The 72,089-nt window shown below is 45.6% G+C and overlaps 1 protein-coding gene across 3 annotated transcripts; it reads right to left on the bottom strand.

Annotated features, from left to right (window-relative positions):
- Nucleotides 17,087-52,143, bottom strand: LOC102180290 (ubl carboxyl-terminal hydrolase 18). 3 transcript variants are annotated; one of them, XM_018048312.1, is made up of 11 exons: nt 52,063-52,143; nt 36,446-36,556; nt 35,291-35,387; nt 34,117-34,262; nt 27,076-27,155; nt 26,673-26,819; nt 26,248-26,343; nt 25,646-25,813; nt 20,137-20,268; nt 19,617-19,666; nt 17,087-18,041 (listed from the first exon to the last, which is right to left on the bottom strand). In XM_018048312.1, exons 2-11 carry the CDS (start codon nt 36,447-36,449, stop codon nt 17,996-17,998), a joined length of 966 nt encoding a protein of 321 aa, XP_017903801.1. In that variant the 5' UTR covers nt 36,450-36,556; nt 52,063-52,143; the 3' UTR covers nt 17,087-17,995. The 3 variants fall into 3 exon arrangements, with proteins under 3 accessions (XP_017903801.1, XP_017903800.1, XP_017903802.1); XM_018048311.1 differs by having other exon boundaries at nt 51,902-52,135; XM_018048313.1 differs by lacking the exon at nt 52,063-52,143 and adding an exon at nt 41,624-41,644.

Raw genomic sequence — 72,089 nt, 5'->3', positions numbered from 1 at the left:
AGTAGTCTTGCCTGGAGAACATCATGGACAGAGGAGCCTGGTGAGCTACAGTCCATGGGATCACAAAGAGTCAGACACGACTGAGCAACTAACACACACACACAGGTGCAGGATATAGCTTCCATAATGGGTTAGTCTTCTGAAAAGAAGGAAACTTAACAGTGCAAACTGTAGATCAGGAACAGTTAAAGCAGACAAAGATTCAACAGAGAAGAAAACTATTTCTTATTTCACTGCAACACTTATAAACAGTTCATATTCACAAGGACTCCTGGGCTCTAACATGGATGGAGGAGCCTGATGGGCTGCAGTCCATGGGGTCGCTAGGAGTCGGACACGACTGAATGACTTCACTTTCACTTTTCAGTTTCATGCATTTGGAAAAGGAAATGGCAACCCACTCTCTTGCCTGGAGAATCCCAGGGACGGGGGAGCCTGGCAGGCTGCCACCTATGGGGTCGCACAGAGTCGGACACGACTGAAGCGACTTAGCAGCAGCAGCAGCAGCTGGGCTCTAAATGATACCAGCACTTTAAAATTTTCCATGGATAACTAACTGAAAATAAATAAAAACTGGGCAGACTGTGAAGAAGACAATTTCCACAATCAATTCCACACACACTGGTTAAAGTCAAAGCCTATGAAAACGTGCTGCACATCAGGAATTGTTCAGTTCAGTCGCTCAGTCGTGTCCGACTCTTTGTGACCCCATGAACCACAGCACGCCAGGCCTCCCTGTCTATCACCAACTCCCGGAGTCCACCCAAACCCATGTCCATTGTGTCAGTGATGCCATCCAACCATCTCATCCTCCGTCATCCCCCTCTCTTCCTGCCCTCAATCTTTCCCAGCATCACGGTCTTTTCAAATGAGTCAGCTCTTCTCATCAGGTGGCCAAAATATTGGAGTTTCAGCTTCAGCATCAGTCTTTCCAAAGAAAACCCAGGGCTGATCTCCTTCAGAATGGACTGTTTGGATCTCCTTGCAGTCCAAGGGACTCTCAAGAGTCTTCTCCAACACCACAGTTCAAAAGCATCAATTCTTCAGCGCTCAGCCTTCTTCACAGTCCAACTCTCACATCCATACATGACCACTGGAAAAACCATAGCCTAGACTAGACGGACCTTTGTCGGCAAAGTAATGTCTCTGCTTTTGAATATGCTGTCTAGGTTGGTCATAACTTTCCTTCCAAGGAGTAAACGTCTTTTAATTTCATGGCTGCAATCACCAACTGCAGTGATTTTGGAGCCCAGAAAAATAAAGTCAGGCACTGTTTCCACTGTTTCCCCATCTATTTGCCATGAAGCGACGGGACCAGATGCCATAATCTTAGTTTTCTGAATGTTGAGCTTTAAGCCAACTTTTTCACTCTCTTGTTTCACTTTCATCAAGAGGCTCTTTAGTTCTTCTTCACTTTTTGCCATAAGGGTGGTGTCATCTGCATATCTGAGGTTATTGATATTTCTCTTGGAAGTCTTGTTGCTGTTGCTGTTGCTGCTGCTGCTGCTAAGTCGTTCCAGTTGTGTCTGACTCTGTGCGACCCATAGACGGCAGCCCACCGGGCTCCCCCATCCCTGGGATTCTCCAGGCAAGAATACTGGAGTGGGTTGCCATTTCCTTCTCCAATGCATGAAAGTGAAAAGTCAAAGTGAAGTCACTCAGTCATGTCCGACTCTTCTCGACCCCATGGACTGCAGCCTACCAGGCTCCTCCGTCCATGGGATTTTCCAGGGAAGTGTACTGGAGTGGGGTGCCATTGCCTTCTCCGGTAATCTTGTTAGAAACATGCAAATCAAAACCACAGCAAGGGAATGCTCTGCACCTGTTTGAAAGGCCATCCTCAGTCTACAAAGGAAAACGGTGGAGAAGACATGGAGGAAAGAGAACACTTACGGTGTTGATGAGATGTAAATGCTAAGAATCACTGTTGAGAGGAGTATGGAACTGCCTTTGTTAATTTTTAGTAAGACAAACATATTGATTCCAGATCAGGTCACAGGAGGACTTAAAATGTGTCCTGCTCAGCATTCCCTCATTGTCAGCACCAGCAAGGGAAGAAGGTGCCTGAACAGCAGCTCTGCCCAAAGCCGGCAGACAGCCTCAGTGAGGGACACAAAAGTCAAGTCTCTTCTTCGTCAGGTGGTTAACAAGGCTCCCTGCTCATAGCAAAGCACTCCTTAACTCCAAATTTATTTTGCACAGAGACAAGGAAAGAATCAGACATAAACTATAAACTAAATCAAGTATCTCTGTCTTTAAATTTAAATATAAAAAGTGAAGGATAAAACCAGTAAAAATTACACTTTAAGTGAATAAATTACACACTAAATCAACTATATATTCTGACATATAAAAAAGAGCAGGAGGATGGAAGCCACACAAATTACTGTAAGTGAGCAGCCCTTGACTATGCGGGTACCACCCAAGTTCTCCAGTCGACTCCACCACTAGACGTGGCTGCAGACACCATCCGGGAGGCAGAGCTGCTCTTTTCATCACATCAGAAGGAGCCTTCTTTGTCACCAGGGTATGAAGAGAACCCAAGTCTGTGCCTTCATGCACCTCTTCTGCCAGGCTCCAAGCAGAAGGCTCAGCCTGAGTTGCGTTCTTCATCTTCTCCTGCAGGTTAATGGCAGTAAAATGAGGCAAAGGAAGTGCCTAGAACTTGGACACCTCCCCTTTCTGCAGCTGTTTTCTTTTCTTTTCTTTCTGTAAGTGACTTTTTGAATCAAAAGAGAAAGGGCGTATTTCCACTGTTCTTTCTCCTCACCGGGATTTTGGGCTTAAAATGTACTCCATAATGGGGCAATTGTTAAGCTCTTATCACTCCTGGCTGTTCCTCATCCTCACCCTCTGGGGGGGTTTTGGGGTTCTTGTCTTCCAAAGGCAGGAGTCCTGGGAATAGTGAGTGGAATTTCTTTCTTATCGGGAACACCCACAACACCTAACAAGATACAATAAGGGCAAGGCTTTGCATAAGTTTAAACTGTTTATCCTCCAATATCTTCTTTGCTTCTCGCTGTTTGATTCTTTTCTCCGTTTCAAAATCAAAGCCAATAGGCACGGTGGGTGGCTTCTCTGGCAGTTTCTTAGGGAAAACGCGCCCACTGTAAAAAATTTCGGAATCCAGTTTCCATGCTTTAAATTTGTAGAGCCTTGCTTCTACAGGATTACATTTTTTCAGATTTTTCATTTGTTTCCAACACCTCCACCACCGCTTGCTGCATTTTTACTCCCTTCTCTGACTCTTGTTTCTCAGTACTTTTTAGGATCTTCTGTATATGGGAAGAAGAACCTGAAAAAGAATAGATATGCATTTATGCATGACTGAATTAAGTTCCTGTACGCCTTATACAAACACAACATTGGAAATCAACTCTATTTCAATATAAGATCAAAATGAAATTGCACAGAACGAAAAAGAAAAAAGGGGCATGAAAAATGCTGCCACCTTGTGGCCGTTTTCCATAACAACAACGTTGAAAGCTGTGCTGATAGGCACTTAATATTCAGAAGGGCCATGGGGTTGTGAGTAAACAACACCTGCCTTCAAGAAATGTTCTCGGAGTGTTCATCAAAACACCCGGCAGATGTTCAAGACTCAGCTGCAAGATGTTTAACTCATATCCTTTAAAAAAAAATCACAGGAAATGATGTCAACCTTGCTAAATATTAGAGAAATCCAAATCAAACCTACAATGAGTTATCACCTCACACCAGTCAGAATAGCCATTGTCAAATACTCTACAAAGAACCAAGACTGGAGAGAGTGTGGAGAAATGAGAACCCTCCTCCATCGATCACTAATGGTCAGTTTTCATTCCAATCCCCAAACTGGAAAAGGTCAGCTTTCATTCCAATCCCAAAGAAAGGCAATGCCAAAGAATGCTTAGACTACCACACAATTGCACTCATCTCACATGCTAGCAAAGTAAGGCCCAAAATTCTCCAAGCCAAGCTTGAACAGTACATGAACCATAAACTTCCAGATGTTAGAAAAGGCAGAGGAACCAGAGATCAAATTGCCAACAACTGTTGGGTCATCGAAAAAGCAAGAGAGTTCCAGAAAAACATCTACTTCTGCTTTACTGACTATGCCAAAGCCTTTGACTGTGTGGGTCACAACAAACTGAGGAAAATTCTTCAAGAGATGGAAATACCAGACCAGCTGACCCGCCTCCTGAGAAATCTGTACACAGGTCAAGAAGCAACAGTCAGAACTGGACATGGAACTGAAGGAGGAAACAGACAGAACAGGCTCCATCTTGAAAGCAGGACTCCATCATGGGCCGGACTGCGGACTTTGAGCTATATGTCCAGTATCTATGGAAATGACATACCAACTGGAAAACCAGAGCCCCTGGATGGAAGAGCCCCAGGGCTTGTACCTAGACTCTCTGTTGCCTAAAAGAATACCCTAATTATCTGTGTAACCGAATAGAATCATAAATTCTATTATGCTTATTGGGGTGTGACCATATGCCTACTGATAATTGTCCACTGTTAATTATCTAGGCTTAAGGCATACGAATCACAGGTTTAAGGCATATGAATCATGGGTTAACTTTGATTGTATCCTTCTTGTCCTTTGTTCAGACTAGCTTCAGAGTATCTGGAGAGATGGGTTTGAGCACATACGCTTAGGGTATATAAGGTTTTCACAAAAACTGGTCAGGGTCCTTAGCTAAGAGGAGACTCTGCCTTCGGCCCGTCAGTATAATAAACTACACTCCAGTCTCTGCATTGTCCTTCTGAGTGAGTTTGTTTCCCATAATGCATGGCTACAATAGAAAAACAGACTAGTTCCAAATTAGGAAAGGAGTACATCAAGGCTGTATATTGTCACCCTGCTTATTTAACTTATACGCAGAGTAGATCATGAGAAATGCCGGGCTGGATGAAATACAAGCTGAATCAAGATCGCTGAAAGAAATATCAATAACCTCAGATATGCAGATGGCACCACCTTTATGGCAGAAAGCAAAGAAGAAATAAAGAGCCTCTTGATGAAAGTGAAAGAGGAGAGTGAAAAAGTTGGCTTCATGCTCAACATTCAGAAAACTAAGATCATGGCATCTGGTCCCATCACTTCATGGCAAACAGATGGGAAAACAGTGACAGACTTTATTTCTTTGATCTCCAAAATCACTGCAGAAGGTGACTGCAGCCATTAAATTAAAAGATGCTTGCTCCTTGGAAGAAAAGTTATGACCAACCTAGATAGCATATTCAAAAGCAGAGACATTATTTTGTTAACAAAGGTCTGTCTAGTCAAAGCTATGGTTTTTCCAGTAGTCATGTATGGATGTGAAAGTTGGACTATAAAGAAAGCTGAACGCAAAAGAATTGATGCTTTTAAACTGTGGAATTGGAGAAGACTCTTGAGAGTCCCTTGGACTGCAAGGAGATCCAACCAGTCCATCCTAAAGGAGATCAGTCCTGAGTGTTCATTGGAAGGACTGATGTTGAACCTGAAACTCCAATACTAAGGCCACCTGATGTGAAGAACTGACTTATTTGAAAAGTCCCTAATGCTGGGAAAGATTGAAGGTGCGAGGAGAAAGGGATGACGGAGGATGAGATGGTTGGATGGCATCACTGACTCAATGGACATGAGTTTGAGTAAGGTCCAGGAGTTGTTGATGGACAGGGAGGCCTGGCGTGCTACATTCCATGGGATTGCAAAGAGTCGGACACAACTGAGCGACTGAACTGAACTGAACTGAACTGATCACTAATGGTTCAGTTCAGTTCAGTTCAGTCGCTTAGTCATGTCCAACTCTCTGCAAGCCCATGAATCGCAGCATGCCAGGCCTCCCTATCCATCACCATCTCCCGGAGTTCACTCAGACTCACGTCCATCAAGTCAGTGATGCCATCCAGCCATCTCATCCTCGGTCATCCCCTTCTCCTCCTGCCCCCAATCCCTCCCAGCATCAGAGTCCTTTCCAATGAGTCAACACTTTGCATGAGGTGGCCAAAGTACTGGAGCTTCAGCTTTAGCATCATTCCTTCCAAAGAAATTCCAGGGTTGATCTCCTTCAGAATGGACTGCTTGGATCTCCTTGCAGTCCAAGGGACTCTCAAGAGTCTTCTCCAACACCACAGTTCAAAAGCATCAATTCTTCGGCGCTCAGCCTTCTTCGCAGTCCAACTCTACATCCATACACGACCACAGGAAAAACCATAGCCTTGACTAGACGGACCTTAGTCGGCAAAGTAATGTCTCTGCTTTTGAATATGCTGTCTAGGTTGGTCATAACTTTCCTTCCAAGGAGTAAGCGTCTTTTCATTTCATGACTGCAGTCACCATCTGCAGTGATTTTGGAACCCAAAAAAAATAAAGTCTGACACTGTTTCCACTGTTTCCCCATCTATTTCCCATGAAGTGATGGGACCAGATGCGATGATCTTCGTTTTCTGAATGTTGAGCTTTAAGCCAACTTTTTCACTCTCCTCTTTCACTTTCATCAAGAGGCTTTTCAGTTCCTCTTCACTTTCTGCCATTAAGTGTGGTATCATCTGCATATCTGAGGTTATTGATATTTCTCCCAGCAATCTTGATTCCAGCTTGTGCTTCTTCCAGCCCAGCGTTTCTCATGATGTAGTCTGCACAGAAGTTAAATAAGCAGGGTGACAGTATACAGCCTTGACGTACTCCTTTTCCTATTTGGAACCAGTCTGTTGTTCCATGTCCAGTTCTAACTGTTGCTTCCTGACCTGCATATAGGTTTCTTAAGAGGCAGATCAAGTGGTCTGGTATTCCCATTTCTTTCAGAATTTTCCACATTTTATTGTGATCCACACAGTAAAAAGCTTTGTCACAGTCAATAAAGCAGAAATAGATGTTTTTCTGGAACTCTCTTGCTTTTTCCATAATCCAGCAGATGTTGGCAATTTGATCTCTGGTTCCTTTGCCTTTTCTAAAACCAGCTTGAACATCTGGAAGTTCACGGTTCACATATTGCTGAAGCCTGGCTTGGAGAATTTTGAGCATTACTTTACTAGCATGTGAGATGAGTGCAATTGTGCAGTAGTTTGAACATTCTTTGGCATTGCCTTTCTTTGGGATTGGAATGAAAACTGACCTTTTCCAGTCCTGTGGCCACTGCTGAGTTTTCCAAATTTGCTGGCGTATTGAGTGCAGCACATTCACAGCATCATCTTTCAGGATTTGAAATAGCTCAACTGGAATTCCATCACCTCCACTAGCTTTGTTCAGAGTGATGCTTTCTAAGGCCCACTTAACTTCACATTCCAGGATGTCTGGCTCTAGGTCAGTGATCACAACAAGCGATTATCTGGGTCATGAAGATCTTTTTCGTACAGTTCTTCTGTGTATTCTTGCCACCTCTTCTTAATCTCTTCTGCTTTTGTTAGGTCCATACAATTTCTGTCCTTTATTGAGCCCATCTTTTCATGAAATGTTCCCTTGGTATCTCTCATTTTCTTGAAGAGATCTCTAGTCTTTCCCATTCTGTTGTTTTCCTCTATTTTTTTTTTTTCACTGATCACTGAGGAAGGCTTTCTTATCTCTCCTTGCTATTCTTTGAAACTTTGCATTCACGTGCTTATATCTTTCTTTTTCTCCTTTGCCTTTCGCTTCTCTTTTTTCACAGCTATTTGTAACGCCTCCCAGACAGCCATTTTGCTTTTGTGGGTCTCTGTTCCATGGGGATGGTCTTGATCCCTGTCTCCTGTACAATGTCACGAACCTCTGTCAATAGTTCATCAGGTACTCTATTAGATCTAGTCCCTTGAATCTATTTCTCACTTCCACTGTATAATCAATCATAAGGAGTTTGATTTAGGTCATACCTGAATGGTCTATTCAGCCATCAAAAAGGATGAAATAATCACACTTCCATCCACAGGGAGGAAAATAGAGGTGATCATTCTAAGTGAAGTAGGGGAGACCTGGGTTCAATCCCTGGGTTGGGAAGATCCCGTGGAGAAGGGAAAGGCTACCGAGTCTAGTATTCTAGCCTGGAGAATTCCATGGATTGTATAGTCATGGGGTCATAAGGAATTGGACATGACTGAGCGACTTTCACTTTCCTTCACCACAACCTGGCATCAGTAGACTGGCTTTATCGCACTCAGGTCCGGTTTGGTCCGTAACACTCCCAGTTCCTTGTGTCCCAGTGACTGTTAGCACCTCCTCCAGAGCCCATGGCCAGTCCCCACACTAATTCCTCTCTACCTTGAAGCCCACAGTTACTGGTTATAGGATGGTATGGATGATGACATTCAGAAAAGCCAGCTTTGCAAGGTAGACACTTCTGGGCTTGACACTGGGCCCCTTTCCATGGGTAGGATGGAGGACTGCTCTCACAGGCCCTGCGGAGGAAGAGCTCACCTTCTGATGAATCCAGGACTTGATCCCGTCCAGGGAAATGCCATGGTCCTCATTCTCCCCAGACCCCCACCCACACGGCTGCTGTCTGTGCCAGTCTATATGGGACCTTGGTAATCTCCTAAAATGAAGGTGTTTGTACACAGCTAATGGGTCGAACGGTGGCATCAAAAGATGTACAAGACCACATCTGGGAAAAGGGCTTTTGTAGATGCATTTAAAGATGTCAAGGTGAGGTCATCTTGGGCGTGGGTGGCCCTCAATCCAATTGGCAAGTTCCTTGTAAGAGACAAAAGGAGGGAGATACAGACACAGAGGACAAGCTGCATGAAGACAGAGGCAGAGATGGGAGGGAGGAGGCCACAAGCCCAGGGACCCCTGGAGCCCCCGAAGCTGGGTAAGGCAGGAAGAGCCCTATCCTGGAGCTTCTGGAGGGACCTCAGCCCTGCACCACCTTGATCTCAGGTGTCTGGTCTCCATGACTGGGGGAGGATGAATGCCTACTGTTTTAAATCACCCAGCTTGTGGTCATTTGTTAGAGAAGCCACAGAGCAGCCACACAGACCCTGCTCTGTAGGATCCTGGAAGTGTGGGTCTCACCGAAGGCAGATGGAGGCTGGATTACAGAACCCTTAGAGTCAGCATTGGTCCCCCCCTCCAAAATCCTAAAGCAGTGGCTGGACACCAGAATGTTGAGGGGTCAAGTCTGAAGCCTGTCCCTGGGGGTACCATCTGCATACGCTTCCCCAGGGTCTTACGCTGTACACGTGGTATAGTAAGTATTTAGTACTGACTGAGGACATTTAATGTCACTGTTCACGTTGCTCATTAAGAAGTCACGAGTTACGCATGTAAAAACCCAGTTAGGATGCTTGCTACACCAAGGAGCAACTCTGAAGATGGTCAGAGGTGGGGACTTAGGTGCAACCAGAAGCCCTTCCTCCCTCCCCATCCCCTCCTCCACCCCTGTATCCCCTTCACCCCGAACCCCTACTCCCCTAAGAAGAGTCCTCAGTGGGAAGCTGGGATAACAAGCAGAGGCATCTCTAAGAAAACCTTGGCTGGCCCCCAGGCTAGCTGTTCCTGAGCCTCATTCACCCTTCCCAGGTAAAACACCCAAATATGAGTAAAGATCTCACAGGCAGGAGCCACCCCAGCGACAGCATGCTTGCTGAGTGGGCCCGTGCAGGCCAGGCAGGATGGCCCTGGCCCCAGGGGCTCTTCTGGAAGCTTTCCATCTCCCTGCCTGAGTTATCCTTCCCATCCTGGCTCCCACTGCCTTTTCTCCTGTTTCCTCACCCCCGCCTGGGGAGGTCCAACAGCAGGTACAGGTGGCACATCCCTTTCTTAGCTGGTCTACAAAAGACCTGATCACAAACAGCAATCCACAAGGCCCTCTTGCCCGCCCAGCTCCACACATTCAACAGACTATGGCATAGAGTATAGCTGCAGGCACTCTTATACCCGCTTACATAGACCTCAACCCAGGCACATCTGGGAAGGGCTGGCCAGCCAGGTCAGATTAGCCAAATCCTCACCCATCGGGGGCTCACAGTTGCAGAAAATGGGCTACGTTGTGTCTGCCAGGTGCATAGTTGTGGGTCCTGAGGGTCAGGACAGACACAGGGCTGCAGCTCTGGCTTGTTTCCTAGTCATTTTATCTGGCCCACAACTGGGAGGTGATTTCAAGAAGACCCTCTCCTAAAGAGGGGAAGCCAGGAGTCAGGGAGAGGAGGGGTGGTGGTGAAGCCAGGGGCCCAGTGCCCAGGTGCAGTGGAAGCCTCTGGAAGACCCACTGGAGGGAGGCTGCATAGTGAAGCCCAGGGTTACTGACCTGTCCATGAGCAGCTGTTTGTTAGTTCAGGTCCTGCTCTGAGGGGCTCAGGGTCAGGCCTGACCAACAGGTGGGCTGGGCGTGCTCTGCAAAGAGGGCTCTGTGCACGGTTCCTGGGTCCTGAGCCCTGCGGGTACTTGCTCAGATGAGCCCCATATCCTGTGAGGAGCCTTCCCACCAGAACCCCGTGCTCCTGGAAGGGGCGTATGAATGAGCATCCTGTCTGTGAAGCCAGCACAGAGTAGCTTAGTGACTGACTTCCCTGTAGGCAGCGCTGGGATGAGATGAGAATCAGGACACGCAGTGGGGCCCCTGAACCCACCCTGGGCCCATCCAGAGTGAAGCAGTCAGTAGGCGGGTGCTGGCCACTGTGCTGTGTATGGGAGGCCACACAGGTACCTCTTTTTTCTTCCACCTGACACCACAGAGGCCTCCCCAGGACACAGCAGACAGCCTTCCCTGGGTGGTGGGGGCTCCTGGTGACCCTGAAGGGAATGTGAGAGAGAAGGACCAGGCAAGAGGGGAGTCGGTGCCCAGGCAGAGCCACGGGGCTCGGGACCCGAGGGGGCCTTTCTGGTTTGCGCTGGGAGTGGACGAGCAGGTGGTGAGTGTGGGCCAAGAAAGCAGCCCTCGTGACATAAGACTGACCCTGCTTCAGAGTGACAAGCCTTCCGGATGATCCCGGAGACAGGAAGTGAGACAAGAGTCCTGGAAAATAAGGCGAGTCAACCCCCTAAGAGGAGGCTCTGTGAGCTGCCCTGGATGGGTGAAGGGGACAGGCGTGAACCCGCTGTGAATGGGCAGTCACCCTGTGCGGGCAGCGGGCACAGACCCCACTCTGGCCGCACGTCTGTCCTTCTGGGTGGGTTCTCAGAGCCTCAGCCTGCTTGTGGAATGATGGTAGCATGGACTGACTAGTCATTTGCTCAGGACAGGGCAGAAAAGGGTCTCATGGAAATTCCACAGCACACCATCAATATGGGACTCACAGCCCGTTTCCTGCAGGTCTGTCTTCAGAATCCAGAGAGCAAATGCAAGCAGACTTGTAGCAGAGCCGGGGATGGGCTTGGTTTTGGTGGTTGGTGGACTGATGCTCTCATCCGCAGGCCCTGCCAGCATTGGCCCTTCAGGCTTTGGGTTGGGGAGCCTGTGGAGTGTGAGTCCAGCTGTGCCCACCAAGTCTAGAGGACTTGGCAAGGAAGCACTGGTGTGGCCATCACCTGTACAGAAGCTTCCAAGCCAGGGACTGGTGGGAACTCTTGTCTTGCACATGGGTTTAAAATCCAGAGCATACATCAGCTTCTAACAGTCCTAATATCCAGTACTGCCACTGCCTGTGAAAAGACATGCCTGATCTGACTCCAAGTGCTGCTTCTGGATCCCTCCTGACTGGAGGCCCAGCAGTCAGTGTCAGCGAGTCAGACTGTCAGGTGGTGTCAGGGGTAGGAGGACAGGAGCACACAGTCCAGGCCCATGAGGGGCCATGCTGTCCACAGACCAGGTGCTGTGGTTGAAGGTGTGCCCTCCACCTACTCCACGGGGCACAGACCACCGTCTCCTACAGATTGTTACCATTAAGTCCTATGGCCCCTGCTTGGGCCCTAGCCTGGCCGAAGCTCTCTGCCTCAACAAGGAAGGTTTCCTTTTTCCAAGCGGGTTCAAGTAGGTGATTATGAAACCAAAACCAAGATCAACACAGCACAGGCTTTACTCAGAGGTCAAGGAACAGAGAAGAAAGCAAGTTCACAGCTCAGCTTCTTGCTCTCTGCAGAGAGGGATTTAATTCTCCAGAGTAAAGAAAAGGAGGAGGAGTGAGGCTATAGCGCTGGAGAGGCACCTGCGTTGGGAAAGGGAGAGGAAGCCCACCTCCTTTTACCATTTAGGGTCTTCCTGTTGGGTCACGGTCTCCGGCAGATGTGTCACTGATACGATAGGTCCGTTCAGGTCAGCTCAGTCGCTCAGTCGTGTCTGACTCTGTGCGACCCCATGGACTGCAGCACGCCAGGCCTCCCTGTCCATCACCAACTCCCAGAATTCACTCAAACTTATGTCCATTGAGTTGGTGATGCCATCCAACCGTCTCATCCTCTGTCATCCCCCTCTCCTCCCACCTTCAATCTTTCCCAGAATCAGGGTCCTTTCAAATGAGTCAGTTCTTCACATCAGGTGGCCAAACTATTGGAATTTCAGCTTCAGCATCAGTCCTTCCAATGAATATTCAAGACTGATTTCCTTTAGGATGGACTGGTTGGATCTCCTTGCTGTCCAAGGGACTTTCAAGAGTCTTCTCCAACACCACAGTTCAAAAGCATCAGTTCTTCAGTGCTCAGCTTTCTTTAAAGTCCAACTCTCACATCTGTACATGACCACCGGAAAAACCATAGCCTTGACTAGACGGACCTTTGTCAGCAAAGTAATGTTTCTGTTTTTTAATATACGATAGATAATACAGTAAAATCAACATACAATGAAACTCAGGGTCTGCTGGAGGTCAGAATCGGTTGCCATCTTGGTCCCAGCTGGCTCCATCTGGTTTTCTTTCTTTGAAGCTTCCTTTCTTCTCTCTGGACCCTTTGACTTAAAGACTTCTGTTAACTCTTGCTAAAAGAGGTGCTTGGAGGGTTGTGAGCAAGGACACCCCTATTAAAGTGGGTTCACGGGTTTTGACCAAGGGCTGCAGCAGCTCTGACAATACAAGGAGGAGGCTGAGAAGGCAGTCAGTCTTACACCTGCACTGGGCCTGTGGCCAGATGTGGAGGCGGTCAGCATGGGGCGTGAGGTCAGGGAGGTTCTCACTGTGTTTACAGGGAAGAGGTGCAATGAACAATTCTCACAAACACTCAGCATTGTAAGAGTACAGGGAAAGCTCTCAGAGAAGCAACTTCCCGAGAAAATGCTGAGCACATATTTATTGGTAACTTATCTTGTAATCTTTAACTAAAAGCAGTAAAGCAAGACAGATACCAGAATGCAGGGATTAAGGAGGCTTCCTCCTTGAGTTCCAGAGGTAATCACACAAGAGTCATCAAAAAAGGTCTTTGAAGATAAGGGGCTTGTTCCGCATGCAGAACGGCATCTAATTAGTGCTGACAGGTCAGCCAGAACGTCTAACTTAAGGGCACGGGAGAGAGATCAGGAAGAGGGAATAAGATTAAATTCCAGGAGACATTTCTGAGAAAAGAGTAAAACATGGAGTTCCCACATGGGTCCAGACGCAGACTGCCTGCAAACCCTGCTACAGAATCCCTGACTTCCTGCGGACACTGGGTTGGGGGAGGAGGGATTCAGGCAGTAAGGCAGACATCCAGAGCTCTGGATGCTCGTATGGGAAAACAGGGGCACAGCAACAGGGGCTTAGCCTGCAAAACCCCAGAACCACTCCCATCAGCTCCAGAGCCGCTCCTGGAGTAGCAAGGAGAAGCAGGTCTCCCACCTACTAGACGTGGAAGAGGTGGAATCTGTAGGGCCACCTCACCTAATGGGAGGGAGGCTTTAGATCAGAGCAGGAGCTTCCCACCAGCTGCATGAGCTTCCTGGGGCAGATGGTCGGAACAGAAGCCTGTCCTCTCTCAGTCTCGGACACCAGGCGTCTGAGATCAATGTGTCCCAGTGCAGTGCTCTCTCCAGAGGCTCCAGTGGAGAGTCCCTCCTGCCTCTTCCAGCTTCTGGGGTCTCCAGGCACCCCTGGGCTTGCAGGCCCCTCCCTCCCATCTTTGCCTTCACCTGGTGTCTCCTCTGTGTCTCTGTCTTGTGGAGGGAAGGAGCCTTGCTCTCATGGTCCTGCCTCAGTGACCTGGGGATGGTGGTGGAGGTTGAGGTGCAGCAGCCCCAGGATCTGTTCTGACAGATGCTCTCTTTCTGAGGACAAGTCTCCCCTCACTCCTCTATCGTCCTTAGAGACTCAGGAGCCCACATCATAGGGTACCTCCAGCACCAGGACCCACCCTAGGAAATTTCTCAGAAGCAGGGACCAGGCCCGGGGACTGAGGGGAGGAGGGAGCTGGTCTCTTTGTGATTCACCAAGAGGGCTAGGATGCCTCCTACCCAGGAGGGCCTTGGACTCAGCTAACTACCACCTGGGATCTCCTGCCCCCGCCCTGGTAGAGGGCCTCATGACGCACTCCCCCCACCTGCTTCTGACCCCAGCTACAGAGTCAGGGATCCAGAGACCCCCTCCTCGGCTTCTTTTTTATGTGGAGGCTCCCAGAAGTCCCTGAAGCTGTTATACTCAAAGTGAGTTATGGTGAAGGGTGAAGATTAAACTCAGTGAGACCAGAGGTGAGCATGGACTCAGCAGTTGTGGCTCGTGGGCTCTGGAACACGGGCTTCTCTAGCTGTGGGACATGCGCTCAGTTGCCCCTAGTTCCCTGACCAAGGTGGGAAACCTCATCCCCAGCCTTGGAAGGCAGATTCTCAACCATTGGGCTACCAGGAAAGTCCCTAAACTGCCATTTAAAAATTTCTTTCTGTTCAGCTTGAGTGACTCCCACTGTGGTCTTCCAGTTCACCGTCCATTCCGCTGTGTCATCTAATCCGCCACTGTTTTCTTTGAGTGCATTGGTGATTTCATTCTTCAGCTCCATTGGCTGCTTCTTAATATCGTCCCTGTTAAACTTCTGTGTTCACCCAGGCTTCTCCAAAGATCACTGAGCACCTTTATGTGAGATCCACTGGGTGGACTGTCATCTCCACTTCACTTAGATCTTATCTTGTTCCACTGTTTGGAAGACACTCCTTTGCTGCCTCATCTTGCCTAAATCTCTGTGCTTATTTGTATGTTATGCAGGTTGCTCATGCTTCCCTGTTATGGAGAAGTGGCCTCATACAGGAGACACTCTATGGGGCCCAACAACACACTCCCATCTGGTCACCAGAAATGGAGCTTTATGGTCTATGGGAACTCTATGTGGGCAGTCTATTGTGGGCACCCCAGTAGGCAGGAGTTGGCCTTGGCCTGGATGGCTACTGGAGATTCAACCCATGCCCTTCACCCTGTGGAGTTCCAACCACTGGATCACCAGGGAATTCCTTAGAGTACTACTTTTAAGGAAAAAACGAGGGGACAAAGATATTGGGTGTACGTGCTGAAGAAGTCTGGGGCGGCAGCCAGCAGGGGTACATAGGGATGAAATAACAACAGACTTCAAACCCTCAAAACAAGATCACAGGAAAGTTCACACAAGGTCAGGCACCAGGCATCACTGTGAACCTTGATTTTTGGACAAATGGACATATGGATGAGTAAGGGAGCACTTTGGAGAAGAAACAAAATAGCATAGAAATCAGCTACTTCCAGAGACTCAAGTCAATTGATTCCTTTTTCTTCTCCTTCAATCCAGGACATTAAAAATGATCTATTAGTACCCTTTCTCTTTAACTTGGAGCCTACCTGTAACTTCTCCCTTCAGTCTCTTTGATTCATAATTTCACTCCTCAGTACCTACAGAAATATTTACTCATGTACAAAAACACATCTAAAGGTACTCATTCACTCTGCACTTTAAATAGTGAAAAAATGGAAATGCCCTAAATATTTAGCAATATAGAAATGGAAAAAATATAGTATATCTATTTATGGAGTAAATGTAACAATTCAAAAGAATGTTTTCCATCTACATACAGACTTGGAAACTTTCCTAAGACACTATTATGAGAAAAAACAATGAGCAGAATAATGTGTCCAGTAGAATTCATGATGTAAAAATTATTCATATCTGTGAATATGCATGCCAACACCTAGAATAAGGCCTAGAGGGATCAATACATTTTACTACTCTGAATAGGGTCCTCCTAAAATTCCCACCCACCTGGAACCTCAGAATGATGAAATTAGCCAAGTGAAGGCGAGGTCATGCTACACTGGGATGGCCCCTAACCCCTGGCTGGTGGCCGTGACTAACACACGTAGGGAAGACAGCGCGTGAAGATGGAGGTGGAGGCCAGAGGGACTCAGGTCGATGCAGGGGACGAAAGCAGGGCTGGCACGACCAGGTGCCAGAAGAAAGGCAGGACAGACTCTCCTTCACAGCCTCCTGGAGAAACCAACCCTGTGACACCTTGATTTCAGACTCCAGCCTGCAGACTGCAAGGAAAAAACACAGCTTCTGTGGCTTTCAGCCACGTGCCTATGATAGTCTGTGATGGTAGAGATAAGGATATACACACACCTGTTCAGCGACGGTTAGCACTGAAGAAGAGGATCTGTCCATGACTATACTGTGTGGCTATTATACGGTGAGAATTTACTCTCGTGTGGCTAAATTCTTGCCAATAAAGAATAAATCACCCTCATTTCACGTTGGACATTTCAACTCTGCCACTTACAAAATATGAAATCCCGAACAAGTTGTTAAACACACGAATGATTGAGCCACTCCCTTTGTGGGTGAGGGGTGTCCACACACTTCTTCCCAGGTTGGTGCAGTTTCCCTTCCCTGGACACCCCACGATCCACGTTCTTCCTCTGACATTGCTCCAGGGACCGTGCACACCTGTCCACCCATGCTGCCAACCTGTCTCTAACCCACGTCACCAGCAAATCCATCTTACTCAAACAGCACTAAGTGTTCCTTTCCTTTTTGAACACTTTCCAAAAAAAAAAAAAAAGAAATCCTCATTACGTATTTAGACCCAAACTTCTGAGCCTGGATCAAGATCAACGTGCTGAGCCCCACCTCCCTTCCATCCGGGTGTGTGGAGGGTCTCTGAACCCTGAGCCATGCCGCTGGGTCTGCTTCTCCCTGTAAACAAACTGTCCTCACTCTCAGCCCCCTTCCAGCCTTCAGGCTTCTCCTGTGGGCGCACAGCAGAAGCATTTTCATTTACTTTCCTTTGAATTCCTGTAGCATAAACCCTCAGTATCGTGTATTTTAATCAACTCCCATTAAATTAAAAAGTTCTTTTTGAGAGAAAGAATTGTATTTATTACTGTGTCTGGCATACCATTTCACAGAGTAGGTGATCAATACATATTAATCAAATAAATGAATAACAATTACAAAGCACTGAGTTTCATGTAATTGATACACATTAAAATTTTTTTCTTTTTCATTTTTGGCTGTGCTGGGTCTTTGTTGCTGCGAGAGCTTTTTTCTTGCTGTGTTGAGCGGGGGTTGCTATCCAGTTATGATGCACAGGCTTCTCACTGCAGCGGCTTCTCCCGTTTCGGAGCACAGGCTCTAGGGCACGTGAGCTCCATCCTTGTGGCTCCTGGGCTCTAAGCACAGGCTCAGTAGTTGTGGTGCACAGGCTTAGTTGCTCCACAGCATGTTGGATCTTCCCAGATCAGGGATCAAACCCATGTCTCCTGCATTGGCAGGTGGATTCTTTACCACTGAGCCACTAGAGAAGCCCTCAAAGTTTTAAAAATTATAAATAGAAATGATATACAATCAGTACCTACCAGTATAGTCACATTAGCTATAGAATATTGAAATAATTCCTGACCACAGCCCTTTGTTACCCAACTGCCTCCTGCTACCAGCACTGGCCTGGTCTCTCCTCCCCTGGGAGCACATGGACTCTGCAGCTTCCAGCTAAAGGATCTCTGCCTTGTACAGCAGGAACAATCCAGACCTGATCTGATCCAGCCTTGAGACCACCAGTGGCACCCATTCTGACCGATCCAGACCTGTGTAGTGTCACTGCTAAATATTTCAATAATTACCACTGATTATAAATAAAATGTAAACAGTTTGAAAATGGTGCCTCTCCTCACTGCAGAGTTTCTTACAAGACTCTGCAGAGACAGGAACAGAAAAGGAAGATGATACTCTGCAGGCCTCTGACGGTTTAGGGAACATCCGTTAGGACTCGGTCTTCATGTAAAACAGGAGATAGGCAGTCTCCCGCCTAGAAAGGAAAAAAGTGCAAGGGCATCACTGAGACGAAACATTCAGAGTTCATTACTACATTATTACTTCACGCTGGAACACCCATCAGAAAACTTCCCGGGTTACTGGATCAGGTCTTTATCTATCAGCTCAGAGCAGACAAAACTGGGGACCTGGGTAAATAACTATTAGCTAACATCTCAAGCAGGGGTTGACAAACTATGAGCCCATGAACTTAAGTAAATGTAACAGGAACAAAGCTACATATGCTCACTCATGTACCACTGGTGGCTGCTTTTGTGTTGCAGAAGCAGAGCCAAGGAGCCGAGACACAGGTTGTGCATCCCAGAAACTGAAACATTTGCTCTCTGGCCTTTGACAGAAAAAGTCTGCCAAACCCCCGTTATTTATTGATCTAAATAACAGGGGATCACTGACAACCAAAAGGTGACCAAGTGTGTATCTAAGAGTGTATCGAAGGGAGATGCTTAGAAGAAAAGGAGAAGAGGAAAAGTAGCAGGTTGCAGGGGTGGGGGGAGCAGGATTTCAAGCACAAATTTCACCCAATTTATCAGTTTCCAAGTGAAGACCTACTCATGTGGCTGGGGCCACGTCCCACACCACGCTTAGTGTGCAATGTCACCTCTAACCCAGAAGCTCTGCAGAAAAAACTTGCAGTCTCTGCCAAGCTTTTTCCTCTCCAGCCTCCCCTCTGTATAGTTACTGGTTTTCAACAATATATTTACTGTTATTGACTAAATTCAAGCCTCAGTACCAGACAACGGAGAAGGACAAGAGCGATCCTTGCCTCCGAAGAGTTCATGGTTAACGTGAAAGAATGTTATGCAGGTGAACAATGACCGAGCAGCGTGGTCCTGGCTGTGAGGAGGTGAGCACGCAACGGGAAGCACCTGAGAGGCTCCTGCAAACCTGCCTGGATGGTGCTGGGAAGGCATTACAGGGCAGGCGGGCATGAGCAGAAGCACGAAAGCATGAAGGTGGTTTGCCTCAGGGACAAACTAGGGGAAGGGACAGCACGTGCAAAGCCAGGGATGGTGTGATGTTTGGGAGCCTTAGACACTTTAGCACTGCTGGGTCTAAACTGCAAGAGGAGGACCTCCCTGGCAGAGCAGTGCTTAAGACTCCACCTGGCAGTGCAGGGGACCCGGTTCCATCTCTGGTCCCGGAAGGCTCCGCGTGCCGCGGAGCAGCTGAGCCTGCGCACTACAACCGCTGAGCCTGCAAGCTCTGGGGCCTGTCCTCCGCAGCGGAAGCAGCCCCACCGCCAGGAGCTTGCGCACCTGCGACAAAGAGCCCCCGCTCGCCACAGCCAGAGAGAGCAACGAAGACACAGCACTCACAAACATTTTTTAATTAATTTAAAAATACATATGTAACTTCAAACCTTTATCTATGAAAAAAATTAAAAAAATAAACTAGGAGAGGAGCAGTGCAGTGGATGGAGCCGAAAGACAAGGCTGAGCATATTCTCTGGGCCTCCAAAGGTGAGCGGCGGCCCTCTCCTACAGCAACAGATGCCCTGAGTGAGCTGGGCATCCCAGTGCCCTGGGACCCACCACCCAGCCCTCCTCACCAGCGGTAGTTGTGATTTCCATAGGTACACTGGACGTCTTTCCAGGACACCTGCAAGGACAAAGACAAACCAGGTTAAGTAGCCAGAGAGTGATGGTGCTGCCAGCTGCCCTCGCTCCCCTAGAAACACCAGTCTGACTATTCCCAGGCCCGACCACCCAGTGATAGGCGCTTGGCACACCGAGTCCCAAGTGCATTGTCCACACTTGGTTATGCCGAGCCCAGATTTTGTAACTCTTTCTAGAGCTTCTTGCCTTCATAGGTTAGCCCAGAGCACAAGCTTGCAGGGCCCTGAGCCGAGAATTCCAGAAACCAGGATGCTAGGCTAAGCAGACTGTAGCAGAGCTGTGAACCAGACTGGGCTCCATGCAGTAAAGGGCTTCAAATTTCACAAAGGTCCCCCCGCCACAGAAAACAGGACCTCAGTGTGTCTGGGTCCCAATGGCCTTCCAGTCCTGGCTCAGAACCCATTAGAGATGGAGAACCCAGGGCAAGAGGCAGTTTGGGAGGACATGTCTCACCCAACAAACATTGGAGTCGTTGAAGCAGAACCATTCTCCATCTTCAGAACTCCGGATGTAGGCACAGTAGTGACCGTAGTCAGCATTCCCCACGTGGGCGATCACAGCAAAGAGCTCATAGTGCCCTCCACGCTGAAGGACACAAGGATAAGGGACCCCCATCACACCTCCTCTTCCGACCCTCTGCTTCTCAGTGCCTCTCTGCCAGGCACTGGTGCACCCACGGCCCCAGAAGACCATCTCTGACCACAAGATGCTCATACCTAATTACAGCACAGCTGTGAAGCGAAGTTTCACACCAGGTTTACAGATAAATCTGGGAACCAGTCTCTACCCCAAAATAAGAAGGAATGAGCAGTTGAGGAAAGCTCCCCAGAGACAATGTGCTTAAACTGACCCTGAAGGATCTGTGGAGGTCCGGCAGCACGCTCCGGGGGATGGTGGTGGGGGAGGGGGTTGAGGGATGGGGCAGGGGTGCAGGGAGCCACGGAGGCCAAGTCAGGAGTCAAAACATCCCAGCAGTGGCAGCCTTGGAAGGCTCTCTGCAGAGGAGCAGCAGCATCAGATTTGTGTTTGAGAACACCAGAGGGATATGAAAATGGCTTGAGAGTCCAAGTGAGGCAGAGTCACAGCTGAGAGCAGAAGAAATGGTGAGAGACTGACCACCCGCAAGAAGCACCACGAAATGACAACAAGCATTATAAACATAATTACCAGCTGACTTCCAGCATTTGGCTAAGTCTTCACATACATTACTATTTTGTAATCCCAAAAATGAACTAATATTTTATTTTTCCATGATTTAAATACAATATTTCCTGGGAGCTCAGCTGGTAAAGAATCTACCTGCAACGCAGGAGACCCCAGTTTCTGGGTCAGGAAGATCTCCTGCAGAAGGGAACAGCTACCCACTCCAGTATTCTTGCCAAGGTCACAAAGAATCAGACACAACCAATGACTTTCACTTTCAAATACAATATTCTTCTACATATTACATCATAAAGCACCCTCAAAGAAAAAAATTACTTTGTGTTGTGAATTAAATGTTTCTTACTCCTCCTGACCAATTAAAGAGTCATATCTAGATGCTGAGTCTATAATTTTTTTCTTTAGAAACCTAAGGTTCATATGCTGTAAGAAAATTATGAGCATAAATATATAATTTATGTGCTATAATATTAATAGCATACTGGAACTGTTATATGATAGGTGACAGACAAATGTATATATAAAATTTGAAAAGTGAATATTTCCATTAGCAACACACGCAAATATTTTATGACATACTTGCTCAAGTGAACTACTTCAAAACAAGCTTAAACGTTATTATTCTGGTTCTTTGTTAGATTTGTATTATTTATTGCTTTGCGAAAAGTTACAGCTCTTTATGATTTTACAGTGCCTTTAGCAGTCTCGTGATGACAATTTTACTAACTGCAGACATACTCACACATCTACGCTGTATATAAAAAATATGCCTAAATATGTCTAGCCACTGAGAGAAAACTGCCTTCACACCTTTCATGAGAAGCGTTTAAGAATCAGAAGCAGGAAATACTTTGCACTTCACTTAATAATACATCTTCAGGGACTTCCCTGGTGGCACAGTGGATAAGAATCCAACTGCCGATGCAAGGGACACAGGTTCGATCCCTGGTCTGGGAAGATTCCACAACCGCTGAGCCCGGGTGCTGTGATTACTGAAGCCCACGCATCTAGAGCCTGCGCACTGCCACAAGAGAAGCCACCACAATGAGCAGCCCCCTCACCACGATAAAGAGTAGTCCCTGATCTCCACAACTAGAGAAAGCCAGTAAGCCAGTACAAAGCAACAAAGACCCAGTACAGTCAAATAACATTTTTTAAAAAGATGCTATGGGGACTTCCCTGGAGGTCCACTGTTTAAAATAATAATACATCTTCAGAACAAGACATTCAAGGCTCATAAGACAATATGGTATGCTTTCATCTAACATGATGCATTCTGAAATGGATTTTGCATCTGATGAGAGCTAATGACTAAGTAGCATTCTATGTTTAGAGATAAATGTGATTCATACGCACTACTTCATTTAATATCCACAGCGAACCTGTACACGGGGTGTCGGCATTAATCTCATTTTGCAGACGTGGAATCTGAGCTCAGGGAGTAGAGTAACTCACGTCAGATTTAGAGCTCATCAAGAGGCGGGACCTCCACCCAAGCCTGCCTGGCTCTGAAGTGCCAGCTTTTGACTCCAGTACTGAGGAAGTGGGGGACAGATTTGTGCAAAGTCAAGGAAAAACAGTAAGTCACTCTGCAACTGATGGATACGGTGGGAAAGAGTAAGTAGGGGGCACTGCAAGGATGAACCCCAGATTCTTGGCTTGGAAATTAGGAAGACGTTGGTGCTATAAAGTTACACATGGAACAGAGGTGTCTGGGGATGAAGACAGCGAGTTTCTCAGGACTCAGCCAGAGGTGGACACCCTGGTTTGGGGATCAAGAGTGAGACCTGGGTAGGGGACAGGGACTCGGAAGTCCTCAGTTTCAGATGATCAAAACCATAAGAACTAATGAGAAGACATTTGAACAATGGGAAGAAAAAGGAATGCGATGAAAACTAAATATCAATAAAAATGGGCAGGAAAGGATCCAGAAGCAGAGAAAGAAGCCCCAGGAGAGAGGTCTGGAGGAGACAGATGTGAAGCAGAGCAGAATCAGTAAGACAGCATTACCGTAAGGGAAAGACCAGCATAGCCACCAGGTTTGGGGTAATTAACCCTGCTCCCTTTGGTCTCAGAATGACTAGGTAGGAGACAATTCTCTGTGAAAAGGGAACAGTGGTGAGAGTTTTCATTTTGAGCAAGATCTCCACAAGAGTCAGGAAAATTGTACTTTTCTTCTCAATACAGTCAAATAATGTCCCTTACCTGAGACTCTGAAATGGGATTATGAAGGGGACAGGATGAAGGTGGTACAAACTGTGAAATGAAAATATCTTCTGCCTATTAATAAACAAGAAATGTCACAGCCACCAGCGATCTATGACCTCCAAATGTGAATGAGGGCTCCCCAAAACTGAGGTCCAGCAGATGCTGCCACCCCACAGTGACTGCTGTTGGGGGTGGGGGGTGCAAGAGGCCAGGCAAACAAAGAAACAGGATTGGCTGAGGTGCTCAGGTAGCTGAGCTGCACACGAAAGGCGTGAATTCAAGCCCAGAGGCTTGCACCCATACATAGAGTGCCCAACTCCTTAGCTTCATACCTGACCTTTGATGTTCAGACTGCCTGCTCCCTCCACTGCAAACTTGTATATAGCCTCACTCCCTGGTGGCTCAGATGGTAAAGCATCTGCCTGCAATGTAGGAGACCTGGGTTCGATCCCTAGGTTACGAAGATCCCCTGGAGAAGGAAATGGCAACCCACTCCAGCATTCTTGCCTGGAAAATTTCAGGGGTGGAGGAGCCTGGTAAGCTACAGTCCATGGGGTTGCAAAGAGTCAGACACGACTGAGCAACCTCACTGGTTCACTGCCCTCTTGCCTCCTTGGAGCAGTTTTCTCAGAGCTACTGAGATACTGTCTCTGGGACTCTGAGTCCTAAACATTCCCACCAAATAAAACAACTGTCTTCTTTCAGGTTGTAACTATATTTTTTAGTCAACAAAATGAAGCTTGGTCCCTACAAGGGAGGGCTCAAATCATTCTCTGTTTTCACATGAGGACATTACACTGGGTTTTTAACATTATGCTGGGGCAAACTCTGGATGGAACTATCAGTTTACAGGAAATACAGGAAGAGAGGAAAGCACCAAACAAGACCACCAGCCCATTCTGGGTGTACACAAAACCCTTCAAACAAATGCATCTCAAGGAAAAGAAAAGGAGAGAGAACAACAAAGAAACAGAACCTACGGAAAAAAGAAAGGCCAAGGGAGGGAGGGAGCAAACCGAGGCAAATGCAAGTGTAGACCTTATGTGGACCTAGATTCAAACGCAGCAAACATCTTACAGGACAGTCAAGGAGATCCACATACCGACTGGATATTAGAGGATATTACATAATCATGAGATGGAACTGGTCATGTTTGGAAAAAGCGTGCTTCTTCTTTAGAGAGACACATGCTGTGCGCTCAGGCACTCAGTCATGTCCAACTCTTAGAGACCTCATGGACCGTAGCCTGCCAGGCTCCTCGGTCCATGGGGATTCTCCAGGCAAGAATACTGCAGCGGGTGGCCATGCCCTCCTCCAGGGGATCTTCCTGACCCAGGGATTGAACCCAGGTCTCCAGCATTGAAGGTGGACTCTTTACCGTCTGAGCTACCGAGGAAGCCCTAGACAGACATAATGAAATACTTGCAAAGGACACGCATGGCATCTGAGATTTGCTTCAAAATAACCCAGTAGAGGTTTGGAGAAGGAAGAGGATGGGGTGCAAGTAAAGAAAGACTGGTTGTGAGTCTGCAGAACTGTTTAGGCTCTTGGTAGATAGGGAGACATTATATAATTCCTCACACGTCTTTTCAAGGTAAAAGAATTTTAAGATACTTTATTAGGTAGGCTGTGCAAGCGGAAATAAGGAAACTAGAAGGAAAGAACAGAATCCTATGCCCCAAACAGGGAAGGAAACACTGTTATAATAGGAGCCACTCAAACACAGTCACCATGGTCAGACCTCAGTTTTCAAAAAAAACACAAACCCATAGTTCTAGAGCATGGATAGTAAGCAGCCCAGTGGAACAAAACAGACAGCCCAAAAATTGACCCATGTGTATATGGCAATAAATGTAGGATTTTAAACCTATGGAGAAAAGACATTTATGTCACTTTTTCTCAGAATCTCCCGACAACTTACTAACTCAAGACAACTGGATCCAACTTGACTCTAAATCAATTTGGCCCCAAGTGCTGGCTGCTTTCTTATCCCCAAGGTGAGTGTAATCTGTCGGGAGAAGGAAGCAAGGCTGGTGCTGCTTAGCACCCAGGACGCGGGTCACCTGTGGCACACCCTATGTAAAAGGAAGGTTCTGAAGTATGGTTCCTTCCGTCAGTGCTGGGAGATAGCTGAGCACAAATCCAGCCATTAGAAATAAAGTCTTCTGAGTCTTAACAGAAATGCAGCTGCCAACAGCAACGCTGGTGGGAATGTGAAGCTAACAGCCCAATGGCTGTTATTCAAGAAGACTCCAAACTCCTTATTTCAAAGATCAGTGTTTCTTGAATGTGTGAGTATGTTTCCACAAATCACACTGAGCGTTGGTGAGTGTTCCTCCCTGTGCGTCCTGAGCTCAGCCACAGAGGAAAGGATAACGCCCCAAACCCAAAACGCACCTCTGGTGTGTGTGATGCTGGGCAGCTCAGGGGAAGAAGACAGATCAAGGACGTGGTGTCTGATGGGCGGGGGGAGGGAGACAGAGCTCTGATGAGGCCAGGGTGTATGTGTGGCAGGGGGGTGGGGTGGGGTGTGTGTGTGTGTGTGTGTGTGTGTGTGTGTGTGTGTGTGTGTAAGGAGCACGAGGGCCCTCACCTGCTCCTCAGCACTGCAGGGCTCTCCCTCTGTCTCAAGGAGCTTGGTTAGATCCAGACTCTGCGGGAAATACAAGGAGTGGCAGACTTTTTCTGCCCGCAGGTTTCTGATGGAGAATCTCATGAGGTGGATGGTCAGTGTTTGGGGCAAGTGGGTCAGTGTCAAGACCTGGAAAAAACACAGTCACCATGGAGATGAGTCCCAGGCACTTGAAACAGGTCAATTCCAAGAAGCACCAGGGCTAACGGGATGTTCTTCCTCCCCAAAAAGAAGGGAGTGGAACAGCACCCCTCCTCGGAATCTGCTGGGTCTCCCACAGAAGGCTTGAGCAGCCCAGGGCTCCACAGGGGCCTATAGGGGACTGCAGGGGACTGCAGAGTCTGCTCCCTGAGCCCAGGCGAGGGTAGGCCTGAGTGTGGCTCTTGTGCCCTCCCCACCCCCACAGTGATGGGGCCCCAGGAGCGCATTCACAGCTCTGGGCATTAGAAGCCCCAGGATCCTGGACCCAGCCAGGCGGATTTCCTCCCTCAGCGTGGCGCCTCCCCAAGGGCCCCCACCCCCCACCCCACGGTCCAGGGAAGCCTCTGATCAGCAGCGAGTACCTGCTTCCAGCGAGTCTTCCTGCCACAGCTCCCACAGAAGCACTTGTCTGTGCTGGACAGCTCCTGGGGCTGGAAGAAACAGTGGAGGGCGTCCTCCTGCCCCAGAGAGCAGGGAAAGCCAGGGTTACTCCACCTGGGGTCACCCCTCTCCCCACAGATGAGGGTTCTCCCCAAGTCCCCCTATCATCAGCCCACATGGTGCACATGCCAGGATCTCAGAGAGGATCTACTTGTTGAGGAGCAGGAAGGACAAGGGGAGCAAGAGGAGAGACTTATTTTTCCTGCAAATCAAAGGAGAACTTAGCCAGATCCATGGTTAGGAAATGGAAATTAGTTTTTAAAAGCCAAGGGTGCATTAAAGAAGCAAGGGAGCGCTGGCAACATTGGGCTGCAGGGAATAGCAAACTCCCCAGGAGGAATCTCACCAGTGTTTTCAGGGGCTTCCAGTGCATATCAAAGACAGAGAGGGGGAGGGCCAGCATGCTGCTGTTTCTGCCCATCTCCGAGGTACATTCAAGACAGGCCAAGGACTCCTTCAAGCGGATGGTGTAGAGGGCTTGCAGCCTTGCCACCTGCAAGGTGGGGTGGGGGGGTGGGGGGCAGGAGGAAGAGGGGCAGAGAGAGCCCGAGTGAGCAGGTCAGCCACGTCCAGAGCTGGAGGTGCCACACAGAGCTCCAGAAACAGCGGCTGCCCCCGCCCCCGCTCACTAAGGTGCAGAGAAGTCTCAGCGGCCACTCTGCACAACTGCGGTTCTACACTTTCCTCTTGGTTTCCATGTGCACAAGGACAGCACCCTCCCTTTCTGAGCTCTCAGTTCTAGGACTTACCAAGTCCACATCTGTGATCTGGTCCTTGATCAGGTTCCAGACTGTGAGGTAGAGCTGGGCAGCGTCGTGCTGGACAAACACTGGCCAAAGAGAAAAGCAACTCCCAGGGTAAGGGCCCAGGATGCCAGTCATGCCCTCCTGCCCCAGCTGCCAGACTAAGTATTCATACCTGTTAACACCATTTCCTTTGTGATACTTATCACAATTTGTACTCAGTGTTTGGGGGGTTTATTTTGTTTTGGCTTGTCTCTCCTCTCAATTGTCAGCTCCATGGAGGCAAAGACTTCAGTCTAATTCCCTTGCCAAGTCAATAACCGGCACATAATCGGTGGGCATTACTTATTAGATCATCCACCTAGGGATCGAACCGGTGTTCTCCTGCTTTGCAGGCAGATTCTTTACCATCTGAGTCACCTGGAAAGCCCAGCTGAATGGTTAATCAATCCAAATTCCAAGCTAATAATCCCAAAACAAGGATTAACAGGCTAGTAGCAGGTTGAACTGATGCTGTCTCCAGAGAATTACTTTCAGCAGGTTGCCTTCCCCAGAGCCAACACAGGACATGAAGAGGGTCAAGTCACTTTGACAGGCAGAAACGTCCTGCCTCGTCTCATTCCAGAACCAGGAGTCCCAATTCATCTGAGAAATACCGGGGCCCTGCCCAACCTATAATTTCCTTCACTCCTGCTACATGCAGTTACTGCACAAGCCAGAGAAAGTTCCTGTCCCCAGGAAACCTACATTCTAGCAGAAGGTGAGTATCTGCATACCCACATCTATGGACTCACAATTTAGAGAAGACTTCCCCAGGCGTACAAACTGTTAGGAAAACTAGAGAAACATGAGTTATACCTGGGGCAGCAGCGAGAGGGTCTCTCTAAACTCACTCCTCCACAAAAGCAACAAAACCAAGAATTTACAAAAATCTTAGGAATTCAAGAAAAATTGTAGAGCAGGAACTGCAGCTTCCTCAGCTTGGCTGGTTCCCACACCCTCTCCAATGCTCTGCAGAAGCCTTGAAAACGAGAAGCCTTGCAGTTGCCAGAGGCGACAGGCTGGGGCCAGACTGGGCACCTAGGAAAGCCCTGGCCAGGAGCATTCCCAAGATCTGACCTGTTTGCAGCAGCTCCAGGGAAAAGCCCATTTAAAGGAGGTTGCTGTTATTTAACCTGACTCAGAGCTGAAAGCCTGCAGTATTCCCGGGGCGTCTGTGGAAAATGCTTAGCGACAATAAACAATGCAGTTGGACATGACTGAGCGGCTTCCCTTTCACTTTTCACTTTCATGCATTGGAGAAGGAAATGGCAAGCCACTCCAGTACTCTTGCCTGGAGAATCCCAGGGACAGAGGAGCCTAGTGGGCTGCCATCTATGGGGTCACACAGAGTTGGACACGACTGAAGCGACTTAGCAGCAGCAGCAGCAGCAGCAGCAAGGCAACCATGCCAGCTGAGGAAAGAAAAGCCTGGCCAGAAACTCAAAGGAAAGATCTTAAAGGGAATAAGATGTTCACTGCACACTTTCAAAGTGAAAGTGAAGTCACTCAGTTGTGTCCAACTCTGCAACCCCATGGTCTGTAGCCTACCAGGCTCCTCCGTCCATGGGATTTTCCAGGCAAGAGTATTGGAGTGGACTGCTGTTTCCTTCTCCAGGGGATCTTTCCAACCCAGGGATCGAACCCACATCTCCTGCATTGCAGACAGACGCTTTACGGTCTGAGCCACCAGGGAAGCCCTCACACTTTCAAAGGCTCTGACATATTCCTGGTGATCTGGAAGGTCAATTTCACGCCCAGGATCCGAAAGGACCCCAGTCTTTTCCATCTGACTGATTTTAAGGTTCTGTGCAAGTATGAAATGAAGGCTCAAAGCGTTATAAACTGCCTGGGCTTTGAAGATGCACCCAATCAACACACAGGGCCCCTTGGCAAAGACTAGAAGACTCGTTGGTGCAAAGCATTTAAAGACATTTCTAGCCAATCACTACCTGACACTTAACTAACCAAAGAAAAACTCCAATGGCTGCATACTACCAGGAATATAAACATTATAGAATCAGTTTTGGAAAGACTAAACGAACAGCCACAGTAAAAACAACAGCAAGAACAGACCCCACTGTGGGGGTTTCTGATGTTCAGTGCTGTCACATTATCTAAAGTGTCAAGTTTCTAACAAAAAATTACAAGACACACAAGGAAACAGAAAAATACGGTGCACACACAGGAAAAAAAGCAATCACTAGAAACTCACTGAAACACCCCAGATGTTATCGTACTAGACAAAGACTTCAGATTAGTTATTACTGTATGTTCAAAGAACTAAAGCATCCAAAAACCCAAAATAACTAAAGAATGAAAACAATGTCTCACCAAATACAAAGTATCAATAGAGAAAAAAAAAAAATGTAAAAGACCAAATCAAAATTCCTGACTGGAAGAGTACAAGGACAGAGGTGCTCACCAGAAGTAAAGAGCATATCTGAGTTGGCAAAGGAATCATCAAACCTGCAAATAGGTCAATGGAGGTTATAAAGTCTGAGGAATGAAAGGAAAAATGAATGAGGAAAAATGAACAGAGGATCCACTGGGTTCACTGATGAATTCAACCGAACACTTATGAGAGGAATTCTTCCAATTCCCCAAAATCTCCTCCTAAGACAGAAGCAGAGAGAATACTTCCCAACTCATTCTATAAAGATCACCTTCACCCTAATACCAAGCCAGACAAAAACATTCCAATAAAAGAAAACTACAGATCAATATCTCACATGAACACAGATTCAAAATCCATAAGATAATATTAGCAAATAGAATCCAAAAAATGTAAAAAGAATTATACACCACAACCAAGACTTATCCCAGGCATGCAAGACTAGTTCAACTGGAAATCAATTCATGAACCTATGACATCAACAGGCTCTAAAGAATATTCACATGAGTACACTAATAGATACAGTAAATCATCTGCCAAAATCCAAAACCCATTCATGATAAAAACTCTCAGCCAATTAAGAACTGACAGAACCTTCCTAAGATTGATAAGGAATATCTTCAAAAAACCTACAGCTAACATCACATTTGATCGTGAGAAACTAGCAGTGTTTCTTCCAAGATCAGGAAAATAAACAAGAAAGTTCCCTCTCACCACTCCTTTTTAACGTTGTATTGGAAGCCCTAGCCAATTAGATAAGAAAAGGAAATAAAGGGTATACTGACTGGAAAGGAAGATTTAAGAATGTCCTTTGCAGATGACATGATCATTCATATAGAAAATGCAAAATAACCAAAAACTCCTGGAACTAAAAAGTGATTATGGTTAGACTGCAGGCTATAAGGCAAATATACAGAGGTCAATCACTTTCTTATATATCAGCAATGAACAAGTGAGATTTTAAATTTCAAACACAATATAATTTATATTAGAGCACATGAAATGAAATGCTTAGATATAAATCTCACCAAATATGTATAAGATCTAAATGAGAAAAGCTATAAAGACTGATGAATAAAATCAAAAGACCTACCTAATGGAGAGATATTCCACGTTCATGGATATAAAGACTAAAAATTGTGAACATGCCAGTTCTTCCTCCTAATCTGATCTCTAGACTCAATGCAACTTCCATCGAGATGCCAGAAAGTTATTTCATGAATATTGATAAACTTATTCCAAACTTTACCTGGAGAGGCAGAAGACTCAGAATAGCCAACATAGTACTGAAGGAAAAAATCAAATAAAATCAGATAATATCAAACTACAGAGCCTCAGTTATCAAGACAAAGTGGCATTACAAAAGAATAGAAAAATAGACCGATGGGACAGAATAGAGAGCCCAAAAATACATCAAAATAAACAATGTCAAAAGACTGGAAGATCTTGGGAAAGACTGAAGACAGGAGGAAAAGGGAAAGACAGAGGATGAGATGGTTGGATGGCATCACCGACTCAATGGACATGAGTTTAAGCAAGTTCCGAGGGTTGGTGATGGACAGGGAAGCCTGGCATGCTGCAGTCCATGGGGTCACAAAGAGTCAGATGCGACTGAACCACTGAACTGACTGAAACAATTGTTAATTGCTCCTTCACAATAGAAACCAGCGTTTTCACCAAATGTTGCTAAAATACCTGAACATTCACATGAAAAAAACCAATCTGGACACAAACCTTATATCCTAAAAAAGAAAAAAATGAATAAGATAGATAACAGACCTAAATGTAAAATGCAAAACTATAAATAAAATTCCTAAAGATAATATAAGACTAAATCTACACGACCTCGGGTTTGGTGATTATTTTTTAGATATGACAGCAAGGTATAATCATAAAAGAAAGAACTGATAAGCTGGACTTCATTAAAATTAACAATTTCTGCTCTGTCAGGAGCATGAGAAAGCGAACTACAGATTGACAGAAAATATTTACAAAAGAGATATTTTTAAAAGACACAAAATATACAAAAAACTCTTCAAACTCAACACTAAGAAAACAAACAACCTAACTGGAAGGGCTGATGCTGAAGCTGAGGCTCCAGTAATTTGGCCACCTGATGCAAAGAGCTGACTCACTGGAAAAGACCCTGATGCTGGGAAAGACTGAGAGCAGGAGGAGAAAGGGGCCACAGAGGATGAGATGGTTGGATGGCATCATCAACTCAAAGGACATGAGTTTGAGCAAACTCTGGGAGATGCTGAAGGACAGGGAAGCCTGGTATGCTACACTCCATGGGGGTCTCAAAAGAATCAGATATGACTGAGCGACTGAATAACAACAGAAGAGGAACCTGAGCAGTCTCCAGTGTGACGTGGAGAGAGAAGAGACATATGTGAGGGAGATTAAGAGGCACGAACTTCCAGCTGCAAAACAAGTGAAGCACAGGGATTAAACGTAGAGTGTGGGGAACAGAGTTAATAGCTACGTAAGACCTTTGCACGGTAACCCATGGTAATTAGACCTATGGTGTTCATTTTGAAATGTATAGGAATATTGAATCACTTTGTTGTGTAACAGAAAAAAATGAGAATATTGAGAGACAAATGAAAATAAAAACACAACATACCAAAATTTATGGGATGCAGTGAAAGCAAAGCTGGAGGAAAAACTCAGACTACAAATGCTCATGTTAAAAAACAAGGCAGATCTCAAATCAACAACCTAACTTACAATGCACGGAAACAACCTACACTTTGATGGAGTCCCAGAAGACGAGAAGGGAAAGGGTACAAAACTTATCTCAAGAAACAGTGGCTGGGACGTCCCAAATCCGAGGAGACATTCAGACATTGAAGTTCATGAAGCTTGTTGGTCCCCAAACATATTCCTCTCAACTAGCTGTTCTCTGGAGAAGGCAACGGCAACCCACTCCAGTACTCTTGCCTGGAAAATCCCATGGACAGTGGAGCCTGGTAGGCTGCAGTCCATGGGGTCACTAAGAGTCGGGCACGACTGAGCGATTTCACTTTCACTTTTCACTTTCATGCATTGGAGAAGGAAACGGCAACCCACTCCAGTGTTCTTGCCTGGAGAATCCCAGGGACGGGAGAGCCTAGTGGGCTGCCGTCTATGGGGTCGCACAGAGTCGGACACGACTGAAGCAACTTAGCAGCAGCGGCTGTTCTCTAAGACACATCATAATACTGTCAAAAGTCAAAGACAGGAATTCCTGGTGGTGCAGTGGATAGGACTCAGGTTCAAGCGCTGGTCTGGGAAGATCCCACAAGTCACAGAGCAACTAAGCCCGTGGGCTACAACACTGAGCCTGTGCAACAGAGCCCAGGAGCTGCAACTGCTGAGCCCACATGCCCTCGAGCCAGTGCTCCGCAACAAGGGAAGCCACCACAATGAGAAGCCCACACGCCACAAGGAAAAGTAGCCCCTACTCCCCCAAACTAGAGAAACGGCCCATGCAAAGCAACAAAGACCCAGGGCAAAAGAAAATAATTTTCTTTTAATCAAAGAGACCTTAAAAGACATATGAGAAAAGAAGCCTGTCATCCACAAGGGAACCCGCTTCGTAAGGGTCTCAGTACATTCTCAGCACAAACTTTACAGACCACGAGAAAGTAGGAAGGTATATACAGAGGGATGAAAGGAGAAACTGCTGATAAACAGAACTTTATCCAGGAACGCTGTCCTTCAGAAATGAAGGAGAGACACAGGCTTTCCCAGACAGAGAAATGCTAAGAGATCATCACCACCAGGCCTGCCTCACAAGGATGGCTGAGAGGAGTTTGCCGGGCTGAAGTGAGAAGATGCTCACTGGAATAAGGAAAGAGGCTAGACCAGCTGAGCAAGAGAGGAGTACCTGCAGCAAGTGGCCCTGAAACAACTGGATGCCACGCACAAAAGAAGGAAGCCGGACCCTTGCCTCACCCCATTCACAAAGTTTAACTCTAAATGAAACACGGGTCTAGATCTAAGAGCCAGATGCATGAAACCTAGAAGAAGACAAAGGAGAATGGTGAGCAATTATTAATGGGTAGAGGACTTCTTTGGGGGGATGATAAAAATTTGCTAAATTTAGACTGTGATGATAGTTCCACAACTCTGTGAAATCCTAAAAACCTCTGAATTGTATACTTTTAAATGACTAAATTTATAGTATGTGACGTATATTTCATTTGAATCTGTTTTTTTAAAAAAAAAAAAAACTAAGCTATTTAAGAGTTTCCTTCCGTAGAACATGGTTTCTCCTTACGAATCCTTTATCCTGTTTCTTTAGGATGCTTTACCTGCAGCTGAACCAGCTTTGAGGAGACTCCTAGGCTGACTTACTCCACTGAGAGGCAGGAAAAGAGTGAGTACGAAAGAAACACATGAGTAACGAAACAAATGCTGTCCCTGCGAGATGAGGGTTGTTTAAGCTATTTCAGATCCACACACGGGCATCCAACACAAGGAGGGTCTCCTTCCTGTGCACTCAAGGGCCATCAGGCCCCTCCTTTCCTCCGCTCTCCTCTCTTCTGCTCCATCCCCCTCACCCCTCCAAGAGCTCCCCTTCCCCTCAGAGCACCAGGCCAGGAGCCAGAGCAGGAGGACCATCTTACATGGAATGTTGTACTTCTGCAGACAGTAGGCCAGCTCCGTGGGCTGCACCGCCTTCTTCCGGCTGTCCTGCATCTTCTCCAGCAGCAAGAGCAGCTGGAAGGGGACACTCTTCCTCTGCTCCTCAACTCCGCCTGGTACCGTTATCCTGCCGGGTGAGAAGAGCCACGAACCTCCCTGTCCCCACTGTTCTCAATGCCAGGGCCACACTAGAGTTACCTGGGAGAACTTTCAAAGATCTCCATGTCCGGGCCACTCTGCAGATGGACCACGTCAGGATTTCTGGGGGCAGGGCCCATTTATCAAAATTTTTATTTCCCAGATGACTAAAATGTACACACAAGGCTGAGGACAGCCATGTCAGCAAATCAGCTATAGAGTGTCCTCCCGAGACGGGCACCCTCTCCCCACCCTGCAGGAGAATCACACCAAGGTGAAGGGCAAGAGCAGTAGGTCCTGGGTCCACAGCACATGCCCAGCCTGAAGTCCTTCAAAGGGAAACAGCAAGTAAGGTCTAGTCCTGGGAAGGACACAGGAAGGAACGTCAGTGTATTCTGGCAATGATTTGTTTAATTATGGGCAAGCTCCCGTGTCCATGAAACGGGAAAAGGAGAAAGCTCAAGGCAGAAAAGAAGGAGCGATGACGTGTATTATGTGAATATGCACACAGTGGCAGGTTGTTCTACTCAGTCACTGCTGGCTGAGCCTCAACACTTCTTGGCAGAACCCACTGAGAAGAAGGGTTTTCACGGTGTGTGTACTGTGTGTGTATATACTGTGTGTGTGTGTATGTGTGTGTGCTGTTTGAGAAAAATCAACAGACTAATGGACCCGCCCACTGATACTACCCCAACTTCCTTTTAACCAAATCAATGGTTCTCAGTCTGCCTGCATTTTAGAATCATCTGGGGAGTTTTCTGGAAAGTACCCATGCTTGGGCCCCACCCTAGAAACCCATCCAGACCCCAAGTGAAACCAAATATCTGGGATGGGAAAGGCATTTCACATTTTTTTAAACTTCCTAGATGATTACAATGTATAGTCCAGATTGTACAAAACAAGATCTCTTCTCTGGCAGCTTTTGAAAGACTTCTCAAAGTCCAAATAACTGTGAATAACAGAATAAATGAAAACAAAAAAACAACACACATTTATCTGCCTTAACAATGGTCTTACCTCTTCAGTATCTTGGCGAATCCGACATTTCTGACAAGCACCTGGATCAGGGAGTTAAGACAGCATGTCTGTCCAATGTTGTGTAAACCGACCGGGCCTGCAAGGAGCAGAGGGAAGACACTGAGAGTAAGGCCCTCCATGGAACTCAGCAAACACCCAACATTCTTCTAGGCCCTCATGAGGACGTGATATCCTACAAAGGACTCCCAGGGGCACAAAGAATTCACTAAGGAGCTTGCAACCAAATTGGAAATGAGAGAGAAACACCAGCCTCTGAAAAGTGAAACAGCAGCCGAAGTCTCCACCGTCCAGGAAAGAGACACGCCACAACAAGGGGCATCACTCGCTATCAAACTGGTAGCAGTGCAGCAGTAAGAGCAGGGGAAGAGAAGACTACAGACAGCGCCTGGGGGAGCCCGGAGCCCTGCCCAGCAGCTGCTGCACAGCGCTGGGTCACAGTGGGCATCCACGGGGTCAGGGCCGAGAGCACCCTCCCAGACAATCTATTCCAGACCCTGGTGCAAACGCCCTACCCAGGCCCTACCACATGGTGGGAGGAAATCAAGAGAAAGCTTGGGGGACCCACCTCATCTAAACTCATGCAACCTCAAGAGGCTGCAAGCTACAGGGATCTCCGTGGATGTGGGAAAACCAAGAGAGCATTTCTCTGACCCACTAACCACCAACCTCCCCTCTCCCACCCACCCTGTGCTCAGGAGACCCTACAAGGTGTGTCATTTAAGAGGAAGGGAGTCCACTTTCTCCGAGTTCCTGGGGAAAGGGCTCTGGTGTACATGCTAGGGCAACAAGAACCAGGAATCTCGGCCAGCAGGGCCACAGATGTCTGCTCCCCACTCAGCAGAAGCCCCTGGTGCGGGGAAAAGCAGTCCCCATTTTTCCCAACAAGCCCATGTGCTCAGGAGCTCAACAGTGCCCACTTCATGGCTGCTGAAGTGGAGGCACAAGAGAGCAGGCCTCGTGGACTGCACACTCCACGGCTTCGGGGTCCAGGGGACAAGCAAAGCGTTTCTATGCAGACAAAAGAGAAGAAGTGGGGTCTTGGCTGGTGGGCTTGCGCTTCCTCTGCCTCATCCTCAACGGGCTCTGCCAAGAAACGTGGAGACAGCCAGGACCGGTAGGGGTCCTGGCACGTACCCATCAGTGGTTGCTCCAAGGTCCCTGAACCGATAGCTGCTGCAGGCGTCTTCAGGACAGCTTGACCTCACTTCCCAGAAGAGCTCTCATGAGCTGGCCTTGGGAGGCCCTCTGTGAAGAGGAAGAACATCTGTGTAACCAGTTTTGACTTCCAACAGCCAGTCTTAGAGGGTCAGTGTCTGGGGAGACCAGCCACAAAGGTCTAGGGCGAGAAACGACAACTCAGTGAGCACCGTCCCCGTGGTCCCTCGTCCCCACTGTCTCCTCATCAGGACCCACGGCCACAACCTCTCCCCCTACCTCCGGGCTCTCTATTCAGGCAAACGGCTCCACATTCACCAAGGGTCCAGGCCATACACCTGGGTCTCCCTGCTGCTCAATCCCAGGCTCAAACCATCCCTGGAGGCCATCAGTGCCACTGCCCGAAAGCTGTCTGCATGCTGGACCCGAGGAAGCCTGTCCTGGTTCCTTGATGGGGAAGCCAGGGTGCTGTTGATGCCCCACTAGTGCAGTGCAAGGACCATCCCACTACCTGGCTCACTGTACCCTGGTGTGGGAACAGCTATGTTGCCTGTGGTGGGAGGTGGCAACACCCAGACTCTGGCAGGACAGAAGCCCTTCCCCAGGCCGAAGGGTGTGGTGGTCGACAGCCCCCCACTGAGGCCCCTGAGGAATTCACCCCAGTGAAGACAGCTGGCCCAGTCCCTCTCCAGGGGTTGGACAATGAAGGGCATGAGGGCCTTACCACCTGTCTGAAGGTGTGATAGCTCTGAAGGGTCACCCAGTCCTGAGTTCCCCTCAGGATCAGCTGAGGCCTCTGTTGCAGAGTCTGGCAGTTCAAGTCCCCCCTTTGCCCACCGTGCTGTGCTCACTTCTCCCTGCTCCCCACCCTGGTGTCTTCCCAGGGGTGCTCCCCAGCACACCTCTCCTACAATTATCTCAGCTGGGATGACATCATCAACGGAGGAGCAAGCCAACAGCAGGTCCTCAGTCTATTGAGTTTTCTTAGACAACACACACACACACACACACACACACACACACACACACACACACACACACACAGAGTATATACTCTTCTTCTCAACAGGCTCCACCAAGAAATGCCGACACTCAGCCAGCTGCTGCTGCTGCTAAGTCGCTTCAGTCATGTCTGACTCTGTGCGACGCCATAGACAGCAGCCCACCAGGATCCGCCGTCCCTGGGATTCTCCAGGCAAGAACACTGGAGTGGGTTGCCATTTCCTTTTCCAATGTATGAAAGTGAAAAGGGAAAGTGAAATCACTCAGTTGTGTCTGACTCCTAGCAACCCCATGGACTGCAGCCTACCAGGCTCTTCCACCCTTGGGATTAATGTGTGATAAAGTTTATTATGTGACTGTGCACACATGGGCGTGGAACCCAAACACCACGCCCATGTGTGCACAGTCACATAATAAACTTTATCACACATTCTTTTCTGCCCTGGGCTTTCTCCTTTTCCCCTTCCATGGTCACGGGTCACTGACAGAGGCCTGTAATTCTGTTGCTATATCAGCACACAAGAAAATTTGTTAAGCACTTAAAATGACTTGGGAAAATTCTTGTAACATGAGATAGAAAAAGTAGTACATCATCAACCATTTCAAAATGATTCCTAATATATCAACAAACACTTTGGAATAATCTGGTTGTTTTCAGTTATTTACCATTACTTAAAAAAAAAATACAGGGAATATCTTTAGGTATAAAATCTTTCTCTACCTATCTGATTTTTCCTCAGTCAAACCAAAGGTCACAGATGCAACAAAACCACAGCTGTAAACGAGGTCGTGTGAACCAGAACCCACTTCCTCCAGACAGCACAGACTTCAGCTACCTGTGCATCCTCTCCAGGTATGCTTGGAATCTCAGGAGTCTCAGAACAGGTCCCAAGCACCATACCCTGTCCGTACCTGCCCAGAGTGCACACGGGTGTCTGCAGGGCACTGCCCAACACAGCGATCCATGCACAAAGATTCCCTCGTGTCTACAAGCAGACTTGACAAGGAAGTGGGATCCACGCCCAGGCCTCCCACTGCCTCCTGCCTTTTCATCTCACGGAGTTCTGCTGAAAGGCTTCAGCTTTGCCCGCAGCTCAGGGCTCAGGCCTGCCCAGAGTCTAAGCTGAGGCCACAACCCATACTGTCTGCTCAACCGTTCCCTTGTTGTTCAGTCGCTCAGTCGTGTCCAACTCTTTGCGACACTGTGGACTGCTTGCAGCACACCAGGCTTCCCTGTTCTTTATCTTGCAGAGCTTGCGCAAACTCATGACCATCATTTCCCTGCTGCTGCTGCTGCTGCTAAGTCGCTTCAGTTGTGTCCGACTCTGATCATTTCCCTATCCTGGTGCAAATAAGTCTGTGGCTTTCTAACTTACCTGACCATCAGACACAACCAGTCGCTAAATCAGTATTTGGGAGAGATTCTTAGAAATATAATTACAAGGTCACAGTGTACAAAGTTAAGGGTTTGGTTTTAAACACTTATTTGGCTGCGGTGGATCTTAGCTGTAGCACGAGGGATCTCTTAATTGCAGTGGACAGGATCTAGTTCCCTGACCAGGATTGAACCCAGGCCCCTTCATGGGGAACAGAGTCTTAACCACTGGACCACCAGGGAACTCCCCCTTAAGGTTATTAATAAACGTAGCTAAACGCCTTGCACCCATCTGCACTTTAGCCACTGGCTGAAAGGCCCATTAGGACTCAGTGTTCAAATGAAGTGACCTAAATTCCCTGATGTTCACAAGGGCAAGTTTTGTGGGAAAAGTGGGTCTGGATCTGAGTTTATTATGAAGGAAAGGGTATGGTGTAAAATAAAGAACACTTTGGGGCAAGGCAGGTGATGTGCAAAGAAGCCCAATGGTTGGGGGAGGAGCATGTGGGAAGAGTGTGCAAAGGACTCTGAGCAAATCTGCATAGCTGAATCCAAGTCAGGACTGGAAAAAATGTAGAGTTCCAGATTTTGAAGTTTTATAAAAAGTTAAATGGTTACTAGTCAGAGAACTGCAAACCTTGACCATAATGGGATACCATTTTACACTGTTCAACCGGCATTGGTTAAGAATTCTGAGGACTCCCCTGGTGGTCTAGTGGTTAAGAATATACCTTCCAATGCAGGGGACACAGGTTCAATCTCTGGTCAGGGAAGATCCCCCACGCCACAGGGCAACTCAGCCCGTATGACACAACCACTGAGCCCGTGCTCTAGAGCCAGCACTGCACAGCTGGAGAAAGCTTGTGCACCACAATACGGGCTCGCTTCAGTTCAGTTCAGTGGCCCAGTCATGTCCGACGCTTTGTGACCCCATGAATTGCAGCACACGTCCACCCAAACCTACGTCCATCGAGTCGATGATGCCATCCAACCATCTCATCCTGCCGTCCCCTTCTCCTCCTGCCTCCAATCCATCTCAGCACCAGGGTCTTTTCCAATGAGTCAGCTCTTCCCATCAGGTGGCCAAAGTATTGGAGTTTCAGCTTCAACATCAGTCCTTCCAATGAACACCCAGGACTGATCTCCTTTAGGATGGACTGGTTGGATCTCCTTGCAGTCCAAGGGACTCTCAAGAGTCTTCTGAACCACAGTTCAAAAGCATCAATTCTTCAGCACTCAGCTTTCTTCACAGTCCAACTCTCACATCCATACATGACCACTGGAAAAACCATAGCCTTGACTAGACGGACCTTTGCTGGCAAAGTAATGTCTCTGCTTTTGAATATGCTGTCTAGGTTGGTCATAACTTTCCTTCCAAGGAGCAAGCGTCTTTTCATTTCATGGCTGCAGTCACCATCTGCAGTGATTTTGGAGCCCCAAAAAATAAAGTCAGCCACTGTTTCCACTGTTTCCCCATCTATTTGCCATGAAGTGATGGGACCAGATGCCGTGATCTTAGTTTTCTGAATGTTGAGCTTTAAGCCAACTTTTTCACTCTCCACTTTCACTTTCATCAAGAGGCTCTTTAGTTCTTCTTCACTTTCGGCCATAAGGGTGGTGTCATCTGCATATCTGAGGTTATTGATATTTCTCCTGGCAATCTTGATTCCAGCTTGTGCTTCTTCCAGCCCAGCGTTTCTCATGATGTACTCTGCATAGAAGTTAAATAAGCAGGGTGACAATATACAGCCTTGACGTACTCCTTTTCCTATTTGGAACCAGTTTGTTGTTCCATGTCCAGTTCTAACTGTTGCTTCCTGACCTGCATATAGGTTTCTCAAGAGGCAGGTCAGGTAGTCTGGTATTCCCATCTCTTGAAGAATTTTCCACAGTTTATTGTGATCCACACAGTCAATAAAGCATAGTCAATAAAGCAGAAATAGATGTTTTTCTGGAACTCTCTTGCTTTTTTGACGATCCAGTGGATGTTGGCAATTTGATCTCTGGTTCCTCTGCCTTTTCTAAAACCAGCTTGAACATCTGGAAGTTCACAGTTCACGTAACAAGGCTCAATGCAGCCAAAAAAAAAAAATTCTGATTGAACCAAGTGTTGAAAAGAATGTAGATAAATAAAAATTCTAAAGAGAAATTCTTACTTGTGTCCCTGGAGACATGGACAAGAAAGTTCACATCAGTCTTGTTTGTACAACAAAAACGTGGAAACAATCCAAGCACTTGGCCCAAAGGCAGAAGAATGAGTACGTGGGCTGTAATAAATGTACACAGTGAAATTATACTCCTTAGTTGCACCTGAGTGAACATGTCCCGAAAGGGTAAATCTTAGAAACAGTGCTGAGTCAAAAGACAATTCTTAGAAGATAATATGTAATATTTCTTTTGTAATTCAAACTCAAGGAAAATGAGATATTACATTGTTTAGGCATCAATGGGCACAGGAGATAAAGCTTCTTAAATGAATAACTATGATCAAAAAGGCCATTAGCTCCAACAGGGAAGCAGAGGGAAGAGACAAGCCAAAAGCATGTACTTGCCAGTAACGTTCCAGCTAGGGGAAAGGGGTTCATAAACATTTATTTATTATTCACTAGCTAATGAATCCCATCAAATAACAGTGGCCACAGGACTGGAAAACGTCAGTTTTCATTCCAATCCCAAAGAAAGGCAATGCCAAAGAATGCTCAAACTACCACACAACTGCACTCATCTCACACGCTAGTAAAATAATGCTCAAAATTCTCCAAGCCAGGCTTCAGCAATACCTGAATCGTGAACTTCCAGATGTTCAAGCTGGTTTTAGAAAAGGCAGAGGAACCAGAGATCAAATTGCCAACATCTGGGGGTGCCAGGAGCCAGCGTGAGGAATCCCGCCTGTGACAACGTCATGAGGAAGGAAGCCTGACAAAACACAAGGACGTGATCAGGCTTCAGGGTTTCCCCCTGGAATTTCCTGAGCATGTACCCCCAAAAAACAAAAATCTGCCGGCTTTTGTACTCTGCTCTTCTGATATTCTCTGGAAAAAGTCAAATCAGGGCTTTAGTCTTCTGCATTTGAAAGGGATGTTTCAGTTAAACCCCCTCTGATAACTCTCTAGCTTGCCTAACAGGTTCCCCCAGACCTCTTGCAGCTTGTGAATTGCTTACAGCACCCCCAGCCGCGAGAGGCGTGAAGCTTAAAAGCATCTTAAAGATACAGAGCCTTTTCTAAAGAGCTAAAAATCATATTGGTGATGGATTTCACTGTTGACTCAATGATTGCTGCCAGACCTCCATATTCTTTATCTTTTAGGCACCTGGGAGGATGTTAATCAATGTAAACGGGATATGGAAAAAGATATATAGTAGTTTTGATGTTAGCAACACTAGACTTTTGAGTTAATTACTTTTCTTTTGTTATAAATCACTGTACTCCTTTTACTTGTTATAAGTTGCTGTATCTTTGCTATGTAAGAATGTAACTTTATTTAGTGGCTTTCTGAGAGACTTTGAGAAGATCAACACAAATAAGTTTTCTGGTTGACAACCCCTTATCAGAAAATAGGCTGTAAAATGTTAATTGGCCCTTTTGGCCGGAGGATGATGTAAATTACCTAAGACTTGTGTATACAACTAGGTATGCAGAGAGAAAAGCCTGGTTTTGATAAGAGTCTGGGCTGCTAACACTGCATAATTTTGTATTACCCATTGATCTCTATGTACAATCAAAAAGATATAAAAGGCCTTTCTAGACAATAGAGGCCGGGGCCAGTCGCTGGACTGGTTTCCCCCGTGTCTCCTCTTTACTCTAATTTCAGGCTGAATTCCCATCTGGAGCAGAGTGGCTCACCAAGTCTACTTACTTGTCCTGGCTTTTAAGACCCACGCAAAAGGGAGCGTAAGGTGGGGCACCCTTCGATATTCAAGTGGGCGCCGGTGGCCCAACGTAGATGATGCAAGCTCCTTGTCTGGAATTTTATTGGCCTTCTCCGTAAGCCAAGTTATTCAGCCTTCTTTGTCCACTTTATTTTCCTAATACACTATTTCTTCATAATCTAATCTTATATTAATAAACATATAAGTTTTCCACGCCTATGCCGTCCACGCTTCGAATTTCCCTGGATCCACCGGGGCTGGACCCCAGCATGCTGGATCATGGAAAAAGCAAGAAAGTTCCAGAAAAACATCTATTTCTGCTTTATTGACTATGCCAAAGCCTTTGACTGTGTGGATCACAATAAACTGTGGAAAATTCTTCAAGAGATGGGAATACCAGACCACCTCACCTGCCTCTTGAGAAACCTATATACAGGTCAGGAAGCAACAGTTAGAACTGGACATGGAACAACAGACTGGTTCCAAGTAGGAAAAGGAGTACGTCAAGGCTGTATATTGTCACCCTGCTTATTTAACTTCTATGCAGAGTACATCATGAGAAACGCTGGGCTGGAAGAAGCACAAGCTGGAATCAAGATTGCCAGGAGAAATATCAATAACCTCAGATATGCAGATGACACCACCCTTAATGGCAGAAAGTGAAGAAAAACTAAAGAGCCTCTTGATGAAAGTGAAAGAGGAGAGTGAAAAAGGTGGCCTAAAGCTCAACATTCAGAAAATGAAGATCATGGCATCTGGTCCCATCACTTCATGGGAAATAGATGGGGAAACAGTGGAAACTGTCTGACTTTATTTGGGGGGGGGCTCCAAAATCATTGCAGATGGTGACTGCAGCCATGAAATTAAAAGACGCTTACTCCTTGGAAGGAAAGTTATGACCAACCTAGACAGCATATTCAAAAGCAGAGACATTACTTTGCCAACAAAGGTCCATCTAGTCGAGGCTATGGTTTTTTCAGTGGTCATGTATGGATGTGAAAGTTGGACTGTGAAGAAAGCTGAGTGCTGAAAAATTGATGCTTTTTAACTGTGGTGTTGGAGAAGACTCCTGAGAGTCCCTTGGACTGCAAGGATATCCAACCAGTCCATTCTAAAGGAGATCAGTCCTGAGTGTTCTTTGGAAAGACTGATGCTAAAGCTGAAACTACAGTAGTTTGGCCATCTCATGGGATGAGTTGACTCACTGGAAAAGACTCTGACGCTGGGAGGGATTAGGGGCAGAAGGAGAAGGGGACGACAAAGGATGAGATGGCTGGATGGCATCACAGACTTGATGGACAGGAGTTTAGGTGAATTCCAGGAGTTGGTGATGGACAAGGAGGCCTGGCCTGCTGCAATTCATGGAGTTGCAAAGAGTCAGATACGACTGAGTAACTGAACTGAACTGAACTGAGCTAATGAATCGGAGAAGGCAATAGCAACCCACTCCAGTACTCTTGCCTGGAAAATCCCATGAATGGAGGAGCCTGGTAGTGCAGTCCATGGGGTGGCAAAGAGTCGGACACGACTGAGCGATTTCACTTTCACTTTCCACTTTCATGCATTGAAGGAAATGGCAACCAACTCCAGTGTTCTTGCCTGGAGAATCCCAGGGACGCTGGAGCCTAGTAGGTTGCCGTCTATGGGGTCGCACGGAGTCAGACATGACTGAAGCGACTTAGCAGCAGGAACTAATGAATTAATTGGAACTTGGAGTCAAGGGCAGTAGTCTGAGGAGAAGAGACACAGGCCTGAAGACACAGGTCTGACCCGGGCATGAAGGAGTCATTCACATTGCACAGCCCAGCAGGGAGGGTAGACCTGACCAACTGCTGACAAATCCGAATCACAGATCCCTCCCAGGATTTTCCCAAAGACACTCAGTTTAATTAATTTAATTAAGAAGAACCCTAACCTTACAGGCAGATTCCCTCAGAGCTGTCTCCAGCAAGAAAAGCAGAAGCGGAATCATGTGGGTGTGTCAGCCCCGCCCCCTAGTGGGATGCAGGGGAATGACCGGGTAGACATAGGCGGAAGACAGACTGCAGAGCAGAGTACCAAGTAGGCGGACCAGAGCACACGCTGAAGAACAGATAGTAAAAGACAACATACCAAACCCTAGATCTGACAGAAAGACCCGTCGTTCCCACCTACAGACAAAGCTCTGGATGGAAGCGGCACTGTATCCGAACGCACGCTAAACCCTGTGTGAAGACTTCCATTTTTCAGATGGAGTACGAAGTACCAGTGGAGAAGGCAATGGCACCCCACTCCAGTACTCTTGCCTGGAAAATCCCATGGATGGAGGAGCCTGGTGGGCTGCAGTCCATGGGGTCACTAACAGTTGGACACAACTGAGCGACTTCACTTTCACTTTTCACTTTCATGCATTGGAGAAGGAAACGGCAACCCACTCCAGTGTTCTTGCCTGGAGAATCCCAGGGATGGGGGAGCCTGGTGGGCTGCCGTTTATGGGGTCGTGCAGAGTCGGACACGACTGAAGCGACTTAGCAGCAGCAGTAGGAAGTACCAGAGCATGGCTTCACTTTATTATTATTCAGCTAAGATCCATCCACTCCTTGGCCTCAGCCTTTGAGAGGCCGACCACCAAGCGCCTAGCTCAGTGTCCCTTCTGGTGTCCCTGCACTGGCACATGGTTGAATGGCCATTGTGGTGACCACCCAGGTGACCAGTGTGACAAAAAAGGAGGGGTCACCTGGACTGACTGTTAATATCTGAAGATCCAGTTGCAAACGATCCACACAACTTAGGGTAGAGAATCTCATACACTTTCTATGTTGAGACACTAAAGCATAATTTTCACCGCAAAAGAAAGACGCTGCAACAGAATGCAACCGTGAATGGTTTGGAGCACTAATTATATGCATAAAATTACTTTAAAATATTAAAAAAGGAAAAGAAATTGAAAATATATGTAGTAAAGAGAGTGAATAAGTTTGCTAAATAGCTTACAGAGAATATCGTATCTTTTTTGGCTTACAACTTTATGAAAATTTTTTATTAGAATATAGCTGATTTACAAAACTATTTAGGCAATTTTATTAAATTTTAAAGTAATTTAGAATAACAGTCAGACTGTAACAATTCTACACTTTGCAAAATTGTTTGATATGTGAAACTTCTCATATTAAACAAAATAATCTCTAAGAATTGTATTTAAATTTTAATTATGTAATTCCAATTAAGTCACGAGTCTTTCAAGAAAAAAAACCATATCTGCAAATTTTTTTTTTTTTTTGCAAATACTTCAGATCTTGTGTAGATGAATTTAAACCAGAACATCAGTTTTACCAGTTACCATCAGGAGGAAAAACTCCAAAAATTTCTACAAAAAATTAAGAATAAATCAGTATTCATTCCAAGTGTAAGAAACAATATTTAAAAATCTGAAAAGAAACCAAATGCCAAAAACACAATCTGTTCACAGTTGTCAAACTTCAAAAATCACAGACTATACGCATGAATCAAGCACTGTTTTTAAGATCTGGTCTACTTGTGGACCATTCAAACTCTTGTCTGAATGATGACTTTAGATGGTCACTCAATTCAATGGTTGGAAATCAAACGCTTGACTTTTGACAGTTACCTAAACTATGAATCCTAAGGACAACCTGCTCTGGAAAATATGTTTCTAGAAATAAATTTTCTGAATTACATTCTGCTGTACACATCAAATAAACAGTGATTATTTTAAATGTGCTACTTCTGTATCATATACACCAAGCATCTGAATAGGCAGAAACAACCAGAGCCTATTTTAAACAGCATGATGGGTTAATGGTGAGTCCAGTCAGATTCTCTCCTAAAAAGTTTGATTGAAGAATATATATTGACTGGAAAAGCAGTTTCTTAAATGTCAGTGTCATACAGTTGTCATCAACAGTGGAACAAACAAGATGAAGGCTATGAATGGTTTGGCAGTCACAGACACAGTCAAGGGCTGGCTTGATGAGTACACAACCCGTGTAGCTGCAAAGACACACTCAGAAGCGCCTGGTTTGGTTTAACGCTCCCCTGTTGCAGTCTTGAAATTCTTCACAATTGTTTAATAAGGAGCCCAGGGACGGGGGAGCCTCATGGGCTGCCGTCTATGGGGTCGCACAGAGTCGGACATGACTGAAGCAACTTAGCAGCAGCAGTGTATGCTTGGGAGAAGGCAATGGCACCCCACTCCAGTACTCTTGCCTGGAAAATCCCATGGACGGAAGAGCCTGGTGGGCTGCAGTCCATGGGGTTGCACAGAGTCAGATACAACTGAGTGACTTTACTTTCACTTTTCACTTTCATGCATTGGAGAAGGAAATGGCAACCCTCTCCAGTGTTCTTGCCTGGAGAATCCCAGGGACAGCGGAGCCTGGTGGGCTGCCGTCTATGGGGTCGCACAGAGTTGGACATGACTGAAGCGACTTAACAGGCATGTTCTTACTTTACTAGGGGACCCACAAATTATATGGCAAGTCTGGCAAACAGTGTTTCGTTCACACCCTTCAGTATGTGTCCAGGAGGTAACTATAGCACAGAAGAATGCAAGGTCAGAGAAAGACAGCAAGAGTTTCACCATCCTTCATCAGAGATTTTGGAATGGTTTTGTCACAAACTTACTGTAAGATGTTCAAACACTATGGAATAGCAGACACTATGTGATTAAAACACCCACACACACACACAAACACGCCCTAATGCTGTAGTTTGCAGAACTTAGCACCTGCAGTTTGTTCACTGGAAACTACTGAAGAAGTAACCACACTAAAAGCCTTGTTGAGAATCCAAACGCTTCTCAGGGGACACCAGCTGTAGGATCCTCCCGTTCTTCAACCCCAGCGATGTGCTGAAATTGGAGTGCATTTCAGCACAGGCGAGAGGCAGATGGCCTCACCTGTAACCAAACATTGAGTTTAACACTCAGTCCTTTAGTGTCCTGCCAAAAGGTGTAAAAGCTTTTCTGAATATGTAGTAATTTCCAATGTGTTTTCTCAGTTAATGGATATTGAGAGTATAATTCTTACCTGAAGGGGAGGTTTTCTTTCGTTTTGCTAAAATATTGGCAAGCACTTGTCTAACATCTTGTCACTAGAAAGGCAGGTCTCTGGACCAGTGGCATCAGCACCACCTGAAGTCTGTTAAAGAGGCAGGACTGGAATCTGCATTTTGACAAGATTCCCAGGTGAATGTGCCTATGGGCGCATTAAGGCTGAGAGGCTATTCTGGACAAGCACTGACCAAGTTCGGGCTTCAGAGGGCTGACCACCGGCACAGAGGTGTGCGTGCAGACCAGCTACCTTCAAGTCATTTCATGAAGACTGTTTTCAGTTCAGTTCCAGTATTGCTCTCCCTAAAGGGGCATGATTTCCCGGCTGCTTTATTTCCATTTAAGGCACCAGCAGTGAAGATCTCATGGTGTCACCTGTGTAGACAGAGACTAGGTGCAGAGCAGCAGCTCCTCATCCACACATGGCCACGGGGAGTAGACAGCCACAGTCAGCTTGGACGCACACTCAGCAAAGCGCACCACAACCTCAAAAGTGACTCCAGTGGACAGCTGTCATTTCTGCAGCCCAGTACCCCCACCTTTTGGTAGCAGACTCACTTTTTCTTTCCAAAAACTCTCTCAACTTTTGGACTATGAAGACTGGGTGGAGCCCACACCCACTGCCTGGCTCAGAGGCCTGGCCTCGCAGGGCTCATGGTGGATGTTTCAGCAATGGAAACGTGACCCAGTCAGGACTGATAATAATCAGCCTTTAGACTTCTTAGATGAGATTTTAGACCAGGAGATTATAAATCAGACCATCTTTCCCACTACAGGAAGAAAAAATCCCAGCCAAGGAAGAGCCAATGACAGGTAACAGAACCAAGAGACGGAGAAGGAAACAGAGTCCCGAGATGGTCGGCTGAGGCCCTGGACCAACCCAGCCCCAGATGCCTGCCCCCAGAGGTCTCCACTCAGAATCCCCTCTCCGGTTTTTAAGATTAGCCTGAAATGCATTCCTAACACTTTTAGCTGAAAGACTACTGGTTAACATGACTCTGCCCCGGGACTATGGCTTCAAGAAAGAGACACATACAAAGATCTATGTGAAGGCCATTCACCAAAATTCATTCTTACAGCCTATTTTCTTTCTGTATTTTACAAATTACATAGTATGAACTCAATTTTATCAAACATAACTACACACACAGAGAAAAAAAGACTGGGACAAAATATATCAAAAATGTCATTAAAGGGTAATTCCAATTGGTTACAAATCACTTTTGTCTTTCCCTGGATTATTTCTCTTAATTTCTTAATTTCTTATAATTAATATGATTTTAAATAAGCAATAAATCATTTAAGGCATAGATTTAAAATCTTTTAAGGGAGTCTTTGTTAGCAATAGTGTTTCTACTCTAAGATCCAAAAAATTAGTGAATTAGGAATGAGAAGTTTTACAATTTTTTCTCAATCCTTTTATAAAAGGTGAAGGGAGGAGAACATAAGAAGCTCGGAAACTGCTAAATATAAGTGGCATGATTAACAGGCTCATGTTAAATGGCTCAGATAACACTCTCTCTTTTCTTAGCAAATATTTTCAATAGTCATAAACAGTTATTCCTCTAATGAGGATCAACCTAGAAAAGTTAAACTGACAAAGAAAAGATGGCAGTTGACAATTCCATGAGCAAAACCTAGGACTTTGAGACCACATTAAAGGAAATCTGATGAAACAGTAGGAAGGGATCAGCCTGTTTTCCAGAGATACTACTCTGCAGTCTGCCAGACCTTGAAAATAAGACGGTAAAACCCAGTAGAGGGATCATTTGGAGAGGTGAGAGACCAGATCCCAAAGAGTCAACAGAGAAAGGCAGGAGACGTCAAAAGTAGTCATAGAGGAGATAGGCAGGTGGGGCAAAAAAGAGAGGAAAGCGAAACTTAAAGATCTGAGAAGGATGGGGAAAGTGAGCTAAGCAAGTGGTGACGGGGGAAAGGAGAATGGATATATTTTGGGGAATATTTTAAGGATGCTGAATTTTCAAACTCAATGCCTGACTGAAAAATGGGCTCCAACACAGGATTCTTAGGGCAGTGAGACTATTCCTATTCTGTCTGATACATGGTTGATACATGCCATTATACATTTGTCAAAATTCATAGAATGCACAAAACAATGAACCCTAATGTAAAGCACAGACTTTACATGATAATGACCTACGTTCATAAATTGTAACAAACTGTTTACAGTGGAGGAGGCTGGAGGGGCAGGAGGTATATAGGAACTCTGTGTACTCAATTTTGCTGTGAACCTAAAATTGCTCTAAAAAATAGTCTCCTATTTAATAAAATCTTAGGTTCCAAAGAACAAAACTAACTTAACCCACTCTTTCTAAAATTTTTACACTTATAAATGGGAGATGTGAAGGACAGAAACAGCTGGCTTAGACTAGCCACCACTGCAGCCACAGAAACAACCAGAGACTTCAGAGAAACAGCCTAAGACTCGACATAAGAAACCTGGGCTGGCCCCGGGCGCTAACTGGGCTCTTCACTCATTAATAGACTCTCTGCAAGGAAAACCAACTCCGTCCTTAAATGCCCAAAGAGGATCAAAACCTACATGCCTGGACTGTGTGTGATGCAAGCCTCACAGTCCAAATGCAACCCATCATGGCAACAGATCCAGATCTCATATTTCATGTTGGTGTGTGCTGCTCCAGTAACGGTAATGCACTGGGCACACTGACTGGAACACTCCAGACGAAACCTCTTTGCAAGCTTATCACTATATTTAATATAAAAGCATCCATACTGTGCACCGAATTTTTATTGGTTAAAAAAAATTAAAGGTTTTCTTTTTTTCCCCAGTTCCTTGATAGAGATCCAAAAACCAGGATGAAGCTGTGTACCTGTTAGCTGATGGCCTGTCTGGTTCCTATGAGCACAGGAGACCTCCCAAATGTCCAGGCTGAAGCCCCCACCTCACCCTCACAGTGTAACACCAAATGGAAAGTATGTATCAGTCACTCAGTCAAGTCTGACTCTTTTGTGACCCAGTCATGTCTGACTCTTTTGTGACACTGTGGACTGCAGCCCACCAGGTTCCTAGGTCCATGGAATTCTCCAGGTGAGAATACTGGAGTGGGTTGCCATTTCCTTCTCCAGGGGATCTTCCCAACCCAGGGATCAAACAAACCCAGGTCTCCAGCATGGCAGGAAGATTCTTCACTGTCTGAGCCACCAAAAAGAAATATTTTAAATATGTGCCCCTATTTCAATGATTTCAAAGTATAGTTACCTCAGTGCTGTAAAGCATGAAAGTAAAGGCTCTACTTTAATTTTCAAAACACGTTTAGGTCCAGATTTTCAGAGGTCATAGAGTTTTAGGTTTAAAGGTCTAAATTCAGACTAAAGTATTCTGATTTGCACAATTTAACAAAATCTTTCAAATATTTCAGTTTGTATGCCCACTGACCCAGCAATTCTACTTACAGGAACTCTCCACAAATATGCTTATATATTCCCACAACTGTGACTATAAATGATACTGTTGTATCATCCATACCGCTAAAAACAGGAAAGAACCTAAATGTCCATGAAGTGTTTAAATAGAAAGACGTACCTCTCATATTTTTCACCAGTTTTTAAAATGAGGTGGACCTACTGTATCTCTTGCTATGGAAAGATGTCCATAATATACTGTTAGGTGGGGGGAAAGCAAATTTACAGAGCAATTTTGGAGTTGTACATATAAAAATTTCTGGCAAGGTACCCAATAAAATGATAGCGAGTTGAGGATTAAAAGAAACCTTATTTCTATCTCAGGTTTGTCTGCATTTTTTGGAATGTTTTTTACAAACTTCGACAGTTTTGCAATTTCTTCATTAATCAAAGTCATGCAAGGAGATGGTATGGGGAGGGAGATGGGAGGGGGGTTCAGGATTGGGAACTTATGTACACCCGTGGCGGATTCATGTTGATGTATGGCAAAACCAATACAGTAATGTAAAGTAAAATAAAGTAAAATTTAAAAAAAAAGTCTAAATCAGTACATCAACGTGGGAAAACTGCATCGATCCAATACACCTATTAACGAATACAGACCATTACTATAATCCGCGGAGCCCAAATAAATCCCATCAGTATCCACGAGGCAATGAGCAGAACCCCGCCTTATCTTCACCACCAAACTTGCCTTAAAAGCCGCGAAGCGTCAGACCCGCGCTGCCAAGTCGAACGTGGGGGAAGTACAGCCACACTGTGGGGCCCTCCAGGAGGCTGCGGGGCTGGCGCAGCGGGCCACGCCCGGTCCGTCCACTTCGGTCCCCCCGGCTGTCCCCGCGCCTCCCTACTCACCTCGGTTCCCTACTTCTGGCCCTCTGGGTCGCCGCGGACGGGCGCCCTTGCACCAGGACCTCTGTCCCGGCCCACACCCCCGTCCCCGCCCCGTCCCCGCCCCGTCCCTGCCCCCGCCCTGGCGCTAGGCTTTCGTTTCCTGCGAACTGAAAGCGAAACTCAGCGAAGGACGCGCTAGTGAGCGCGAAGTCCATGCCTGGACTGTGCGCGCTGTCTGCAGAACACGGCCTAAACTGGTTCCTAGAATACGCTCTTGTTTGGACATTTTAAGATCTCCGTAGTCATTCGGAGGTGTTTTACAATCGTTTGGCATTTCGTAATACACGTGGCAGCATTTTTTTTCTTTTTTTTTCTTTCTTGAAGCAATGATCTAATTTCTTAAATTGGGTATCTTAAAATTGTCTGGCTTGTAGATTCGATGACAGACGGTAGATAGATGCAAGACGAAGCCCGCTGTCCTCTGGTGCCCCTGGGGTGGCGCGGGGGGGCGGGGACGGGGAACCCGCTGTGACGCAGAGCTGATGGGGAACAGAAAGTGAACTATTCCACCTTAGACCCTCACGTACACTGGGTCCCTGAGAAATGCCAGGCTCCCTGCTGCTGCTGCTGCTACTGCTAAGTCGCTTCAGTCGTGTCCGACTCTGTGCGACCCCCACAGACTGCAGCCCACCAGGCTCCGCCATCCCTGGGATTCTCCAGGCAAGAACACTGGAGTGGGTTGCCATTTCCTTCTCCAATGCATGAAAGTGAAAAGTGAAAGTGAAAGTGAAGTCGCTCAGTTATGTCTGACTCTTAGCGACCCCATGGACTATAGCCTACCAGGCTCCTCCATCCATGGGATTTTCCAGGCAAGAGTACTGGAGTGGGGTGCCATCCCTGCTAAGCTCTAAACCTAATTCAGTCTATATGACAGGTTCCTAATAGAGGCCCCATTTTTATTTCAGTTTTACAGGCGCGAATACTAATTTTCAGAGAGGCTAAGTGGGACTTCCCAGATGGTCCAGTGGTTAAGATTTCCCCTCCCAAAGCAGGGGGTCTGGTTTGGTCCCTGGTCTCCCTGGTTGGGGAGCTAAGATCCCACATGCCTCATGGCCAAAACACAAAAACATAAAACAGAAATGATAAAACACATTAAAAATGGCCCACATCAAAAAAAAAAAAAAGAGGTTAAGTGACTTCACTAAGGTCACAAGATTACAAGGGATGAAGCCAGGATTCCAGAGGGTCTTAACCCTAATTCCCACTGCCACCCTTTGATATGAAATGCCAGGTCGCTGAAACTAGGGGCTCACCAGATGGGCATGCAGAGAAGTTAAGGTTCAAAGACAAATGGACAACTTGCAGTTCAGTTCAGTTCAGTTGCTCAGTCGTGTCCGACTCTTTGCCAACCTATGGACTGCCTGTCCATCACCAACTCCTGGAGTTTACTAAAACTCAGGTCCATTGACTCAGTGATGCCGTCCAACCAACTCATCCTCTGTCGTCACATTCTCGTCACGCCTTCAATCTTTCCCAGCATCAGGATCTTTTCACATGAGTCAGTTCTTTGCATCAGGTGGCCAAAGTATTGGAGTTTCAGCTTCAGCATCATTCCTTCCAATGAACATTCAGGACTGATTTCCTTTAGGATGGACTAGTTGGATCTCCTTGCTGTCCAAGTGACTCAGGGTCTTCTCCAGCACCACAGTTCAAAAGCATCAGTTCTTCGGCACTCATCTTTCTTTATAGTCCAACTCTCACATCCATACGTGACTACTGGAAAAACCATAGCCTTGACTAGATGGACCTTTGTTGGCAAAGTAATGTCTCTGCTTTTTAATAAGCTGTCTAGATTGGTCATAACTTTTCTTCCAAGGAGCAAGCATCTTTTAATTTTATGGCTGCAGTCACCTTCTGCAGTGATTTGGGAGCATAAAGAAAGTCAGTCACTGTTTCTACTTTTTCCCCATCTATCTGCTATGAAGTGATGGGACCAGATGCCGTGATCTTAGTTTTCTGAATGTTGAGCTTTAAGCCAACTTTTTCACTCTCCTCTTTCACTTTCATCAAGAGGCTCTTTAGTTCTTCTTTACTTTCTGCCATAAAGGTGGTGTCATCTGCATATCTGAGGTGATTGATATTTCTCCTGGCAATCTTGATTCCAGCTTGTGCTTCATCCAGTCCAGCGTTTCTCATGATGTATTCTGCATATAAGTTAAATAAGCAGGGTAACAACATACAGCCCTGCTGTACTACTTTCCCAATTTGGACCCAGGCTGTTGTTCCACGTAAGTTCTAACTGTTGCTTCTTGACCTGCATACAGATTTCTCAGTAGGCAGGTCAGGTGGTCTGGTATTCCCATCTGTTAAAGAATTTTCCATAGTGTGTGGTGATCCACACAGTCCAAGGCTTTGGCATAGTCAATAAAACAGAACTAGATGTTTTTTTGGAACTCTTGCTTTTTTGATGATCCAACAGATGTTGGCAATTTGATTTCTGGTTCCTCTGCCTTTTCTAAAACCAGCTTAAACATCTGGAAGTTTACGGTTCTCGTATTGCTGCAGCCTGGCTTGGAGAATTTTGAACATTACTTTGCTAACATGTGAGATGAGTGCAATTGTTAAGTAGTTGGAGCATTCTTTGGCATTTCCTTTCTTTACGATTGGAATGAAAACTGACCTTTTCCAGTCCTGGGGCCACTGCTGAGTTTTCCAGATTTGCAGGCATATTGAGTACAGCACTTTCACAGCATCAGCTTTTAGGATTTAAAATAGCTCAACTGGAATTCTATCACCTCCACTAACTTTGTCCATAGTGATGTTTCCTAAGGCCCACTTGACTTCACATTCCAGGATGTCTGGCTCTAGGTGAGTGATCACACCATCATGATTATTTGGGTTGTGAAGATCTTTTTTGTACAGTTATTCTGTGTATTCTTGTCACCTCTTCTTAATATCTTCTGCTTCTGTTAGGTCCATACCATTTCTATCCTTTATTGAACCCATCTTTGCATAAAATGTTCCCTTGGTAACTCTAATTTTCTTGAAGAGATCTCTAGTCTTTCCCATTCTATTGCTTTCCTCTATTTCTTTGCATTGATCACAGATGAAGGCTTTCTTATCTCTCCTTGCTATTCTTTGAACTCTGCATTCAAATGGGTATATCTTTTCTTTTCTCCTTTGCTTTTCGCTTCTCTTCTTTTCACAGCTATTTGTAAGGCCCGCTCAGACAGGCATTTTGCTTTTATGCATTTCTTTTCCTTGGGGATGGTCGTGATCCTTATCTCTTGTACAATGTCATGAACCTCCATCCATAGTTCCTCAAGCACACTATCGGATCTAGTCCCTTAAATCTATTTCTCACTTCTACTGTATAATCATAAGGGATTTGGTTTATGTCATACCTGAATGGCCTAGTGGTTTTCCCTACTATCTTCAATTTATGTCTGAATTTGGCAATAAGGAGTTCATGATCTGAGCCACAGTCAGCTCCCGGTCTTGTTTTTACTGACTGTATAGAGCTTCTCCATCTTCGGCTGCAAACAATATAATCGGTCTGATTTTGATGTTGGCCATCTGGTGATGTCCATATGTAGAGTGTTCTCTTATGTTGTTGGAAGAGGGTGTTTGCTATGAACAGTGCGTTATTTTCAACATATTCAATGTTCAAACTTCACCAGTTATCCCAGTATTGTCCTTTCTATCGACTCTTTTCCAGTAGAGAATCTAAGCTATAATCTCCTTCATTTATGTTTTTTATTATTAAACTTTTTATTTTGAGATAATTGTAAGAAATCATGCAGACAAATTCGAGTTTTCCCATCTAGTAGCACTGTGGCACATACTGAAGAGGAAAATTTTAAATTTTATATAACTTTCTCCTTCTGCCTCTGTAGCTCAGTTTGCCCCTTGCAAAGGCTAGATCATGTAGGTCACATAGTCTCAGAAAGTGGGGACGTGCAATAGTAGGAACTGGAGTTTATCTCACTCACCCTTGTCCTGCTCTTTGCAATCGCCCAGCCCCTGCAAATCTGCTTAATCATGCCTGTCCAGGCCAGGCATTCCCCTCCCCACCCTTGACTGCTGTTCCCCTGCGTGTGAACCCCCTGGTTTAAACCAATTAATAGTTAGTGTTGCCCACTAGTCTGTCTGTAAAAACTCTCTAATCCCTTTGTTCAGGGCTCAGAGCTTGTAGTGTTAACTCCTCTGGGCCTGCTGGCATAATAAACTTGAGTTCTCCAACTCTCCAAGTGTGGTGCTTGGTTTCTCAAGTACTGGTTTCTGCAACAATATCACAATCAGGATACTGACACCGATGCAGCCAATGTTCATGCAGAACATGTCCACGGACTCAAGCATCTCATAGGTCACCCTTCACAGACACAACTACTTCCACCCCCCACCCCCGACCTCAGCCTCTGCCAAACACTAATGTGTTCGTCATTTGTATAACTTAGTTATTCCAGAAACTTTAGGTAGGGGAATTCGCTACCAGTCCAGGGCTTAGGACTCTGTGCTTCTAATGCAGGGGGCACAGGTTCAATCCCTGGTGGGTGAAAACTGAGATCCTGTGATCCTTGGGTGCGGCCAAACAACACATTTGGATTTCATTTGGATAGAATGCTATCCAAATGAAATCACACAGCACGTAATCTTTGGAGATTGGCCTTTTCACTCAGCTTAACACTCTAGAACATCATCCAGGTTGTTGAAAGTATCAGTACTTTGCATCTTTTTATTTTAGTGGACAACAGTTGGTTTGGCTGCAAAGAATATAATCAATCTGATTTCAGTGTTGACCATCTGGTGATGTCCATGTGTAGAGTCTTCTCTTGTGTTATTGGAAGAGGGTGTTTACTATGACCAATGCATTTTCTTGGCAAAACTCTATTAGTCGTTGCCCTGCTTCATTTCGCATTCCAAGGCCAAATTTGCCTGTTACTCCAGGTGTTTCCTGACTTCCGACTTTTGCATTCCAGTCCCCTATAAGGACACCTTTTTTGGGTGTTAGCTCTAAAAGGTCTTGTAGGTCTTCATAAAACCGTTCAACTTCAGTTTCTTCAGCATTACTGCTTGGGGCATAGACTTGGATAACTGTGATATTGAATGGTTTGCCTTGGAAATGAACAGAGATCATTCTATCGTTTTTTAGATTGCATCCAAGTGCTGAATTTTGGACTCTTGTTGACCATGATGGCTACTCCATTTCTTCTGAGGGATTCCTGCCCGCAGTAGTAGATATAATGGTTATCTGAGTTAAATTCACCCATTCCAGTCCATTTTAGTTCGCTGATTCCTAGAATGTCAACGTTCACCCTTGCCATCTCTTGTTTGACCACTTCCAATTTGCCTTGATTCATGGAGCTGACATTCCAGGTTCCTATGCAATATTGCTCTTTACAGCATCGGATCTTGCTTCTATCACCAGTCAGATCCACAACTAGGTATTGTTTTTACTTTGGCTCCATCCCTTCATTCTTTCTGGAGTTATTTCTCCACTGATCTCCAGTAGCATATTGGGCACATACTGACCTGGGGAGTTCCTCTTTTGGTATCCTATCATTTTGCCTTTTCATACTGTTCATGGGGTTCTCAAGGCAAGAATACTGAAGTGGCTTGCCATTCCCTTCTCCAGTGGACCACATTCTGTCAGACCTCTCCACCATGACCTGCCTGTCTTGGTTGCCCCGCAGGCATGGCTTGGTTTCATTGAGTTAGACAAGGCTGTGGCCCTAGTGTGATTAGATTGACTAGTTTTCTGTGAGTATGGTTTCAGTGTGTCTGTCCTCTGATGCCCTCTTGCAACACCTACCATCTTACTTGGGTTTCTCTTACCTTGGGCATGGGGTATCTCTTCACAACTGCTCCAGCAAAGCACAGCCGCTGCTCCTTACCTTGGATGATGGGTATCTCCTTACCACCGCCGTTCCTGACCTTCAACGTGGGATAGCTCCTCTAGGCCCTCCTGTGCCTGCAGCCACTGCTCGTCAGGTTGCTCCTCCCGGGCTGCGGGCCCTGGCCTTGGGTGTGGGTAGCTCCTTCCAGCTGCGGGCTCGGGGTGGCTCCTCAGGGTCACCGCCCCTGGCCTCGGGCGCGAGGTGGCTTCTCCCAGCCACCCCTGACCTCGGACGGATGCAGGGTGTCTCCTCTGGTCGCCACTGGCCTCGGACGCGGGGTAGCTCCTCCCAGCCGCCACTGACCTCAGACACAGGGTCGCTCCTCTCGGCCATTTCTGCGCCGTCGCAGCCTGGCACTCTAGGCCGCTGCCCCTGACCTCAGACTTGGGGTACCTGGTTTCGGCCGCGCTTAGTGCGCCGGCTCGCTGCTGGGACTCTGCACATGGACGTCACAAGATGGTCAACACCGAAATCAGATTGATTATATTCTTTGCAGACAAAGATGGAGAAGCTCTCTACAGTCAACGAAAACAAGACCAGGAGCTGACTGTGGCTCAGATCATGAAATCCTTATTACCAAATTCAGACTTAAATTGAGGAAAGTAGGGAAAACCGCTAGACCATTCAGGTATGACCTAAATCAAATCCCTTATGATTATACAGTGGATGTGAGAAATAGATTTAAGGGCCTAGATCTGATAGATAGAGTGCCTGATGAACTATGGAATGAGGTTCGTGACATTGTACAGGAGACAGGGATCAAGACCATCCCCATGGAAAAGAAATGCAAAAAAGCAAAATGGCTGTCTGAGGAGGCCTTACAAATAGCTGTGAAAAGAAGAGAGGTGAAAAGCAAAGGAGAAAAGGAAAGATATAAGCATCTGAATGCAGAGTTCGAAAGAATAGCAAGAAGAGATAAGAAAGCTTTCTTCAGTGATCAATGCAAAGAAATAGAGGAAAAGAACAGAATGGGAAAGACTAGAGATCTCTTCAAGAAAATTAGAGATACAAAAGGAACATTTCATGCAAAGATGGGCTCCATAAAGGACAGAAATGGTATGGACCTAACAGAAGCAGAAGATATTAAGAAGACGTGGCAAGAATACACAGAAGAACTGTACAAAAAAGATCTTCACGACCCAGATAATCATGATGATGTGATCACTAATCTAGAACCAGACATCTTGGAATGTAAAGTCAAGTGGTCCTTAGAAAGCATCACTATGAACAAAGCTAGTGGAGGTGATGAAATTCCAGCTGAGCTGTTTCAAATCCTGAAAGATGATTCTGTGAAAGTGCTGCACTCAATATGCCTGCAAATTTGGAAAACTCAGCAGTGGCCACAGGACTGGAAAAGGTCAGTTTTCATTCCAATCCCAAAGAAAGGCAATGCCAAAGAATGCTCAAATTACCGCACAATTGCACTCATCTCACATGCTAGTAAAGTAATGCTCAAAATTCTCCAAACCAGGCTTCCGCAATACCTGAACCATGAACTTCCAGATGTTTAAGCTGGTTTTAGAAAAGGCAGAGGAACCAGAGATCAAATCGCCAACATCTGCTGGATCATGGAGAAAGCAAGAGAGTTCCAGAAAAACATCTATTTCTGCTTGATTGACTATGCCAAAGCCTTTGATTGTGTGGATCACAATAAACTGTGGAAAATTCTTCAAGAGATGGGAATACCAGACCACCTGACCTGTCTCTTGAGAAACCTGGATGCAGGTCAGTAGGCAACAGTTAGAACTGGACATGGAACAACAGACTGGTTCCGAATAGGAAAAGGAGTGCGTCAAGGCTGTATATTGTCACCCTGCTTATTTAACTTATATGCAGAGTACATCATGAGAAACGCTGGGCTGGAAGAAACACAAGCTGGAATCAAGATTGCTGGGAGAAATATCAATCACCTCAGATATGCAGATGACACCACCCTTATGGCAGAAAGTGAAGAGGAACTAAAAAGCCTCTTGATGAAAGTGAAAGAGGAGAGCGAAAAAGTTGGCTTAAAGCTCAACATTCAGAAAACGAAGATCATGGCATCTGGTCCCATCACTTCATGGGAAATAGATGTGGAAACAGTGGAAACAGTGTCAGACTTTATTTTGGGGGGCTCCAAAATCACCGCAGATGGTGACTGCAGCCATGAAATTCAAAGACGCTTGCTCCTTGGAAGAAAAGTTATGACCAACCTAGATAGTATATTCAAAAGCAGAGACATTACTTTGCTAACTAAGGTCCATCTAGTCAAGGCTATGGTTTTTCCAGTGGTCATGTATGGATGTGAGAGTTGGACTGTGAAGAAGGCTGAGCGCCGAAGAATTGAGGCTTTTGAACTGTGGTGTTGGAGAAGACTCTTGAGAGTCCCTTGGACTGCAAGGAGATCCAAGCAGTCCATTCTGAAGGAGATCAACACTGGGATTTCTTTTGGAAGGAATGATGCTAAAGCTGAGGCTCCAGTACTTTGGCCACCTCATGGGAAGAGTTGACTCATTGGAAAAGGCTCTGATGCTGGGAGGGATTGGGGAGAGGAGGAGAAGGGGACGACCGAGGATGGGATGGCTGGATGGCATCACGGACTCGATGGACGTGGGTCTGAGTGAACTCCGGGAGATGGTGATGGACAGGGAAGCCTGGGGTGTTGTGATTCATGGGGTCGCAAAGAGTCGGACACGACTGAGCGACTGAACTGAACAGTTGGTTTATCCATGCATCTATTGTAGAATATCTCGGTTATTTTCAGTTTTTATCTATTTCAAATAAAGGTACTATTAACAACTTTATGGGAACTTTTTGTGTGGACCTAAGTTTTAATTTTCCTGGCATTATGTCCAGAAGAGCAATTTCTAGTATAATGATACATGCTTAATTTTTAAAGAAATTGTCAGAATCTTTTACAGAGTGACTATACCATTTTACATCCCCACCAGCAGTATGTAGGTGATCCAGTTTTCATTCCTCTGTGCCAACACTTAGTGTTATCACTATTTTTCATTTCAGCCATTCTGATAGGTTTATAGTAATATCAATCACTGGTTTTTCATCTAGTTTTAATGTCTCTTTAGATTCCTTTCCTCTGGAGTTGACTTTTTATTGTCCTATATTATATCAGCCTTTTAAAAAAAAGTATATCCTTCTCGTTTCCCAAAATGTTCTTTAATTTGGGTTTATCAGCTTGCTCCTACTGATAGGATTTGGGTTCCGCGTTATTGACAGCCATGCTGTGTACATGATGTGTCCTCTGTGCCTTTAGTCAGAGGCCATCCAGTGACCATTGGTCTTGCTCTTGGTGATAACATCCATCCCAGGTTAAGAGGATGCCCACCAGATTTCTCCACTGTAAAGGTAGTGAAGTCGCTCTGTCGTGTCCGACTCTTTGTGACCCCATGGACTACATGTAGCCTACTAGGCTCCTCTGTCCATGGGATTTTCCAGGCAATAGTACTGGAGTGGATTGCCATTTCCTTTTCCAGGGGATCTTCCCAACCTAGGCCTCGAACCTGGATCTCTCGCATTGTAGACAAACGCTTTACCATCTGAGCCACCAGGGAAGTCTTGAGACTATGTAAATATTCTTTAACCCATGAGAATTATAAAAACTGCACACAAACACTCCATCTAAACCCCTGAACAAAGAAGCTTGATTTAAAAAAAGAGTAGGAAAAAAAAAAAAGAGTAGAGGTAGGGGTGGGGGCTGGGGTGGGGGGTAGGAGGCAGAGCAGAGAGAAGAGATCAAACCTTAACACAGCCTCTGGCAGCAAAGCCACATCCTTGGGACACCCAGCCCTCTTTTGAGTTCTTGCCTGAAAAAGCCTCAAGGCTGTCAAAATAATTTACTGTTTGTTCTAACTGATACCAGGTGGTATGCCCCAATTTCTCAGAGTATTTATTCAAAAAGGCTTACAATTGAGAATCCTTTCTGTCCCTTGGAGATGTATCCATACCTCCTTCAACTCAGGAGTGTCTTTCTCAAGGACATGAGAGGTCTCAAGGACCTCTGAATCGTGGACATCTATCCCCAGTCTCTGTGGGACAGAACCCTCCCTGGGAGCCCTGCCAGCAGCAGACGCAGCTGATTACATTTACAGACCACTTGCCTGTGACTTTTCACTTGAGCCTCCTCCCCACCCCACCCCCATTCCCTCCTTGAAACACCCAGTCCCCTCGGTGCCATTCAGAATGGAGTTCAGCACTTTCCCTTACTGTCAGTGGTTACCAAATAAAATCCGTTTTCACTGTTTAAACTAATAGCTGCCTTTATCTTCGAATCCCTAATGATTCTGCTGTGGTTCTTCTACGTTTGTTAGTTGGCATTCTGCTAAAAACGGAGGGAGGGCTTTCCCTTCCCCTCCTTCTCTTTGCTTTTCGGTTTCTTCGGATGCAAAAATCGTTTATATTCAATGTGAATTTCTTTGTTAATTTTGGTGCTCAATTGGCCAGTAGGAGCTCTGTCAAACTGACTCCTCTGTCTTTATGACATGTTTCCCATCATTTTTTGAGCACTTCTTTACCTTCTGGCCCAAGATATTCCAGGATCATCTTGTAGTAATACTTTTCTGACTCAGCCCTGAAATCAGCCAGTTCTCCAGTGAATCATAATTCCTTTTATTTATTTATTTATTTTTATTTTTTATTTTTTTATTTTTACTTTATTTTACTTTACAATATTGTATTGGTTTTGCCATACATTGACATGAATCCACCACAGGTGTATACAAGCTCCCAATCCTGAATCCCCCTCCCACCTCCCACCCCATATCATCTCTCTGGATCATCCCCATGCACCAGCCCCAAGCATCCTGTATACTGTATCGAACATAGACTGGCACTTCATTTCTTACATGATAGTATACATGTTTCAGTGCCATTCTCCCAAATCATCCCACCCTCTCCCTCTCCCTCAGAGTCCAAAAGTCCGTTCTATACATCTGTGTCTCTTTTGCTGTCTCGCATACAGCATTTTAGAGGGGAATGGTATATAGAAACCAAGATACAAGCACTAGATATTCTCAATGCTATGGTATGCCGTTGGTTCTAAGTTCTTCCAATGGCAGAGCTAAGAAAACAAAATCGAGGACTTTCCCTGTGGTTCAGGGGTTAAGCCTTTGCCTTCCAGGGCAGGTGGTACAGGCTCGATCCCTGGTCAGGGAGCTAAGATCCCACATGCCTCTTGGACAAAAAACCAAACCATAAAAATAGAAAAGATATTGTAACGAATTCAATAAGCACTTTAAAAATGGTCCTATCAAGAAGAAAAAAAAAATCCAAAGGCGCAAACATGAGTTTATTTTGAAGACTCCGAAGTTGAAATATGATCCACTGTTACAGAGTTGTTCTGTGCTCTATCCCATTTCATAATTGTGTATTCCATCTTCTACTGAGAACTTTGGCTCCCACTAGTGTCAATCTATTTATTTATTTGCTTAATCTGAGAACACAAAGTGGGAGTTTCAGAATAGCTACACTGTCTATCAATGACAAACTTAATAAGTTCAAGGTATTTTTTTCTATTTTTTATATCTTTACACAGAAGATATATAAATCAAAATACTGTGTTCAGTGTCATGGATTATATTTTTTTCTTCTATGTGGTTGTGGTATTCATTTGATACACAGTTTAATGTATTTATTTCCAGTGAAGTCATTTCAGGATTCTATCAGTATCCAGGTGACTCTGCTATGCATGAGAGTACAGGAAAATAGAAGATTACCATCAAGGGAACATTTCATGCAAAGATGGGCTCAATAAAGGACAGAAATGGTAGGGACCTAAGAGAAGCAGAAGATATTATGAAGAGGTGGCAAGAATACACAGAAGAACTGTATAAAAAAGATCTTCACGACCCAGATAATCACAATGGTGTGATCACTCACCTAGAGCCAGACACCCGAGAATGTGAAGTCAAGTGGGCCTTAGAAAGCATCAATGCGAACAAAGCTAGTGGAGGTGATGGAATTCCAGATGAGCTGTTTCAAATTCTGAAAGATGATGCTGTGAAAGTGCTGCACTCAATATGCCAGCAAATTTGGAAAACTCAGGAGTGGCCACAGGACTGGAAAAGGTCAGTTTTCATTCCAATCTCAAAGAAAGGCAATGCCAAAGAATGCTCAAACTACTGCACAATTGTACTCATCTCATACACTAGTAAAGTGATGCTTAAAATTCTCCAAGCCAGGCTTCAGCAATACCTGAACCATGAACTTCCAGATGTTCAAGCTGGTTTTAGAAACGGCAGAGGAACCAGAGATCAAATTGCCAACATCCGCTGAATCATGGAAAAAGCAAGAGAGTTCCAGAAAAACATCTATTTCTGCTTGATTGACTATGCCAAAGCCTTTGACTGTGTAGATCACCACAAAGTGTGGAAAATCCTGAAAGAGATGGGAATACCAGACCACCTGACCTGCCTCTTGAGAAACCTATATGCAAGTCAGGAAGCAACAGTTAGAATTAGACATAGAACAACAGACTGGTTCCAAATAAGAAAAGGAGTACGTCAAGGCTGTATATTGTCACCCTGCTTATTTAACTTATATGCAGAGTACATCAAGAGAAATGCTGGGCTGGAAGAAGCACAAGCTAGAATCAAGATTGCTGGGAGAAATATCAATAATCTCAGATATGCAGATGACACCACCCTTATGGCAGAAAGTGAAGAACTAAAGAGCCTCTTGATGAAAGTGAAAGAGGAGAGCGAAAAAGTTGGCTTAAAGCTCAAAGTTCAGAAAACTAAAATCATGGCATCCGGTCTCATCACTTCATGGCAAATGGATGGGGAAACAGTGGAAACAGTGGCTGACTTTATTTTTCTGGGGTCCAAAATCACTGCAGATGGTGATTGCAACCATGAAATAAAAGACGCTTACTCCTTGGAAGGAAAGTTATGACCAACCTAGATAGCACATTAAAAAGCAGAGACATTACTTTGTCAACAAAGGTCCGTCTAGTCAAGGCTATGGTTTTTCCAGTGGTCACGTATGGATGTGAGAGTTGGACTAAGAAGTCTGAGTGAAGAAGAATTGATGCTTTTGAAGTGTGGTATTGGAGAAGACTCTTGAGAATCCCTTGGACTGCAAGCAGATCCAACCAGTCCATCCTAAAGGAGATCAGTCCTGGGTGTTCATTGGAAGGACTGATGCTGAAGCTGAAACTCCGATACTTTGGCCATCTGATGCAAAGAACTGAGTCATTTGAAGAGACCCTGATGCTGGGAAAGATTGAAGGCAGAAGGAGAAGGGGACAACAGAAGATGAGATGGTTGGATGGCATCACCAACTCAATGGACATGGGTTTGGGTGGACTCCAGAAGTTGGTGATGGACAGCGAAGCCTGGTGTGCTGCAGTTCATGGGGTCACAAAGATTTGGACATGACTGAGCAACTGAAAAGAACTGAACCATCAAAAATGACAAGGGCTCTTTGAGCAAAGGAGAGGCTGAACGTATGGTCCAAGGCGCTTAGAAGGACAAAGCTGCATATGAGAAGAAGAGGAAACAAGATGTATTATAGAAATTCACTTGAATTCTGAGCATTCTATGTGAAAGCAAAGACTGAAGATGACAAACTTGAAGGCAAGATCAAAGATGAGGACAAATAGAAGATTTTGGACAAGTATAATGAAATCATCAACTAGCTCAATAAGAATCCAGCTGCAGTAAAGGAGGAATTTAGACACTAGCAGAAAGAACTGGAGAAACTCTGCCACCTCGTCATTATCAAGTGGTACCAGGTGTAAGAGGCATGCCAGGAGGATGCCTGAGGCTTCCATGGTGACGGAGCGCCTCCACTGGGCCCACCTTTGAAGGCGAGAGGCCAACCTGAGCATAAACACGTAGGCATTGTTCCATAGTAAAAGAACACATTTAAGGAGCCACATTTACAGCAAATTCAGTGACAGTCATTAAGACTGAGTTACTATACTGAATTACTGGCTTTCTTATTACTTAGGGAATATGTGTACAGGCAAAGGAAATAACACTGCAGACAATTAACACTGTTTTGTAAAATGCAGTGTATTAAAATCTGTATTTAAAGTCAATGCACAAAAAAAGCTTATTAAAAAAAGAAAAAATTGTTTGGTCTTGTCAAAGTTTCAAAAGGAAAAGAAAAAATCGCTGTGTGAGCTCAACAGAAGATGACAGAAGAAAGAATTGGTGAATTTGAAGATTGAGCAATATAAATTATCTAATATTAGCATCAGAGAGAAAATAGACTGAAAAATACTAACAGAGTCTCAGTGGCTTGCGGTTGTTCAGTCACTAAGTCATGTCCAACTCTGCAACCCCGTGGACTGCAGCATGCCAGGCTTCCCTGTCCTTTACTATCTTTCAGACTTTGCTCAAACTCATGACTATTGAGTTGGTGATATCTAATCATCTCATCCTCTGCCATCCCCTTCTCTTCCTTCCCTCAATCTTTCCCAGTATCAGGGTCTTTTCCAATGAGTTGGCTCTTCAAATCAGTTAGCCAAAGTATTGGAGCTTCAGCTTCAGCATCAGTCCTTCTAATGAATATTCAGGACTGATTTCCTTTAGGATTGACTGGTTTGATCTCCTTGCAGTCCAAGGGACTCTCAAGAGTCCTCTTCAGCACCACAGTTCCTTGGTGCCTAGGCTTCCTTAGGGTCCAACTCTCACAATCTGTACATGACTAGTGGGAAAAACATAGGTTTGCCTCTAGGGACCTTTGATGGCAAAGATGGTACTATTAATATAATGAAAGATGTAACATTTCTGTCACTGAGTTACAAAAAAGAGAAGAAAGTGTGAGAGTGAAAACTATTCAAAGATATGACAAGTTTAAAATTTCCCAAATTTGGCAAAAGACATAAACCTGCAGATTCAAGTAACTGAGTGAACTCCCAAGATAAGGCCAAAGAAATTTACATCAATATACATTGTAATCAAACTTCTAAAAACAAAAGAAGAAAATAATCTTGAAAGCAGCAAGACAAAAATAACACCATATCTAAGGGACTTCCTTGGTGGTCCAGTGGCTAAGACTCTAGGTTCCCAATGCAGGGGGTCCGGGTTCCATCCCTTGTTAAAGAACTAGATCCCACATGCAGAAACTAAGAGTTCACATGCAGCAACTGAAAGATTTCAAATGCTGCAACTAAGACCCAGAACACTCAAACAAAATAATAGATGAAAATAAACATTTTTAAAAGTAATATTAAAGATAATTATGTTATATATGAGGGAGAGTAAAAAAGACTTAAAAGAAAGTTTTCTACATTTCATTGAAACTGGTAAAGTGTCGACACCAGCAGACTGTGATACCAGTTTAGTGTAATATCTAGGGCAACTGCTACAGAATATAACAAGGAGATACACTCTAAATCATTACAGATAAATCAAAATGGAATTCTAAAAAGGGTACAAATGACACATAGGAAGGCAAGAGAAAGAAAGCAGAAAAACAAAGAACATTTAAAAAGGGGGGATAACAAAAATTAAATGGTAGATATAAGCCCTAACATACTAATGATTATATTAAATGTTTATGATCTAAATACATAATTAATTTATGTATTTGGTAATTAGAAACAGATTGAGTGGGTTTAAAAAAAATGAACCAATAATATACTGCGTTTAAGAAACTTGCTTTAGGAAATTCCATGGTGGTCCAGTGGTTAGGAATCACCACTTTCACGTCAGGGCCCCAGGTTCAATCCCTGGTCAGGGAACTAACCCATGGCCATGCACCCCTGGCCACGCTGCAAGCATGGCAAAAAAAACAAAGAAGAAACTGACTTCAAATATAATGATATAGTGTATAATACTGCTTACATGTGGAATCTAGAAAAATAGTAGAGATGAACTTATTTGGAAAGTGGAAATAGAGTCACAGATGTAGAAAACAAACTTATGGTTACCAAGGCGGGAAGTGGGGGCAGGGGTGGGATGAATTGGGAGATTGGAGTCGACACATATATACACTACTGTGTATAAAACTGACCTTTTCCAGTCCTGTGGCCACTGCTGAGTTTCCCAAATTTGTTGGCATATTGAGGGCAGCAATTTCACAGAATCATCTTTCAGGATTTGAAATAGCTCAGTTGGAATTCCATCAACTCCCCTAGCTTTGTTCGTAGTGATGCTTTCTAAGGCCCACTTGACTTCACATTCCAGCATGTCTGGCTCTAGATTAGTGATCACATCATCATGATTATCTGGGTCGTGAAGATCTTTTTTGTACAGTTCTTCTGTGTATTCTTGCCACCTCTTCTTAATCTCTTCTGCTTCTGTTAGGTCCATACCATTTCTGTCCTTTATGGAGCCCATCTTTGCATGAAATGTTCCCTTGGTATCTCTAATTTTCTTGAAAAGATCTCTAGTCTTTCCCATTCTGTTCTTTTCCTCTATATCTTTGCATTTATCGCTGAAGAAAGCTTTCTTATCTCTTCTTGCTATTCTTTCGAACTCTGCATTCAGATGCTTATATCTTTCCTTTTCTCCTTTGCTTTTTGCCTCTGTCCTTTTCACAGCTATTTGTAAGGCCTCCTCAGACAGGCATTTTGCTTTTTTGCATTTCTTTTCCATGGGGATGGTCTTGATCCCTGTCTCCCGTACAATGTCACACACCTCCGTCCATAGTTCATCAGGCACTCTATCTATCAGATCTAGTCCCTTAAATCTATTTCTCACTTCCACTGTATAATCATAAGGGATTTGATTTAGATCATACCTGCATGGTCTAGCGGTTTTCCCTACTTTCCTCAATTTAAGTCTGAATTTGGTAATAAGGAGTTCATGATCTGAGCCACAGTCAGCTCCTGGTCTTGTTTTGTTGACTGTATAGAGCTTCTCCATCTTTGGCTGCAGAGAATATAATCAATCTGATTTCAGCGTTGACCATCTGGTGATGTCCATGTGTAGAGTCTTTTCTTGTGTTGTTGGAAGACGGTGTTTGCTATGACCAGTGCATTTTCTTGGCAAAACTCTATTAGTCTTTGCCCTGCTTCATTTCGCATTCCAAGGCCAAATTTGCCTGTTACTCCAGGTGTTTCTTGACTTCCTACATTTTGCATTCCAGTCCCCTATAATGAAAAGGACATCTTTTTTGGGTGTTAGCTCTAAAAGGGCTTGTAGGTCTTCATAAAACCGTTCAACTTCAGCTTCTTCAGCATTACTGGTTGGGGCATAGACTTGCATAACTGTGATATTGAATGGTTTGCCTCGGAAATGAACAGAGATCATTCTGTCGTTTTTTAGATTGCATCCAAGTACTGCATTTCGGACTCTTGTTAACCATGATGGCTATTCCATTTCTTCTGAGAGATTCCTGCCCGCAGTAGTAGATATAATGGTCATCTGAGTTAAATGCACCCATTCCAGTCCATTTTAGTTCACTGATTCCTAGAATGTCGACGTTCACCCTTGCCATCTCTTGTTTGACCACTTCCATTTTGCCTTGATTCATGGACCTGACATTCCAGGTTCCTATGCAATATTGCTCTTTACAGCATCATGTGGGCAATCACGTGGGCCCCCGGGGGAAATCACGTGGGCCCCCGGGGGCAATCACGTGGGCCCCCGGGGCAATCACGTGGGCCCCCAGGGGAAATCACATGGGACCTTGCTTCTATCACTAGTCACATGCACAACTGGGTATTGTTTTTGTTTTGGCTCCATCCCTTCATTCTTTCTGGAGTTATTTCTCCACTGATCTCCAGTAGCATATTGGGCACCTACTGACCTGGGAGTTCCTCTTTGGTATCCTATCATTTTGCCTTTTCATGCTGTTCATGGGGTTTGCACTCATCTCACATGCTAGTAAAGTAATGCTCAAAATTCTCCAAGCCAGGCTTCAGCAATACCTGAACCGTGGACTTCCAGATGTTTAAGCTGGTTTTAGAAAAGGCAGAGGAACCAGAGATCAAATTGCCAACATCCGCTGGATCATGGAAAAAGCAAGAGAGTTCCAGAAAAACATCTATTTCTGCTTGATTGACTATGCCAAAGCCTTTGACAGTGTGGATCACAATAAACTGTGGAAAATTCTTCAAGAGATGGGAATACCAGACCACCTGACCTGCCTCTTGAGAAACCTGGATGCAGGTCAGGAAGCAACAGTTAGAACTAGACATAGAACAATAGACTGATTCCAAATAGGAAAAGGAGTGCGTCAAGGCTGTATATTGTCACCCTGCTTATTTAACTTATATGCAGAGTACATCATGAGAAATGCTGGGCTGGAAGAAACAAAAGCTGGAATCAAGATTGCTGGGAGAATTATCAATCACCTCAGATATGCAGATGACACCACCCTTATGGCAGAAAGTGAAGAGGAGCTAAAAAGCCTCTTGATGAAAGTGAAAGAGGAGAGTGAAAAAGTTGGCTGAAAGCTCAACATTCAGAAAACGAAGATCATGGCATCTGGTCCCATCACTTCATGGGAAATAGATGTGGAAACAGTGGAAACTGTGTCAGACTTTATTTTGGGGGGCTCCAAAATCACTGCAGATGGTGACTGCAGCCATGAAATTCAAAGACGCTTACTCCTTGGAAGAAAAGTTATGACCAACCTAGATGGCATATTCAAAAGCAGGGACATTACTTTGCCGACTAAGGTGCGTCTAGTCAAGGCTATGGTTTTTCCTGTGGTCATGTATGGATGTGAGAGTTGGACTGTGAAGAAGGCTGAGTGCCGAAGAATTGAGGCTTTTGAACTGTGGTGTTGGAGAAGACTCTTGAGAGTCCCTTGGACTGCAAGGAGATCCAAGCAGTCCATTCTGAAGGAGATCAGCCCTGGGATTTCTTTGGAAGGAATGATGCTGAAGCTGAAACTCCAGGACTTTGGCCACCTCATGTGAAGAGTTGACTCATTGGAAAAGACTCTGATGCTGGGAGGGATTGGGGGCAGGAGGAGAAGGGGACAACCAAGGATAGGATGGCTGGATGGCATCACTGACTCGATGGACGTGAGTCTGAGTGAACTCCGGGAGATGGTGATGGACAGGGAGGCCTGGCGTGCTGCGATTCATGGGGTCGCAAAGAGCCGGACACGACTGAGCGACTGAACTGAACTGAACCGTGCATAAAACAAGTAACTAATGAGAACCTACTGTGTAGCACAGAGAACTCTACTCAATGCTCTGTGCTGTCCTAAATGGAAGGAAATCCAAAACAGAGGGGATATATGCATACATATAGCTGATTCACTTTGCTATACAGTAGAAACTGACACAGCCGTGTAAAGCGAATATACTCCAATAAAAATTAATTTTAAAAATATAATGGAAGATGCAGGAGGAATAGGATGGGGAGACCACTCTCTCCCCCACAAATACATCAAAAAAAATTTGAACGCTGAGTAAATCCCACAAAACAAATTCTGAATGCCAGCAGAGGACATCAGGTACCCAGAAAAGCAGCCTATTGTCTTCGAAAGGAGGTAGGAAAAACTATAAAAGATAAAAAGAAAGACAAAAGAGGTAGGGATGGAGATACATCCTGGGAAAGGAGGCTTAAGAAAGAGAGTTTTCAAACAGCAGAAAACACTCTCACTGGCGAGTCTGTGGCGAGCCTTGGAACCTCAGAGGGCAATATAACCAGGAGGAAAAATAAATAAATAATTAAAACCCACAGATTATGTGCCCATTGGTAACTCCCAGCGGGAAAGCATCGCAGATGCCCGCACCCCCCACTAGCAAGCAAGGGCTGGGCAGGGAGGCGTGGGCTGCATTGCTTAGAGTAAGAACCAGGCCTGAATGCACTGAGGGCAATCTGAGGGAACTAACATCAGATGGCAAATCGGACTGTGGGATAGCTACCTTGAGGAAAGGTGAAAAGCCCTAACCTAAGACACCGCCACACCCGCTCATAGAACAAAGGACTGACTGGAGCTAGCTGGCTGCGGACTGGCCCATCCCCCGCCAGAGACAGGCAGGCGAGGGCAGCCAGAGCCGGAAGTGGGCAATTGCGGCCCCAGAGAGGCATCCTCTACCAAACTGCAAGCAGGCTTCATTGCTAACCAAGACTTGTTGGGATTCTGGACGGGCAACACCTGCCTGAGAAGGTGCGCCGGCTGTACACCCAGAAAACCGAGCAGCAGGAACAGGGAAGGTGATGAGTCGCAGAGACCGCGCTTGCCAAACACCTGGCCACCTGAGCGGCTCGGACCCGGGGTGGGCGCACAACGCAGGCC

Source organism: Capra hircus, chromosome 5 (genome assembly GCF_001704415.2).
Source record: "Capra hircus breed San Clemente chromosome 5, ASM170441v1, whole genome shotgun sequence".
Lineage (NCBI taxonomy): Eukaryota > Metazoa > Chordata > Mammalia > Artiodactyla > Bovidae > Capra > Capra hircus.
This window is presented reverse-complemented; position numbering and strand designations above follow the sequence as displayed.

Bases quoted from the DNA above. Each gene is read 5' to 3' on its own strand.
- LOC102180290 (XM_018048312.1), bottom strand. The intron at 26,820-27,075 runs GTAAGTCCTAGA...CCCACCTTGCAG, and splicing joins AGATCACAGATGTGGACTTG to GTGGCAAGGCTGCAAGCCCT. The intron at 25,814-26,247 runs GTACTCGCTGCT...TGTTTTTTCCAG, and splicing joins GGAAGACTCGCTGGAAGCAG to GTCTTGACACTGACCCACTT.